This window comes from Heloderma suspectum, chromosome 6, assembly GCF_057233095.1.
Source record: "Heloderma suspectum isolate Gila_16-S chromosome 6, 16-S_ref, whole genome shotgun sequence".
Taxonomy (NCBI): Eukaryota; Metazoa; Chordata; class Lepidosauria; order Squamata; family Helodermatidae; genus Heloderma; species Heloderma suspectum.
In genome coordinates, this window is record NC_139463.1 from 115,258,471 (window position 1) to 115,328,759 (window position 70,289).

The window sequence follows — 70,289 nt, forward strand, 5'->3', positions numbered from 1 at the left end:
GGTAGTACATTTATCATATTTTTCCCTTTTACTTCACAAAGGCCCCATCCTTCCACCCCCTCCCTGCCTCTGCCGCCTCTTCTCTTTCCTCTTTCTAGGCTCACTCTCTCTTCTCCATGCTGTTCTCCCCCTTCTTCTGATCCTCACCCCCAAACCTCCCTGTTTCTTCTTCCGCTCTTCAGCTCTGCCTTATTTATTAATTTATTATTTAATAAATTAATTTGTACCCCACCTTTCAGCTGAAAAATGGCAGTCAAGGCGGCTTACAATTAAAATTAATTAAAACAATAAAACAATACATTTCAATACAATAAACCAATACAATAGCAAGCAATAAAATGATACCTATTCCAGAGAAGGAACAGCACCCAACTCAACAGACATACTTAGACGCCTAAAGATTTTTTGAATAAAGCAGTACTTGCCTGCCGGCGGAAAGATAACACAGACAAATCGAACCCTGCGGTCCTTGGGAAGGAGTTCCACAGCCTGGGAGTGACCACCAAAGACATCCTCTCTTGTGTTGCCACCAAATCCCCCTCTGAAGGTGGCAGTGTTGAAAACGGGGCCTCCACAGAACAGGAGGCTTTCCTTTCTCCTCTTCTTCCTTGCCCCCTTTCCTCCACCTCCTTGGCCCCACTCGCCACCCCTTCCACCACCCACCCAGCATTTTAAAATGCCCCCCTCCCCCCACAGAACAGGGCACCACACTTTGTTTTATTTTGAGTTTAGTTTATACAGCTAATGAAGATTGATAAATGGGGTATTTAATTAATGGCGGATTCATTACATTTTTGGAGCAGCCATTCTCTTCATTTTTTCACAACAGGGTAAATTAATTTTAATTGAAGTGGCACTACTGGTTTTCTCTGATTTTGCTCAAGGTGCAATTTAATGAAAGAATCTATTCTATCTGAGGTGCGTCGAATGAGAAATCAATTGATTGCTTTGCTTTCTTTGAAATTGAAATAAATCCTGGCAATTATTACTAAATTCGCATACATGGAGATATAAATTAGCAGGTGCAAATTTTATGTGGCTTGCCATCCTATGGGCCTGGCTTCTGAATCTCTTCAGTGCCTAGCAACACCTCTGCTATCAACACAAGCAGTGGAGGCTGTTGGCTCCCATTTCTGTGGGGCTGTGAATCCATCCCGGGTTTTAGGCAGAAACAGCCAGAACTCTAAGATTCCCAAGCTGCTAAAGCCTATCCCCAAGATAGGGTCTGCACCTTGGATAACTCCTTTAGAGTTCTGGCTGGTTCTGACTGAAACCCATAATGCATTCACACCCCACCGAAATTGGACCAAGCAGCCACCACTGAACACAATCCAGGAAATGCACACCATGAAAATATTTCCCCCATTTCCAATGGGACTTAGTCATGACTAGATTGTGCCCCCTCCTTCTAGTCAGTGACTACTGCACTGCAGAATTCTCTTGTCAAACTACAGGAAGTCATTTTATTTGCAGTGTGGTGGCAAAGTTCTACCAGCACATCCTGGCCTTGGTGTTTGCCATTAACGAGATCAATGAGAATCCCAAGATCTTGCCCAATGTCACTCTTGGGTTCCAGATCTATGACAGCTATTCTGATTCAAGAATGACCTACCGTACCAGCCTGGATCTGCTCTTCAAATCACATAAGATTGTGCCCAACTACAAATGTGGCATCCACGAAAATCTCATAGGCGCCATTGGTGGACTGAGTGCTGATACCTCTGCACGGATGTCAGACGTCTTTAGTCTTTACAAAGTTCCACAGGTAAGATCTCAGGATGTGGACTTCCCCACCCCAGTCTTTGCACAGCATGCTACACAGAGAGTCAGGACACCCTGCAGAATGGGGTGAGTTGCTATGTGTGTGGGGAGGCGGGATCCCCAAAATTAGGGTGGACAGTACTTTCACAAGTGGAAGCCCTCCTTTTGAGCAAGGAAGAACCTGTGTCCAACCCTTGATCTCAGGTTGTGGGACATTGGCATTTTCACAATCCTATGAAAGGTTCTAACATGAGTTCTCTTTCTGGTAGCAATTTGATGGTTCAGAAAGAGAGGGAAGTATGATTAGAAAAGAAAAGATGGGAAATACGTGGGGCTGACCTAGATCACAACATGGGTATCAAAAGGTAGCCATGTATACTGGTGGCTCCTGAAACTGTGGATTGGACAGAGAGTCATGTTCAGCAGAGACCCACTGAACTAAAGTTAGTTATGGATAACTTGCCCCATTGATTTCAATTGTTCAATTCTAAGCCCTATTAAGTCTGAATCCAATCCTGTGTCTTTAATATGCTGAGAGGGAGGAATCAATCCATAGCTACTGGGTATGAATATGTGAAGATTTTCCAGGGTGTGTATGAGAAAAAGAAAGAGAGATTGGGAGAGACAGCAACTGATCATTCAGGCTGTCCAGCTTTATTGATCTGTATTATATACAATTATATACAACACTTATATACAACACTTACACAGATCTATAAGGCTTCCCATTAATGCTCCTTACTCAGAGGAAAATGATACTTTCAAGTTTTGAAGTATCGATATAAATAAAGTGAAATATATTTTTTAAATCTGGCTGTTAATTCGGGATGCAATCCTATACACAATTAATTGGAAACCAACCTGACTGATGTTACTGTGCTTTTAGGCTGCAATCTTATACCCACATCAGAAAGTTAGCCCCCTTAAGCTGCATGTGAATGGATAGGATTGTACAGTTTCTCATATTGTTTTATTCTTTTAAGTACCTTCCAGATTTTTCTGGATGAAATGGGCTGAAATTCCGTACATAAGAAGGACAAGAATGAATAAATAAGAGTATTACAGCTGAAGATGACCTCAGTCCTATTCCCTTTCTTTCTTTCTTTCTTTCTTTCTTTCTTTCTTTCTTAAGTTTTCATATGGCTCGTTTGAAACAGGAGTGAGTGATGAATCCCGTTTCCCATCCTTTTACCGCATGGTCCCCAATGAAGCCCTTCAGTACCAGGGAATTGTCCAGCTACTAAGACATTTCGGGTGGAAATGGGTTGGGCTTATTACTATGGATGATGAAGGTGGAGAACGTTTCTTGCAGATTATGGAGCCAATGTTTTCTCAAAGTGGAATCTGTTCAGAATTCACAGAAAGACTCCTGCCAAACTGGCAGTTTTTTGACCTGGTTGACATTATCAATATTACCCTGAGTCATCTTCCAATTTTCTTGGAGAAAAAAGCCACTGCAGTTATGATATATGGAGAAAGTACAACTATTCTCTGGTTGGCTTCTATTATATTGATAACAACGGTTTTTCCTCTAACAGGTCATGAGTATAGCAGAGTGATCACTGCTGGAAAAGTGTGGATTACAACAGCCCAGATTGACTTCACCTTACATGTTCTTCAAAAGCCTGTTGATATGCAAATGTTTCATGGTGCTGTTTCCTTCACAATTCATACAAAAGAGGTTCCAGGCTTCCAAAGATTTCTTCAGATTATCAACCCCTCTGGGTCAAAAGCAGATGGTTTTATCACAGATTTCTGGGAACATGCTTTTGGGTGCCCTATGCCAAATTCTGATGCACCAACAGACAACGATGAACCATGTACCGGCCTGGAAATGCTGGAGAGCCTGCCTTCACCTTTCTTTGAAATGAGCATGACTGGCCACAGTTACAATATTTACAATGCTGTCTATGCTGTGGCTCATGCCTTACACACCAGTTATGTATCTCCCTCCAACCACAGAGCAATGGCAGAAGGAAGCAAGCTGGCACCTCAGAATGTGGAACCCTGGCAGGTAGTGTGCCCCTGTAGTCATGGTTCTTTCGCAATGACCTTGAAACCATACAGTGATGTGATCTGCAGTATGCGGTTTGACTCCTGCATTGAGCATGGGGTTGGACTCTATGGACTTGTAGGCCCCTTCCAGCCCTACTGTTCTATGATTCTATGATTCTGTGTTGAGCACCACCTACATGGACACAAGGGATGGCAGAGAATTCCGCCACGGATCACGGTGAGGCCATATGCCAGTGCATTTGGCCCCCCGAAATCTGTGGTGGAACGGTCTGCCACCCCCTCGCCCCCCCACAGATCCCCCCCCCCGGGGCGAGACTTACCTGGGGCAGATCTTCCAGGCTGCGGCGGCTCCAGCGGCAGCTCCGGTGGCGGCTTTGGCGGTTTCGGCGGCTGGTCTTCCAACCGGTTGCCACTGCCGCCATTAGCAGGTTTTTTTTGTTTGTTTTTTTACAGAGACGTGATAGGCTATGTAAGTTTTTACGTAGCCTAAAACGACTACATTTTTAAAAAAAAGGCGTACACAAATGGCAGCGGCTACGGCCGCCGCCATTTGCGTTCCTTAGTTTGGGCCATCTTAGTCTACATAAATATTTACGTAGACTAAGATGGTGAAAATAAGGGGAACGCAAATAGCGTAGTGGACGCTATTTGTTTTCCCCTTATTTTTGCGGTCTTAGTCTACGTAAATATTTACGTAGACTAAGACGGCCCAAACTAAGGAACACAAATGGCGGCGGCCATAGCTGCCTCCATTTGCGTACGCCGTTTTGGGGGGGGGGTTCCCCAGAGCTCTCCGCAGCCGGAAATCCAGCTGCAGACAGCTCTGGCTGGCTGGGCCTGGCTGGCTGCTCCAAGGAGCTGCCGCGGAGCACAGACAGCCGCGGAGGATTCCGGGGGGGAGGAACAGATCGCCTCCCCCCCTGGTGAGGATTCCGGGGGGAGGGACGGAACGCCTCCCCCCCACCATCAACATAATCCGCGAAAGGTAAGTGACTTTCGTACATCCCTAATGGACACACAACTGTTCTGTGGCTCATCTTCTCAACTTTCTTCCTTTCCTTGCAAAATGTTGGTGCCACACAATAATAATCTTTAAAGCCTAATTTCTCTTCATTGATTTTGTTTGCAAGTTTTCTTAACACCAATTGATGAGAACACATTTTTTGTGATTTGCTTGGTTTTCCCATATCTGGTACCTAAAACGCAACGCTGTCTATTCTCAGATGTAAAAGGCTTGCATTCTCCGATGGTTTCTCTCATGCAGGAAAGTAATCTCAATTCATCCATGAAGTTATTCCAAATGTTGATTCTCTTTCTCTCTCCACCTAGCTCCACTCCTTAATTCAGAGGATCTCCTTCAACAACACTGCCAGAGATGAAATTATGTTTAATGAACGTGGAGAGTTAGCAGGTGGATTTGATGTTACGAACTTGATCACTTTCCCAAATAACTCCTATGTCAGGGTCAAAGTGGGAATGCTGGATCCTCACGCTCCCCCAGGCAAAGTATTGACCATTACTGAGGACAAAATCAACTGGCAGAAAAACGTGGCTCAGGTGGGAGAATAGTAATAGCTCTCAGATATTAATATTGATGATTATCCAATGAAATGGGAAGGGTAATATATGCAAAGCTAACAAAGGAAGCATTTCTTCACACAAGGCATATTATATTTGAACTTCACTGGAATGATCTGCTGGTTTGCCAGATAGGGGAAATGGTGTTTAAAAGGGAGTAAATTAATATGTGGATAGTGTAGTGGCGGCTGGTGGCTCCAATTCCAGTGGGGCTGTGAATACACTCTGGGTTTCGATCAGAGCCAGCCAGAACTCTAAAGGAGCTGTCCAACATGCTGCATCTATTTTGCAGATATGGTTCAGCATCCTGGATCATTCCTTCAGAGTTCTGGTTGGTTCTGATTGAATCCCAGAAAGGATACACAGTACGGCTGTGCATGGATCCCCTGCTTTGCCACTTCAGACCTTCTGAAGCATCCCCACTTCACTTCAGACTGATTCAGACCCCATCCACTTTGTCTTGGATCTGAAGCAAGATTCAGATATCTGAATCATTCTGATACTATGTTTTCCCTTTCACTTGCATTGGAAAATAGAAACAGCCATAACATTTCCAGTTTTCATGATCAATTCATGAAATTCAGGGAACTGGCAGCCCCCATGGAGGTGATCCCGCCTGCCAAATCCCTGACAGTTTGGTCCAATAGTTTCCATGCTAAGGAGAGTTAAAATTTGATGTTTTTCAACAAAAACTTTCAAAGCAAAGAGCTATGACTTTCACTGTTTCCACAGAAGTGCATGAAATATAGGGACCTCTCAGCCCTCATGGAGGGGATTCCACCTGCCAAATTCCAGACAGTTCAGCCCAGCAGTTTTTCTGCTAGGCACAGATAAAATGGGCTGTTCTCAGAAACTCAAACCAAAGGTCATAAAGGGATAATCAGAGAAGTGAGGTGTTTAAGCAGTGATAGGAGGAGGTCACTATCCCTAATATCTTCTGTAGGTTTCTTTAAAGTGCAAATAACCCCTCTCCCCTAGTACTATTAAATTTGGTAATCTGCTGCCAGAAAAAGTTGGCATCCAGGCTGTGGACTGCAAATGTGCCGTCTTAGTCTTAAGAGATGGTTGATTCATTCAACTGCCCTGTAGTAATAAAAAAATTGCTGGATTTCTAAAGTCTAGTCAACTTAATATGCTTAGCTCCATTTTTTATAAATTCATATAACTGCCTTCACACACTCTCTCAAGTACTCTGTTTGATTGTAACAATAGGGATGTTGGAGAAATCTGCAATGGATTCAAGAAACCAAAGATGCTTCATATTGGGCTTGCTTGCTTTGCCACACAGTGGAGTATTATTTAAATAATAGATGTAGTGATTTGCCCACTGTATGTTGAACTGTGGATGTGTGTAGTGCTTTGCTTGAGTACAACACAAGCACACACAGAGACACACACAGAAAGAGAAATAAGAGCAAAAGAAAAGCAAATACAGAACTACCTACAAGTAAAGAAAGGGGTTTATGTTTTATTTTTTATGGAAAAGACATCGAGTTCAAAAATGGGAAGGGAAGGAATATAGGAATTGAGAAGGACTGGGGGGTGGAGAGAAAGAGAGAGAAGAACAAGGAAAGGAAAGTACTTCTTTAATATATTTTTGTCCATTTTTTTTAAAGGATCTAGCTGGAAAGGTATGAACAAAGAGTGGGCCCAACACACACACACACACACACACCACAGATCTAGCCAAATAACTTCAGAGCTCTCTCGAGTAACACCACAAGATCTCTCTCTTGCAATGAACAAAAGCAGGCTTTTGGCTCCAGTATATACAATATCACACACACACATACACACCTCCACCATTGTCACTGATTGGAGACTGCTGGGTTATATTTAGCTCTAATTTAGCAACTAGAGTTACCATTAGCCAAAGCTCACTCCCTCTTCCTCATCCTCTCCCCTTCCCCCCTCCCTTGTCCTCTCCCCCTCCCTGATCTTTCTCAAGTTGATACATTTTGGAGACAGGCTGTCTGGGCTTCAAAAGGCATCAGAATACCTCCGAATCTCTGAGGTGGACCAAGGTGACATGCTTAGCTTCAGAGAGACTTGGTGCTGATCAGATTTGCTTTGTATCACACCAAGGCACCCCCGAAGCACCTCAGTTCACTTTGGGATTTGGATTCAGCACAGAAGTGATGCACAGCCCCAATACATAGTCCCACCACCAAAACTGGAGCCACCAGCCTTCACTGGGGTGACAGGTATTCCAGGGAAGACAAGCCATGATGATGAAAATGCAATATCCAGACAGGACATTTCAGACTAACATGGACACTGCCCAACACAGGATAAGTACTGTTGCCCATCATTACTTTCTGGTGAAATCTCTGAGACAAGTCTCCAGTTAGTGGCCTTAGTTCAATTGCTAACATACTTCTACCATTGATCTGGCTAATGAAGGGAATTCTAATCTTCTACAGTTCATAGGTACAAGAGTTATCCTTTCAGGATTCATAGGATCCTTTGTGCTACAGGAATTATTCCCATTGACCATACCACTTGTGCACAGAGATCAAAGATTCTATGTCACTGGCTCTCTTCCTTATGGGTAGATCATCTAATGTCAGATGAATTTCTCAAATGTTTCCTTAAAATTAAGGTCTTCTAATATCATTGGATAGGTGCCACCTCTTTCTCTGTGTAATGACCACTGCCATCCTGGTTACAGCAAGAAAAAGAAGGAAGGGAAGAAATTTTGTTGCTATGACTGTGCCCTATGTCCAGATGGGATGTTCTCAAACCAGGAGGGTAGGAAATATTTTATCAAGCTTTTTAAATGAAGAAAATGCAAACAACTCTTCTCCAGGCTCTGTTGTCAATTACATTTTGGAGAGCTTTAAAAAAACTATAGAATTATTATTATTCCCATTGTTTATGGATTATAGATATCATTTTATTGATATTTGCTCTTGGCCATCTTGAGGAAAATAGCTTCAGAAGCACAGATAATACATGTTAGCATTAAAAAAAAAATAGGTTCCCAGATCATTCTATGATTTTCAGTTGCTCCACGCTTCCCACTCACATCCCAGCTAACAGAATCCTTCACTGCACATATCTAGCTACATTTCCATAACGGCTAAGCTCAAAATCACTCCCCAACCTACCAAAACATGGCGATGGGCAAGTAGCTACATCCTCCATTGAGCAAATGGTCCTATTACTTTCAGAATTCTGTTTAATTGATTTTTAGAAAAGGGAAATGCTCGGAGACATAGTAAGGTGAAATGGTAGTTTGGGATGGGACAGAAATGATTGCACCTGTATGAATGAGGTTGCAGGGGGAGAGGCTGATGTATCTCATCAAAATCACCTTTGTTGGCCCACAAGTTTTGGGACTACTGCTGGAATTATTCAATACACAGTACTGGTGATTTTATAATGAAGGAAGGTTCAAACATCTGTAAAAAACCACATGTCAGGCATGGAGGAAGTACAAGAATTGATCACTGCCATTTCTTTTGGAAGCATATTGGGAAGAAATTTATGAAAATTTCCATGGTGAACAATAGTTTTAGTTCTAGTTACACTGACATACTTTTTTTTTCCAGACATGGAAACTTGTGTCAGTTGTCCAGAAGGGCACTATCCAAACAAATTCCAAGACAAATGCATTCCTAAGATTCCAAACTTCCTAGCTTTTGAAGAAACATTGGCCATCATTTCAGTTTCTTCAGTACTTTTATTGTCTCTGCTCACAGCTCTGGTGCTTGGCATCTTCATTAGGCACAGGGACACTGCCATAGTCAAAGCAAACAACCGAAGCCTCACCTACATTCTCCTTATCTCCCTCCTCTTGTGTTTCTTCTGTTCCTTCCTGTTCATCGGAAAGCCTCATCAGGTGACCTGCCTTCTTCGACAAACTACTTTTGGCATCGTCTTCTCTGTGTCCCTCTCAACCATCTTGGCCAAAACTGTATCTGTAGTTCTGGCATTCATGGCTAACAAACCTGGATCCCAGATGAGGAAGTGGGTGGGGAAAAGGCTGGCATATTCTATTGTCCTCTCCTGCTCCAATGTTCAAGCAGGGATCTGTGCTTTGTGGCTGGCCATGTCTCCTCCATTCCCAGATTTGGACATGACCTCAATGACTGAAGAAATTATCCTGTTATGTAATGAAGGGTCAGTCACCATGTTCTATAGTGTCTTGGGCTACATGGGCCTCCTCGCTGCTGTCAGCTTCACTGTGGCCTTCCTGGCCAGGAAGTTGCCTGACAGTTTTAATGAAGCCAAATTTATCACATTCAGCATGTTAGTCTTTTGCAGCGTGTGGCTGTCCTTCATTCCAACCTACCTCAGCACAAGAGGAAAGTACATGGTGGCTGTGGAGATCTTCTCCATCTTGGCCTCCAGTGCAGGATTACTGTGCTCCATATTTTCCCCCAAATGCTACATTATTGTTGTGAGACCTGACATGAACAACAAAGAGCAGTTAATGCGAAGAAAGATGTAAATAACAGAGGAGATCATCCTTTCATCAATGCCCTTCGTAACCTACACAAGAACACAGAGGTGGTGTAAATGAATTGTGACTAAGGAAGCCTATCTAACTTTGCCAATCCTATCATTCTCCTCACATATGCAAATAACTATATACATAGTAATTAACCAATAGGGATGTCAGAGAATTCCACCATGGACTCCAGTGAGGCCGGATTCAGAACGGTCTTCCCCCCCCCCCGCCACCCCGTGGAATCCCCCTGGGATGGAGCTTTCCTGGCTGTGGATGCAGCGGTGGCTCCACCGGTGGTGGCAGCTCCGGCAGTGGATGTGGTGGTGGCAGCTACGGCTCCGGCTGGTCTCCCAGCCAGCCATTGCCAGGCTGCTGCAGCCGCAAATGGCAGCCGTCGTAGCGGCCACCATTTGCGTCCTTGCAGTCAGCCGTGATACGCTACATAAGTACTTACATAGCCTATCATGGCAAAGAGCAGGGACACAAATGGCAGCCCCTACATTATTTGCACCCCTGCTTTTTGCCATGATAGGTGTCACGGTGGAACCTGAGCCCATAGAGCCCCAGAGCAGTTCTGATTCTGAGGAAGAGCAACAACTCGTGGGAGAGGAGCTCGCTCATCTCTCACAGGCACAGCAGCAGGGAGAAATTCCTCCTGCCTGCATTCCTGAGAGAGATAGTGACCCTGGCAGTGAGAGAGTGGGGGAGGGGGGTTGCTGGATGCTCGGCGCAGATGCAAGGAGCGGCGCCAGATGGAAAGCGCCGAGAGGAGGCACTCTGCTCACTTGGCGCTAAAACAACGGTCGCGTCCCGAGGACCCAAGGGTAAGAGGGAGGACCTCTCCATAGCCCATAAGTTCAGAGTCTTCCCACCCTTCTCCTTCAAACAGGGACCAACTGCCTTACCTGAAGCTTAGGCTGCTCTGCTAACTACCCCAGTGCAGTTCCTTGCTTAGTCACTGGTGATTAGCATCTGAAAGAGTCATTAAGTTGTAAACGGAATAAAGCCTTGGAAAGAATGCTTTTTGTCTGTGTCTTGAGTTGGCTATTGGAGAGGACTGTAAGAGGCAGCTAGGGCGCTCCTGACAGTGGGCTACGTAAGTAGCCATTTGCATGGCTGCCTTTACCGTGATAGGCTACGTAAATACTTACATAGCCTGTCATGGCAAAGAGCAGGGACACAAATGGCATAGCAGCCGCCATTTGCGTCCCTGCTCTTTGCCGTGATAGGCTATGTAAATATTTACATAGCCTATCATGGCTGACTGCAAGGATGCAAATGGCGACTGCTACGACGGCCACCATTTGTGGCCGCAGCAGCCCGGCTGCAGCTGAAACTCTGGCTGTGGCCGACCCTGGCCAGCAGCTCCACGGAGCCACCAGGGAGTGGAGCCGGCCGGGGAGGATTCCAGGGGGAGAGACGGAGCACCTCCCCCCCACCGTGGATTGCCCGGCGAGGAGCCAGGTGAGACTTTCGTACATCCCTATTAACCAATCCGTGAGGCCATATATTCTGTTTTCAATGTTGAATAAATGCTACAACTGTTTGAATGTGGTTACATGCTTACTTTGTGACATGTGTGCTTAATGAACATCTCAATCTTTTCTCCACATTTGAGGAATCAGCAGCTCTTGAACTGTGGATATTTGGGGGAACTGGAGTCATTCTAGGGATCCTCTCACCTCTGTGGCCCCATCTTCTGTTTCTGCCAGAGGACAGCTTGCTGACAATGTGGTGGAGCAGGCACAGACACAAGAACATTTTACCAATAAATAAGAATACAACATAGGAAACTTTGGGAACTTTGTCCAGATGGTGGAGCATCACCATAATGTTCCCAGGAAGAGAAAATAAACCTGAGACTTCTGGATATAATGCAAAAAGGAGTTTTATAAAATAAAATAATAAGATAATAACACACAGGATCACACACATCCTACTGTGATAGCTATCGAAGAAAGGGGGTGGAAGGGCATGGGAAAAGTTTAGGGATGTACAAAAGTTATTTACCGCTACGTGGATCTGCTTCTCAGTGGGGGGGGAGGTGCTCCGTCCCTCCCCCTGGAATCCTCGATGGGGGGGAAGCACTCCATCCTCCCCCAGGAGTCCTGCTCGGCCAGCTTCGCTCCACGGGGAGGTTCCGGTTCTGTCAGCAGCCGGACATCCAGCCACTGGGTAGCAGGGACGCAAATGGCGGCTGCCATAGCCACCACCGTTTGCATCCCTGTATTCCTTATTTTGCGTTCCTTATTTTTCACCGTCTTAGTCTACATAAATATTTACGTAGACTATTATGGCAAAAATAAAGGGGAACGCAAATTGCGTAGTCTGGAATGGCAAAAATATGGCAAAAATAAGGGGGAACGCAAATTTACATTCCTTTTTGATTCGCCGTTTTAGCCTATGTAAATATTTATGTAGGCTAAAACAGCGAATCAAAAAGGAATGCAAAAAGGAACGCAAATAGCACCCACTACGCTATTTGCATTCCCCTTTATTTTCGCCTTAAATATTTGTACGTAAATATTACGTAGACTAAGATGGCGAAAAATAAGGAACACACATGGTGGCTGCCGTAGCTGCCGCCATTTGTGTACGCGTTTGTTTTGGGTTTTTTACCCAGACATGATAGGCTATGTAAGTCTTTACGTAGCCTATCACGTCTATGTAAAAAAAAAAAAAAGGCCAGACTGCAAATGGCAGCAGCAGCAGCCGGTCGGAAGACCAGCCGCTGCCACCGAAGCCACTGCTAGAGCTGCCGCCGTCCGGAACATCCGCCCCAGGTAAGTCTCGTCCCGGGGGGGATCCACGGGAGGGTGGGGGGGTGGCAGGCTGTTCTGCCACGAATTTCAGGGGGCCGAATTCAGCCTCACTGAAATCTGTGGTGGAATTCTCCGCCATCCCTAGAAATGTTTCCAAGCCAGGAGTAGCTGTGCAGAGAAATATACAGAGAAGTACTCTGGGATCATTTACCATCTCAACCTGTTGAATTGATTGCAACAAGTGAGCAAGGCCAGCCCTACCTCTGGGCTGACTGAAACTACTGCATTAGGTTCTAGAAGGGAGGCCAAAGCTAGCCTGCTGCCCTCAGGGGGATACTGTCCCAACTCTCGTGTCAAAATAAGGTTCAACTTATTTGAAGTAGGGTGAATCCAGCATTCTCAGGCTAAGGCAGAACTTTCATTCTACATAATCATGACTCGGGTCCAGGCATTCCTGAGCCTCAGTAGTGGCTCCACTACAGAAATGTGGAGGTGAGATGCAAAGACAGGTGTCCAGCCAGGAGTTCCAAGGGTGAGTCATGTCAAGCAGAAAGGCCTTTCCTGTGACTACTCTTGAATCTGCAATGATTGACGGAGGAGTCTGCTTCTTAGAAGGAAAAGCCAAGGGTGTCTACAGAAAAGGGTTTTGCTTGGCTTCAAAAAAAGGTAACGATTGATGGCTACATTTTGTAAAGGGTAGTTGCAGACACTTCATGGACGAATTGGTAACAAGGGTCACAAGAGTTCACATGTTTCTTGGCATAGTGGAACAATGTTGCCTGGATTGCAATCAGGTGTGGGTATGATTAGCTTAGTGCACTGAAAGTTTCCATGATCAAGGTTCCGTGCTCACTTCCTGTTTGATTCCATCCTAGGGGTCACTGTGGATCATTCTGAAGTTGCAACACAGTTGTTCCACTGCAGAGGAGCAGAAAAATTCTGTAACACTTGACAGAGTTGTTTGCTTCACCAGTACTCATGCCGGAGTTAGCATACGGAATCCAAGGTTATTATCTCCCCTGTAATTATCAGAGCCACTGTAATTAATTCACCACGTCAACCCTCCAGAGGTTTTAGGAAGGCTGTAGAAAAAGAAATTCTTATTCAAGTCTGAAATGGGAATTAAAAAAAACTCCACCATATAATTCACAGCACAGATTAGGGACTAGAGTCAGCCAGGGAGCTCTCACTTTGAACACCTCCCCCTTCCTCATATAGGTCACGCTTCAAATCAGTGACTTTCAATGGACATTGCAACGCTTTAGGATCATTACAGTTCGTATCTTCCCTTAAGAAGTGTCTTGGCAAAGCTAGCAGCCATCTAAACCCAGCTTCTTTGAATGAAGCTGGTGGTCAAGATGATTCTGTAGAGAGACATGGGAGAGACAAACACAAGATGGATGTTGCCAGTCACATGATGGTGACTGTGATGATGGTGGTGCTGGTGATGTTCCCACACCTGGCAATCAAAGTGCAAACACTGAGGTGCACCGGAAATGATCCCCTTCGTATTCCACATGAATGGTACCAGGCGGGTGAACTCCTCATTGGGGGGATTGCATCTCATATCCATTACATGTTCCCCACTATTTCGTTCGACAAGCACCCTTCTCAGGAAACGATTACTTTCCCATTGTAAGGAATCCTACAGACTGAGGTTTGATTTTAGTTTATGTATATTTCATTTTTGTTCTTGCAAATCGCTGTCATCCTTTTGAAAAAATGGGGGTGGGGGTGACGACGATGAAAGAATGGAAGATAGGAACCTGTTTTATAGCAGGATGAAATATTTGTCCATTCAGCCTATGACTGATGTTCTGTGACTTCTCAAAACATCTCCTCCATATGGCAATTAAGCTTCGAAAAAGACCCATTAGTACCAATGAAGGCTTTTCTTCTAAGCTTAATTACTTAGGGTGAGAAGGAGAGAGAGAGAAGTGGTTTTTGCCCTCCTAGGAGTTTAAACAATCTGGGCAGGAAGCCCTTCTTCAGACACCTCAAGTATGAGTTAGATCCTGGTTGTCCGTGTGTGTGTATGTGAGTTTGGAGGAAAAGTCTGAAGTCCCCACAACTTGGAGAGACTTCCCTAGAAAATGCAAAACAGATAAAGGAAGCGAGAGAACCCCCTCTTTCCAACCCCTTCATGCCTCTGCCACCTTCTTCCTGTTTCTAGGCTCCCTCTGTCTTACCCATCCTGTCCTTCCCCCTTCTAATCCCCATCCGCAACCTTCCTCTTCCTTCCAGCAAAGCTTCCCTTCCTCTTTCCTCTTTCTAATCTTCTTCCTTGCTCCTCTGTCACACTCTCCAGCTCTCACCCCTCCAACCAACCAACCAAGCAGCATTTTGAATCACTGCACAAACAGAATTGTGTACCACATTATTTTATTTTGAATTTTGTTTATGGAGGTATGGATGACTGATAACTGGGATAATTAATTAAAAGGGGACTGATTATATTTTGGAGCAGTATCTGGGTGGGAATTGGAAATCAGTTGGTAAAACTCCATTTTGATGCAAACGTTGCCATTTTAGGTGTGTGAGAGAGAAAGAGAAAGAGAAAGAGAAAGAGAAAGAGAAAGAGTGGGAGGGAGGGAGGGAGGGAGGGAGGGAGGGAGGGCTCATGAGAAAACTTACCAGGCACTCCCTTTTCTGCATTTTTTCACACCATTGCAAATTAATTTTTATTGAAGAGAAACTACCAATTTGTGCAAGGTGCAAACTTCTGGAAGAATTAATTGTACCTGAGGTGATTTGGATGATAAATTAATTGGCTGACTTTGCTTTCTGTGAAATTTGAATAAATCCAAGCAATCATTTCTAAATTTCCACATGCAGATATAAATTAGCAGTTGGTTAGTTACTTAGTTAGTTAATTAGTTAGTTAGTTAATCTGCAACATTTATATACGACTCCACATCTAGACAGATTCTGGAGTGGTGAATAATAGAAGATACAAAAATCAGATAAAAGAATAAAACTTCATGTTAAAAATTATTTTTAAAAAAAGAATTCTGATAAAAACTGTGGCTGGTCAGTCAAGGAAGGCTTCTTGAAATAAAGATGTTTCCAGGAGGTGCCAGAAACAACGTAGTTTTGGTGCCTGCCTGACCTCCAGAGGCAGGGAGTTCCATAGAACGGGGGCCACAACACTGAAGGCTCTTCTCTGGGTCGACTACAAGCAGGCCATAGCTCCATGCAAATCCACCAGGAGCATGCCTTCTGATGACCTCAGTAACAGAGGAGACTGATAACGGAGAAAGCGCTTTTTCAGGTATCCTGGTCCCAAGTTGTTTAGGACTATGTACACTAGTACCAACACCTTAAGGCTGTCCCAATAGCGAGTAGGCCACTAACACAGTTCCCTCAGCAAAGGAGTTGCATGCTGAAAGGGGGCAGTTTCGACATCAGCCAAGCTGATACATTCTGCACTAATTCCAGCTTCCAGAGCAGCCTGAAATCTTTTGCAAAGTGGCATCCTACGGGCCTGGGTCCTGAATCTCTTAGATGCCTAGCAATGCCCCTGCTATAAGCACAATCCAGGGACCGTAAGCCATGACAACATTTCCCATGTTTCCAATGGGACCTCATCATGATTCTCTTAACTCGATTGTACCCTCTCTGTACAGTCAGTGACTAAATGAACTGCAGAATTCTCATGTGAAACTACAGCAAGTCACTTTATTTGCAGCGTGATTACGAAGTTCTATCAGCACATCCTGGCCTTGGTGTTTGCCATTAACGAGGTCAATAAGAATCCCAAGGTCTTGCCCAACATCACTTTGGGGTTCCAGATCTATGACAGCTTCTCCGATTCAAGGATGACCTACCGTACCAGCCTAGATCTGCTCTTCAAATCACATAAAATTGACCTCAACTACAAATGTGGAGTCTACAAAAATCTCATAGGAGTCATTGGTGGACTGAGTGCTGATACTTCGGCATGCATGGCACATGTCTTTGGTCTTCTCAAGATTCCACAGGTAGGATCTCAAGAAGTGGACTTTCTCACCCCCTTTGTCCAACAGCAACCCATCTAGCCTCCTGAGAATGCTACACAGAGAGTCGGGAGTCCCTGTTGAATGGGGTGAGCTATTATGTGGAAACATAGGGGATCCTCCAGAATTGGGTGGACTGTCCTTCTGCAAGTGGAAACCTTCCTCTAGAGGAATGAATGCCCTAGAATCAATCTATGACCTCAGAATGTGGGGCATGTGCACTTTCACAATCCCATGGATTTTTCACTTTTGTCTTCTCTTTCTGATATGGAGTTGATGGTTCAGAAAGAGCGGGAGGTATGATTAGAAAAGAAAAGATAGGGAAATATGTGGGCCTGGACTATACTATAACATGGGTATCAGAAGGTAGACACGTATGCCAGTGGTTCCAGAAACTGTGGATCGGACTGAGAGTCATGTTTAGAAGAGACTCATTGAAATCAATAAAACTAAAGTTAGCTGTGGCTAACTTGTCCCATTGATTTCAGTTATTCTGTTCTAAGCATGACCAAGTCTAGATTCAACCCTGTGTGTTTAATATGCTGAGAGGGAAGAATAAGTCCAAAGGTAATGGTTATGAATATGCGAAGGAATAGCTTTCAAAGGTTTATATGAGAAACAGAGAGGCTGTTCAGCCTTATTGATCTGTCTTATATAAACACTTAACACCGATCTATACGGCTTTCCATTAATGCCCCCTGTTGATACTTTCCTGTTTAGAAGCATCTATATGCTAAAATGTACGTGTGTGTGTGTGTGTGTGTAAAATTCAAAGTCAGGAGTAAGGTGGTCATCCCTTTTTGACTGCCTTCCCATTGATTGATTCTCATGGAACACAGCTCATTGGAAAGCTCTTGAGATGCAGATTCCACAAATAACAATGGTTTTCACTATAATTCCAAGCTGGGAGTTTCTTTATGTCCATAAAGCTATTCTTTACAAGAATTAGGCTATTTTCTTATAACAATGTACTATAAAATTTAATTTTAATATAAAAATGTCAAGTATAATGAAACAAATATAATAAATTGCAAATTGGAGGAAAATGAAATATGAACACACAAACAGTATCTGTACACCTTTTTAAACACAGGTGCAGGCCAAAGTGCAATTATATGCCAGTAACATATGGCCTGTAAACAAATCATGAAGAGATCAGGAGACACCTACAGTTAAGAGTAACCCAGTCAAAGTTTAGTTATTGCTCAGAAAGGAAATCTCTAGCTGCTAAATTTAACTAAATAACATGTATATATTCCACGCATTACTAACTTGCCTGGACGTCAAATACTTGCCTGTAACAGTAACTTGCAGGCCATCCTCAAGAGAAGAGGCATAGCAGCCCCCGCCTGGATCCTGCCACACCTGCATATGTAGGTGACACATCACCCTGTTAACGACAGCAAAGCTCTGACTGGCCTTGCGTCGGTCATGATGTCAAACCAGCCCAGGAGCAGGAGGCAGACCATGTGTCCTGCAACCAATATTGACAGGTTTGATATTAGCAACTGTGTCAAGGTTTGTGAACACTGCAATGCCTTGCTTTTCAATGGCAAATGGTCAAATCTTTGCCACCATGGTGAACAGTTCTCACTACCGCTGTTCACTTCATCCGCACCATTGTCACTGATGGCTCCACTCTGGTCAAGCAATTCCTGAAGGGCATTTGCACAGTGCCCCAGGCTTTGCTTTCTTCTACAGATCACTCAATGAAGCAAAGCTTAAATTGAAGAACATAGGGAAAACCACTAAACCATTCAGGTATGACCTAAATCATATCCCTTATGAATATACAGTGGAGGTGAGGAATAGATTTCAGGGATTAGCCCTGATAGACAGAGTGCCTGAGGAACTATGGACGGAGGTCCGTAACATTGTTCAGGAGGCAGCAACGAAATCCATCCGGAAGAAAAAGAAATGCAAGAAAGCAAAGTGGCTATCTGATGAGGCTTTACAAGTAGCTGAGGAAAGAAGGGAAGCGAAAAGCAAGGGAGAAAGGGGAAGATATACCCAACTGAATGCAGAGTTCCAGAGAATAGCAAGGAGAGACAAGAAGGCCTTCTTAAATGAACAGTGCAAAGAAATCGAGGAAAACAATAGAATGGGAAGGACTAGAGATCTCTTCAAGAAAATCAGAGATCTCAAGGGAATGTTTTGTGCAAAGACGGGCATAATAAAGGACAAAGAAGGCAGGGACCTCACAGAAGCAGATGAGATTAAGAAGAGGTGGAAAGAATACACAGAAGAACTATACAGGAAAGATCTGAATGTCCCTGATAGCCATGATAGTGCGCTCACTGAACTTGAGCCGGACATCCTTGAGAGTGAAGTCAAGTGGGCCTTAGGAAGCATGACTAACAACAAAACTAGTGGAGATGACAGTATTCCAGCTGAGCTATTTAAGATCCTAAAAGATGATGCTGTTAAAGTGCTGCACTCAGTATGCCAACACATTTGGAACACTCAACAATGGCCACAAGACTGGAAAAGGTCAGTTTACATTCCACTTCCAAAGAAGGGCAATGCCAAAGAGAGTTCAGACTACCATACAATTGCACTCATTTCACATGCCAGCAAGGTGATGCTCAAAATCCTACAAGCTAGGCTTCAGCAGCATGTGAACTGAGAACTACCGGAAGTACAAGCGGGGTTTCGAAGAGGCAGAGAAACTAGAGATCAAATCGCCAACATTCGCTGGATCATGGAGAAAGCAAGAGAATTTCAGAAAAACGTCTATTTCTGCTTCATTGACTACGCTCAAGCCTTTGATTGTGTGGATCACAACAAACTGTGGCAGATTCTGAAAGAGATGGGAGTACCAGACCACCTTACCTGTCTCCTGAGAAACCTGTACGAGGGTCAAGAAGCAACAGTAAGAACTGGACATGGAACTACCGATTGGTTCCAAATTGAGAAAGGAGTATGACAAGGCTATATATTGTCGCCCTGCTTATTTAATTTATATACAGAGTACATCATGAGAAACGCCGGGTTGGAGGAATCACAGATCGGAATTAAGTTTGCCGGGAGAATTATCAACAACCACAGATACGCAGACGATACCACCCTAAGGGCAGAAAGCAAAGAGGATCTCAAGATCCTCTTGTTGAGGGTGAAAGAGGAGAGTGCAAAAGCTGGTTTGAAACTCAACATAAAAAAAACGAAGATCATGGCATCACCTCCTGGCATATAGAAGGGGAAGAAATGGAAGCAGTGACAGATTTTATTTTCTTGGGCTCCAAAACCACCGCAGACGGTGACTGTAGCCATGAAATTAAAAGACGCTTGCTCCTTGGGAGGAAAGCTATGGCAAACCTAGACAGCATAGTAAGAAGCAGAGACATCACCTTGCCGACAAAGGTTTGTATAATCAAAGCTATGGTTTTCCCAGTAGCAACGTATGGCTGTGAGAGCTGGACTATAAGGAAGGCTGAGCACCGAAGAATTGATGCTTTCGAACTGTGGTGCTGGAGAAGACTCTTACGAGTCCCCTGGACTGCAAGGAGGTCAAATCAGTCAATCCTAAAGGAAATCAACCCTGAGTGCTCATTGGAAGGACAGATACTGAAGCTGAAGCTCCAATATTTTGGCCACCTAATGCGAAGAGAAAACTCCCTGGAAAAGACCCTGATGCTGGGAAAGATTGAAGGCCAAAGGAGAAGGGGACGGCAGAGGATGAGATGGCTAGATAGCATCACCGATGCAATGAATATGGATTTGAGCACACTCTGGGGGAGAGCACAGGACAGGAAGGCCTGGTGTGCTATGGTCCATGGGGTCACAAAGAGTCGGACACGACTGAATGACTCAACAACAACAACAACAACACATCACTCAAGACGGCACAGCTGCAAGGTCCCAGTCCATTTGAGCTCAAGGTGCAAGGCTCAGTTTACCATCTGATGGGCACTTTGCAGTCGGATGAGACTCCAAGCTACAGCCAGCTGTACATTCTTGACACTGATGAGCCCACCACGGCTCGCCTCGAACGAGCAGAGGACAGCACACCGGACTGCACCTTGCTGGAGTCACTCACTAAACTCCTACTTATTGTTAAGTCATAGACTAAGGAGTACTGGCATGTCAGTGAAACCCTTGAGCACGAGAACGTTGGCTGGATGTGCACCAATGGACGTCTCATTTGCTTCCATCATGACCACAGAATGATGACCACTATGGCTCGCTCTGGGCACTATAACGTTCATCATGTCACTGAAATTGCTGCTGTATTGGTTACCTCGGATGGCTTTCCTCTGGCTGATCATTGTCTGATTGTATGCCCTAGAGGTGGATAGTGTTGCAAGATCTTCTGTGTGGAGAGTCATGGTGACCCTTTGGTTTACCCTTTGCTGCACTGACACATTGAGGTGTCAGTGCAGCAAAGGACCAGGATGGGGTCCTGGCATGGCGCATGTTGCAGCCAAGCAAACCAAGTTGGCATCTAACTATCTACACATGTCTTCTGCCATGGACAACTCTACAAGGATGTTATAGTGGCCACCCCGGAGTTTATACCAAGAACACTGTATTTAAGGAAGTTTTGTAAAGATAAAAGATGTAACACTTGGGATGTTTCCGTAAATGCAGTTAGTTTTACTTAAACCTTTTGTTAGATTTGATTTTTCTCCACGAACTGTGTTGGCGGGTAACCAACTTGTACATTAAAATATGAATGCTGAAATCAGGCTTTTAATGAAGGATGCAATCCTAAACATGCTTACTTGGAAGCAAATGCAATTGAAATGACTGTTCCTTCTGACGAATATGTGTACGATCGAACTAAGACTGCAATGCTGTACAAATCTACTCAGAGGTTCAATGAGTGTACAATGGGACATACTCTCAGGTACGTATGTACAGGATTTCACCCAAAGAGTTCATGTGAAACAGGGGCAAGCAACCCAGTGCCCTCTGCATGTTTTGGACTACAGCTTTCTTAATCCCTGACCATCTGGACATTCTATCTGGAGCTGATGGGAGTTGTAGGCCAAATTTTCTGGAGGGAACCAGGTTACCTAACTCTGATATAAAACTTAGAGACGTTTGTTTTTATGAAGAATTATAATGTAGTACAGAGTTCACCCCTTCAGAACTGACTGCATCTCTTGTCTTACTCCCCAAATTACTATTTCTGGTTTCAAGGGATTAAATGAAATTACTTTTATTTAAAAGAGAGGAAATACGAAGATGATGAGAAGATTAAACACCCTGTATTAACTGAATAATTTTAATAATTTGGGACATTCAGGTTGCAATACTGTACTTGAGGGGTAGGCAAGCTTTCAGGCCCACTGGCACATTTGACAGGTTTGGCGGGCCCATAGCCACATTTTCTTGCCCCCTTTTCTGAATTTTCCATGGTCTACCCCGCCCCCTTCTCCAGCTTCTCAAGTTTTCTAACCCCCTTCTGTAGGAGATGGTGTAAAAGCTGGAAGGGAATGGAACGCGGCGGAACAGCCCCTTTATTTAAATACCCCATGCCAAATACTATGGCATGTGTTAGAGATACCTGAGAGCAATATTTTAGGGCAGAAACCCTTGTGAAATTATATTATTTTAACCCCTTAATGCCCAGAACACATCTGGAACAGCACAGAATGTCCTGGAACGGACACTTCCAAATGAGCCAAATCAACCAAATTCACCAGTCACACATAACTACATGGAAGGTGCACATCAGGGGTGAGGGGAAGATACATACCCCCCATTGGGGGGGTGATGGAGGGTGTCTGGCAGCCACAGCCTGGAGTCTTGGAGGACAAACGTGCCCCCATAGGTGCCATGTTGCCAACCCCTGCTGTATAAACTGACTTGGGAATAGGTTCCATTTAATTTAATTTAATTGTCCTTACCGGTGAGTAGACACACATAGTCCTGCACTTTTAGGCTGCAGTCTTATACCTACTTATCTGGGAAGAAGCCCCATTTCACTGAATGAGACTGTGTGAGGTTCGAATTATAATTTATACCGAGGACCCCTCAGTTAATCAGACTGAGGGGTTTGAGATCTTTTGATGTGGAAATAGAACACACACACAACCAGTGTAGGTGAAAGTAAAAGGAGATTTATTGAAAATAAAGAAACAAATGACAGCTGGGCCACCCCAGAGAGTGGCAAACTCTCTGAGGCTTAAGAGGCAGTACACCTCTTAGTAACAAACTTAGTCACAAGTACCTGAAAGATCTATACGCTCCTTGTTCACAGCTTGGTTAGCCAAACATGGTTCCTTAAATGACTAAATATACAGTTAGTCTCTGTTTGTTACACAGCTTCCCTGCAGCCAAGCTCAGTCACGCCAGAGCTTGCTGACTGTGTAACGGGCACACAGTTTCATCCAGGTTCAAGCCAGAGCCCGCTGTCTGTATGAAAACCTCCAAAACAGTGGGTATGACAGTGCAAAGATAACTGTGCTTTATCTCTGCCCTGGGCTGTAAAATCCTCTTCCCTGAATTCTACCCAATACATACTCACCACATGCTGCCAAGCACTTGGCCAGAGCACTTGACACGTGTCCCGTGGATTGAGGGTACTGTTGGTATGTGCACATACAGTGATCCAGATGAAACCATGCCCCTCCTGAACACTAGCAGGTTCAGGGGTTTTATGGCCTTTTTCCTTCTTTGGGGCTTATGGCATCAAAGAGGGGTTTGTTGTGTTCTTTGTTGATCCCAAATTCCAAGGTTGATGGTTGTTTACTGTCAGACTGACACATTCTTCTGATTCCCCAACACCTCTCAAGGTTGTACACAGACCGTTCTTTGTTATTAAGGCCCTCTTCATCATTTGGAACTGATACTTTGGCAATCATCAGCACATACCAGAACTCCTCCATTAGGCCTTCCTGAAATCAAACCATCCACTCTCCATTCGCACTCTCCTCCCCCCAGCCTTTCCTGACCTGGGCTAGAATGTTTCCACTGAGACGTAAACGTTTTGGCTAAAAGGATACATAGGAAAGATCTGAATGTCCCTGATAGCCATCATAGTGCGGTCACAGAACTTGAGCCGGACATCCTCGAGAGTGAAGTCGAGTGGGCCTTAGGAACCATGACTAACAACAAAGCTAGCGGAGATGACAGTATTCCAGCTGAGTGATTTAAAATCCTACAACATGATGCTGTTAAAGTGCTGTACTCAATATGCCAACAAAATTGGAACACTCAACAGTGGCCACAAGACTGGAAAAGGTTAGTTTACACTCCAATTCCAAAGAAGGGCAATGCCAAAGAGTGTTCAAACTACCGCACAATTGCGCTCATTTCATATGCCAGCAAGGTGATGCTCAAAATGGTAGGCTTCAGCTACGGATGTACGAAAATCACTTACCTTTTGGGGATTATGCTGATGGTGGGGGGGGGGAGGCGCTCCGTCCCTCCCCCCGGAATCCTGGATGGGGGGGAGGCACTCCGTTTCTCCCCCCCCCCCGGAATCCTGGCCGGCCGGCTGTGCCCCGCAGCGCTTCTGCGGAGCCACCGGCCAGCTCCGCCAGCAGCCGGACATCCGGTCGCTGGCTAGCAGGGACGCAAATGGCGGCAGCTGTAGCCGCCGCCATTTGCGTCCCTGCAGTCAGCCGTGATAGGCTACGTAAATGTTTACGTAGCCTATCACGGCTGACTTTAAAAAAAAAAAATGCACGTATGCAAATGGCAGCGGCCATGGCCGCTGCCATTTGCGTATGCGCGTTTTTTTGGGTTTTTTTAAGTCAGCCGTGATAGGCTACATAAACATGTACGTAGCCTATTATGGTGTTTTTTTAAAATCTAGCCGCGATAGGCTACGTAAATCTTTACATAGCCTATCGCTTTTTTTTTTTTTAAACTGGAAATGGTGGCGGCGGCAGCTGGTCGGAAGAGTGGCTGCCGCAGCAGCCACTGCCGAACCGCCGCCGCATCCGCAGCCGCAGCCGTAGCCGCCATAGCTGCCGCCGTCAGGAAGTTCCGCCCAAGGTAAGTCCTGTCCCGGGGGGGTGGCGGGGCGGGCCATTCCGCCACCGATTTCAGGGGGCCAAATGCACTGGCATTCGGCCTCCCCGAGATCCATGGCTGAACTTTCGTACATCTCTAGCTTCAGCAGCATGTGAACTGAGAACTACCGGAAGTACAAGCGGGGTTTTGAAGAGGCAGAGGAACTAGAGATCAAATCGCCAACATTCGCTGCATCATGGAGAAAGCAAGAGAATTCCAGAAAAATTCTATTTCTGCTTCATTGACTACGCTAAAGACTTTGATTGTGTGGATCACAACAAACTCTGGCAAATTCTTAAAGAGATGGGAGTACCAGACCACCTTACCTGGCTCCTGAGAAACCTGTACGAGGGACAAGAAGCAACAGTTAGAACCGCACATGGAACAACCAATTGGTTCCAAATTGGGAAAGGAGTATGACAAGGCTGCATATTGTCACCCTGCTTATTTAATTTATATGCAGAGTACATCATGAGAAACGCCGGGTTGGATGAATCACAGATCGGAATTAGGATTGCCAGGAGAATTATCAACAACCTCAGATGCGCAGACGATACCACCCTAATGGCAGAAAGCGAAGAGGATCTAAAGAGCCTCTTGTTCAGGGTGAAAGTGGAGAGTGCAAAAGCTGGTTTGAAACTCAACATTAAAAAAACTAAGATCATGGCATCTGGCCCCATCACCTCCCGGCTTATAGAAGGGGAAGAAGGGGAAGCAGTGACAGATTTTATTTTCTTGGACTCCAAGATCACCGCAGACGGTGACTGTAGCCATGAAATTAAAAGACGCTTGCTCCTTGGGAGGAAAGCTATGGCAAACCTAGACAGCATAGTAAGAAGCAGAGACATCACCTTGCTGACAAAGATTTGTCTAATCAAAGCTATGGTTTTCCCAGTAGCAACATATGGCTGTGAGAGCTGGACTATAAGGAAGGCTGAGCGCCGAAGAATTGATGCCTTCAAACTGTGGTGCTGGAGAAGACTCTTACGAGTCCCCTGGACTGCAAGGAGGTCAAATCAGTCAATCCTAAAGGAAATCAACCCTGAGTGCTCATTGGAAGGACAGATACTGAAACTGAAGCTCAAATATTTTGGCCACCTAATGCGAAGAGAAAACTCCCTGGAAAAGACCGTGATGCTGGGAAAGACTGAAGGCCAAAGGAGAAGGGGACGGCAGAGGATGAGATGGCTAGATAGCATCACCGATGCAATGAATATGGACTTGAGCACACTCCGGGAGAGAGCGCAGGACAGGAAGGCCTGGCGTGCTATGGTCCATGGGGTCACGAAGAGTAGGACATGACTTAACGACTTAACGACTGAACAACAACAAAAATACACTCGAATATTTACAATTCAAGTTGCATTCAGGCTCAAGCTTAACATACATCCCTTTAGTTTCTCATGGCATTTGTTACATTTCAGCATATAAACTTAACTATTTAAGGGAAATATATGTGGATATAAGGACCTATAGGGAAGACAATGTGAAAAATAGGAAAAATAAAATCACACTGTGCCAGCTGGATAGGATTGTAGTGTTAATTATATTTTATGATTCAATGTAAGTTACTTCCAGGAGTTTTCTGGATGAAATGGTGGGCTTGAATTTATGTAAATAAGAAAGAAAAAAATTAAATGCATAAGCGTATTATGGACAATGAAGCCCTCAGTCGTATTCCCACTTCTTTCTTTCCCTAGTTTTCATATGGCTCATTTGAAACAGCAGTGAGTGATGAATTCTGCTTTCCTTCCTTTTACCGCATGGTCCCCAAGGAAGCCCTTCAGTACCAGGGAATTGTCAATCTGCTTCAGCATTTCAGGTGGAATTGGGTCGGGCTCATCACTATGGATGATGAAGGCGGAGAACATTTCTTGCAGACACTGGAGCCAATGCTTTCCCAAAGTGGAATCTGTTCAGAATTCATTGAAAGACTCCATGCGAATTGGCAGTTCTTTGATATAGCTGACTTACTCAGTGCTACACTGAGTCATCTTCCCATTTTCACAGAGAAAAAAGCAACTGCTGTTGTTATATATGGAGAAAGTACAAACATTCTGTGGTTGGCTTCTGTTACATTGATAACAACGACTTTTCCTCTAACAGACCATGAGTACAGCACAACGAACTTTGCCGGAAAAGTGTGGATTACAACAGCCCAAATTGACTTCACCTTACATATCCTTCAAAAGCATGTTGATATGCAAATGTTCCATGGTGCAATTTCCTTCACAATTCACTCAAAACAGCTTCCAGGCTTCCAAGAATTTCTTCAGATTATCAATCCTTCTGGGGCAAAAGCAGATGGTTTTATCACAAATTTCTGGGAGCAGGCATTTGGATGCCTTCTGACACATTCTGATGCACCAAGGGATATTGATGAACCGTGTACTGGGCAGGAGATGCTGCAGAGCCTCCCTTCACCTTTCTTTGAAATGAGCATGACCGGCCACAGTTACAATATCTACAATGGTGTCTATGCTGTAGCTCATGCCTTACACACCACTTACATATCTCCATCCAACCACAGAGCAAAGAAGGAAGGGAGGAGACTGGAACCTCAGCAAGTTGAACCCTGGCAGGTAATGACCTTGAAACCATGCAGTGGTGTAACCTGCAGTACTCACTATGCTATTGAGCACTCAGTTCCTACAGAACATGAACACCCAACTCTTGTCTGGCTCATCTTTCCAAATTTCTTCCTTTCGTTGCAAAGTGTTGGTTCCTTGGCACCACACAGCCATAATCTTAAAGCCTTATTTCTCTTCCAAGCTTTTGTTTGTACATTTTCTGAACACTTAACACCAATTCATGACAACATACTTTTTGTGATTTGTTTCAGTTTCCCCATATCTGGGCTCCATCTACATGGAAATGGAATGAGAAGCCCTTTCTGGTTGTATCTGGATTTTCATAAAATTGCTTTGGTCCATCGGGGGCACACAAAGCAAGAAAAGTGGGCACACATTACCTAGAAATCTGCTTTCATGGGTCACACAGTACTTGAAAACCCCATACTTCAGGGCTGGGTGGGCAGAGTAGAACTGAATTGTCACCAACCCCATAGGTGCTGCTCAGTGAACGAGAGAGGCTTGTTCCCCACCCCTGTCCATGCTCCCCTGCTCAGAGATGTTTACTGGAAGCACTGAGTTAAGCCCTTGTAGTTTGCTCCATACCTCCCCCCTCTCATCCACCATTGGGATACTGTGAAAGATTAAATGATACTGTGGTATTGTGAATGGGAAAAACAGACTGCACACTGTAAATGGGTAAAACAGCTACTGCGCTATGGTGAATGCTTGAAACAACCTACTATGCTCTTCTGAATGGGAAACACAGAAGTATAAAGAAGTTTAAACTGCTTTATCCATGAATGGATAAAGCAGCTACTTCACTATCGAGAATGCCTGAAATAGCGCTACTGCGCTATTCCATGTGGGAAATACAGGCTACATACTGTGAATGGGGAAAGCAGCTACTGCACTAGGCTACATATTGTAAAGGGGAAAACAGCACTACTGCATTATAGTGAAAGGATGAAACACCACAAAGTAGTGTTAAGTGGGAAAGAAAGCCTGTGTCCAAAGAACCCCACTGTAATGGGGGAAAAGAAAAAATGGGGGGAGGAAAGGTGTGGCCCCACCCCTTGACCAGGGTACAGCCAGGGCACAGCGGCATGCCCAGGATTTAATGCAGGGGATGGGGCATACTACAGCAGAACCATGTGGGAGCCACATTTTAGGGGAAAAAGATGCACTAAAAGGACTTTCCAAAAAGCTGCCTTTTCCAGGGGGAAACTGCAGAGTTACTGCAGATTGGCGACAGCATCATCTGTCACAAATGACCCTGATGTACTCTCTCTCCGCACTAAATCCGCCATGTAGACTGGGCCCAGGTCCCTAAAACACAATGCTGTCTATTATCAAGGGGAGGTCTCCCCATTTATAGAATAATCTCCCTGACAGGGCCCTCCTGGCGCCAACATTGTCATCTTTTCGGCACCAGGTTAAAACTGCCCTCTTCTCTCAGGCATTTGGCAGCGTATAATGAGTCTCTTGATTGTCTCTGGTTGGTTGTTTTCAATTGTTTTCGATATATGTTGTTGTGTGTGTTATTTATGTCATTATGTGAATGGTTTTTATATTTTATATAATGTATTTTAATGGTTTTAAATTTTTGTGAACCGCCCAGAGAGCTTCGGCTATGGGCCAGTATAGAAATATAATAAAAGAAATGAAATGCAAAAGGCTTGCATTCCCAATTGGTTTCTCTTGTATAGGAAAATAATCTCCATTCATCAACCAAAGCTACTTCAAATACTGTATTCTCTCCCTGATTCTCTTTCTCTCTCCACCTAGCTCCATTCCTTGATTCAGAGGATCTCCTTCAACAACACTGCCACAGATGAAATTATGTTTAATGAATGTGGAGAGTTGGCAGGTGGATTTGATGTTACAAACTTGGTCACTTTCCCAAATAACTCCTATGTCAGGGTCCAGGTGGGAAGGCTGGATCCTCACGCTCCCCCAGGCAAAGTATTGACCATTATGGAGGACAAAATCAACTGGCAAAGAAACTTGACGCAGGTCGGACAATAATATTGCTCAGACATTAATATTATCCAATGAAACGAGAAGGGCAATATATGTAAAGACAACAAAGGAAGCATTTCTTCACACAAGGCATAATTATATTTGAAATACACTGGAATGCTCTGTTGGCGTGTGGAACAGGGGAAATGGGGCGTAAAAAGAGGAAATGCATCTGTGGATAGTGGGCATTCCAGTGGAGCCGAGCCAAGCCAAGATAAGGAAAAAGCGATATCCAGAGAGAACATTTCATACTAACATGGACCACTGCCTTATATGGTGTCCTGCTCTAGACTGAGACTTGGTGGTTTGCAAGCAAATACAGGGAGCCATGCAATAGAATAGTCAAGTTGTCAAGCAAATGGTCAAGCACACAGGTTTCAGTCCAAGGAGGTTTCGGCTAAGGCAGGGATGGTCAAAATCCAGGCAGAGGTCAGAACGCAGGCAGGCAGGCAGGCAGGCAGGCAATGAGGATCAGGCAGCAGCAGCAGCAGCAGTAGTCAAGGTAACCAGCAGGAGGCCAAACACAGTCAGTCAGGTACGTTACACAGTCCAGAAGGTCAGTAAACAGAGCATCCATCACAGGGCACCATTCAGGAGGCAAGGTACATGGCAGAGGCTGGATGGACCAAGTTGTTCCAACACTGGCTGGTTTTCTAGTGAAAGCTTTTGAGCCCAAAACCAGCAGAAACCCACCCAGAGCTCAGCTGCAGCAATCACAGCTTCCTTTCCAGAGCCTACTCCTGAGGAGTTCCTTTCTCCTGAGGAGACCTTTTCTGGAGGCAAGCACTCCTTCACACAGGAGCCCTACTAGGCTGTAGCTTGAGGCGACGACGCTCCCTGGCATCAGGGACAGGCTCAGCCTCTGCCGCTGCCTCAGAGGCAGAGTCCCTTTCTCCTGACAGGGATGGCCCGGCAACCATCTCCCCCAAGGACTCAGGCTCCTGGACTCCTCCAGTCGGGGCATGACACAGAGGACAAATAATGTTCCCCATCTTTACTTTCTTGTAAAATATCTGAGACACATCTCCAGTTAGAAGCCTTACTTTGAATGCTAAGCTTGTTATACAATTGATCTAGCTAATTATGGAAAGTCTGATTTTCTAGAGTTTGTATGATGCTTAATGGATCAGGTTCCAGAGTTCAAATCGTCTAAAGTTTATATAATATTTAGTACAACAAGTATTCCTCCCAATGAACATGCCAGTTGTGCACGTACACATACAATATTCCATGGCCTTGCTGTTTACTGGCAGTTCGTCTAGATTTTGGATCATGCTTTGAACATCAGGTATTCGAGTTCTAATCTTTTAGAGTTCATATGATGCTTAGTAAAACAAGTCTTCCTCCCATTGAATGTGCCATCAGTCAGCATCTAGATCCCATATTCCATGTCCTTGCCCTTTCTGTTTACTGGTAGATCAACTGATATGAGATGTGTTCCCCAAACATTTTCTTAATACTAAGCTCTTGCAATATTTCTGGACAGATGCCACCTCTTTCCCTGTGTAATGAAAACTGCCATCCTGGTTACAGCAAGAAAAAGAAGGAGGGGGAGAAATTTTGCTGCTATGATTGTGTTCCATGTCCAGCTGGAATGTTCTCAAACAAGAAGGGTAGGACATATTATGTTAAGCTTCATAAAAGATACATTTTATTTCAGGAAATAAACTCTTCTGCAGCTTCTGTTGTCAATTACAATTAAAAACTATGGTGTTGTGTATTGTTCTCATGTTTTATACATAAACTTCAGAGATACAGTTCTATTGATATTTGCTCTTGGCCATCTTGAGGAAAACGGTTTCAGAAACAGAGATAATACATTCTAGCTTTATACATTAGCTAACTTAAGATAAAAGAGCTTGAAAGGAAAGGGAATTGCTAGGCTGGGGTGGGACAGAAATGATCACTCCTGAGGTTGCTTGGGAAGAGGTTGTCATGTCTCATCCAAAACATCTTTGTTGGCCCACAAGATTTTGGACTACTGCTGCAGTTATTCCCTCATTTCACTGCACAGTATCTGTAATTTTAAGGAAGGGAATAAAGACCACTAGAAAGCCAAATGTTGTTCATGGAATAAATAACCAGATCACTGATGTTTCTTTTTGAAGAATCTTGGAAGAGATTTTGAAAACCTTCCATGGGGAAAGATACATGACTCGATAGACTCCTGGTGAGGCCATTCTCAGTCATGGCAATTGTTTGGTTCTTAGTAAATAGATCTACGTTTATTCATTTTCAGACATGGAAGCTTGTGTCAGTTGTCCAGAAGGTCACTATCCAAACAAATTCCGGGACGAATGCATTCCTAAGATTCCAAACTTCCTAGCTTTTGAAGACACTTTGGCCATCATTTCAGTTTCTTCAGTACTTGTATTGTCTCTGATCACAGCTCTGGTGCTTGGCATCTTCATTAGGCACCGGGACACCGCCATAGTCAAAGCAAATAACCGAAGCCTCACCTACATTCTCCTCATCTCCCTCCTCTTGTGTTTCCTCTGTTCCTTCCTGTTCATTGGAAAGCCCAATAAGGTGACCTGCCTTCTTCGACAAACTGCTTTTGGCATCGTCTTTTCTGTGTCACTGTCAACCATCTTGGCTAAAACTGTATCTGTGGTTCTGGCATTCATGGCTACCAAACCAGGATCCCAAATAAGGAAATGGGTGGGGAAAAGATTAGCATACACCATTCTCCTTTCCTGCTTCAATATTCAAGCAGGGATCTGTGCTCTATGGCTGGCAACATCCCCTCCTTTCCCAGATGTGGACATGACCTCAATGACTGAAGAAATTGTCCTATTGTGTAATGAAGGGTCAGTCACTATGTTCTATAGTGTCTTGGGCTACATGGGCTTCTTGGCCACTGTCAGCTTCACTGTGGCCTTCCTGGCCAGGAAGTTGCCTGACAGTTTTAATGAAGCCAAGTTCATCACCTTCAGCATGTTAGTCTTTTGCAGTGTGTGGGTGTCTTTTGTTCCAACTTACCTGAGCACAGGAGGGAAGTACATGGTGGCTGTGGAGATCTTCTCCATCTTGGCCTCCAGTGTGGGGTTACTTGGTTGCATATTTGCCCCCAAATGTTACATAATTGTGGTGAGACCTGAGTTGAACAACAGAGATTTGCTAATGCGAAGAAAGATGTAAATAATGGAGTTCATCCTTTCATCAGTGTAGTGTGTACAAGAACATAAAAGTGGTGTAAATGAATTGTAACTAAGGAAGCCTATCTAAATCTATCTAAATCCAATCATTTTCCTCACTTTTGCAATTAACTATATACATAGTAATTAACCAATCCATGAGGCCATTCATTATGTTTTCAATGTTGAATAAATGCTACAGCTGTTTGAATGTGGTTACATGCTTGCTTCGTGACATGTGTGCTTAAGGAACATCTCAATCTGTTCTCCACATTTGAGGAATCAGCCACTCTTGAACAGTGGATATTTGGGGAAACTGGAGTCATTCCAGGGATCCTCTCACCTCTGTGGCCCCATCTTCTGTTTCTGCCAGAGGACAGCTTGCTGTCAATGTGGTGGAGCAGGCATAGACACAAGAACATTTTACCAATAAATAAGAATACAACATCGGAAACTTTGGGAACTTTGTCCAGATGGTGGAGCATCACCATAATGTTCCCAGGAAGAGAAAATAAACCTGAGACTTCTGGATATAATGCAAAAAAGAGTTTTATAAAATAAAATAATAAGATAATAACACACAGGATCACACACATCCTACTGTGATAGCTATCGAAGAAAGGGGGGTGGAAGGGCATAGGAAAGGTTTCCAAGCCAGAAGTAGCTGTGCAGAGAAATATACAGAGAGGTACTCTGGGATCATTTACCATCTCAACCTGTTGAAATGATTGCAACAAGTGAGCAAGGCCAGCCCTACCTTTGGGCAGACTGAAACTACTGCATTTGGTTCTCGAAGGGAGGCCAAAGCTAGCCTGCTGCCCTCAGGGGGATGTTGTCCCAACTCTGGTGTCAAAATAAAGTTCAACTGCCAATCTGATCAGCTTATTTACATGAAATAGGGAAGCTTTGTTTCTTCCTTTGCCACAGGTAGCAAAATGTCTTCCACTGGCTCTGCAAGGGAAGGGAGGGAAAAGGCTCCACAGCAAGGTAAATCCAGTGGTGTCATGGAGCCAGGGTTGATAGAGATGCAGCACCAGCACCTTCTGATTAGCAGGGATGCTGACATCATCTGCCACACCCACCCCTCAAAATGTCCAGTCTCCTCTGTCATTAGCCACAATCCTCACAGTAGCTGAGGGTAAATGCATTCTCTGTGCATCAGTATGTTGTTCCCTGTTGTAATGAAAACTGTACTGAGCTGGTTTGGTCTCAAATTGGTTATTGAGACCCATGAGCTTAAGAAAAGATATGCTTCTGAAGGAGATGAAAACTACTAGAACTGGCTTGTTGGTATGGACCTGCACAGCTGCCTGACTTTTTGTATTCTCCCTGGGGGTGTGGTTATGGGGACTTATATTTTCACAACGTACCACTGCATCACTGAGAAAATCTAAAAAGTAGGGTGAATCCAGCATTCCCAGGCTATGGCAGAACTTTCATTCTGCAGAATCATGACTCGGGTCCCGGCATCCTGAGCCTCCACAGAAATGTGGAGGTGAGATGCAAAGACAGGTGTCCAGCCAGGAGTTCCAAGGGTGAGTCATGTCAAGCAGAGAGGCCTTTCCTGTGACTACTCTTGAATTTGCAATGATTGAAGGAGAAGTCTGCTTCTTAGAAGGAAAAGCCAAGGGTGTCTACAGAAAAGGGTTTGCGCTGGGCTTCAAAAAAAGGTAACGATTGATGGCTACATTTTGTAAAGGGTAATTGCAGACACTTCATAGATGAATTGGTAACAAGGGTCACAAGAGTTCACATGTTTCTTGGCATAGTGGAACAATGTTGTCTGGATTGCAATCAGGTGTGGGTATGATTAGCTGTTTGTCCAGTGCAGAGGAGCAGAAAACTGTTGTAACATTTGACAGACCTGTTTGCTTCACTAGTACTGATGGTGAAGATCCCATACAGAATCCAAAGTTATTATCTCCCCTGTAATTATCAGAGCCACTGTAATTAATTCACCACGTCAACCCTCCAGAGGTTTTAAGAAGGCTGTAGAGAAAGAAATTCAGTATTCAAGTCTGAAATAGGAATTTAAAAAATTTAAATCAAAGCTCTCACTTTGAACACCTCCCCCTTCCTCATATAGGTCACGCTTCAAATCAGTGACTTTCAATGGACATTGCAACGCTTTAGGATCATTACAGTTCGTATCTTCCCTTAAGAAGTGTCTTGGCAAAGCTAGCAGCCATCTAAATCCAGCTTCTTTGAATGAAGCTGGTGGTCAAGATGATTCTGTAGAGAGACATGGGAGAGACAAACACAAGATGGATGTCTGCCATTCACATGATGGTGACTGTGATGATGGTGGTGCTGGTGATGTTCCCACACATGGCAATCAAAGTGCAAACACTGAGGTGCACCGGAAATGATCCTCTTCGTATTCCACATGAATGGTACCAGGCGGGTGAACTCCTCATTGGGGGGATTGCATCTCATATCCATTACATGTTCCCCACTGTTTCGTTTGACAAGCACCCTTCTCAGGAAACGATTACTTTCCCATTGTAAGGAATCCTCGGAGGTTTGGTTTTGATTTATGTATATTTCACATTTCTGTTACTGTAAATGGTTTTTGTCCTTTTGAACAAGAGGCATCATTAATGGTATATTTATAAAACATGAATGGAAATTAAGAAGCTGCTTTATAGCAGGACAAAGTATTTGTCCATAGACTATTATTGATTGTCTCTGCATGAGGTCTTCCCATGACCTGCTGCCTGATTCTTTTAACTGGAGATGTCAGGAACGGGACTTTTGGCCATCTACATGCAAAGCATGTGCTGTACCGCTAAGCCAACAGCCCTGGCTGAATGAATGAATGAATGAATGAACAGACAATAACCTTGGTGGAAACAGAACATAAAATGGTCAAGAACAGTGTCAAGAAAGCCAGCATGACCTTTAGAATCCTTAGCAATTTATGAGTCAGTTGCCTTTTATCTTGTATACATTCATGCCATTTTGGAAGAGAGAGAGGGAGGGTGTAGCTTTTTCTTCCCTGCACCAAATATGAACAAACCCAGGGTTGTGCCATGTCTACATAAATTCCCAGTTGTTTCTAAGAGAGAGCCGTTCAACGCAACAGAGGCATTGCTTTTCGGCAGTTAGTTGGAAGGACTATCAAATAGGAAGCTCTACACACCATCATCTAGTGCTATATTGTCCAGCAATACCCTTCCCCTTGGCAAACATTCTTCCACAGTGTTTACTCACCACTAAGATCCATTCAGCAGAAGCCCTTTCGAGCACTAAAATTAGCAGCTAAATGAAAATGTCCTGTTTGCAGGTTCAGCCCATTTCATTTTATTTTTTCATAATGGCACAAGTTCAGGAATTATTGATGAATAGGTTCTGATTTGCTGCTTGAAGACCCTCTCTAAATTACTCCAATTTCAGCTTCTCTTCCTGTGGATTGAGGGAAGGCTTTAGTTTTTAATATCACATTATTTCTTTCCTGTTTTAAATAAATACCAAAATATTCCTAAATGTAACACTCGGCCTTTCCATACTGGACAGGCTAATCATCAAGCCATTCTGTTTTGTCTCGCTCAAAGCCAGGACAAATCAGTTCTTACAAAACTACAGAAGGATTGTGCAAGGAACACTGGGATGCAGTGGTCTAATAACAATGTCCTGTGGATACTTTGTAAACAATGTGTGAACAAAACATGACCATTCCGGAAAAGGTAGCTATTGTGGAATCAAGCTGTATTTTCTGTGGAGTGCTAACCCTGAAAGGAGAGGAAATCATTTTAAAGAACACTTTGAAGCAATCACCTTGTGATGATATGGCAAACATATGGGCTATGATATACACCAGAAGAGAAAAGATAATTAAAGATGCAATCCTAGCCATGTTTAGACAGAAAAAAGACCTACACCTCAACGCATGCTGGGAGTTGTAGGACTTTTGTCTGTCTAAATCTGCACAGAATTGTGCCCTAAGGCACCCACTCACTTGATGGTAAGCACCATTGAAATGAGAGGGAATTACTGAGTAGGCATTTATAGGATTGCACTGGAAAGCTTCCTAGAAGGGAACAGCACTTGGGCCATGAACATTGTCAAACAGGTGCAAAAGAAGGCCAGGCATCACAGTAACAAGCCCCACACTTAACATGGCTGTCCGTCATGTGCGTCACTCTGACAGCTGTTTCAGGCTATGAATAGCGAAGTGCTGGCAGTGCACAGAGGTGTGGTGGTCTATGCACAAAGTACTTCATAACAAGCAGATGGAGGCAATGGTTTCACAAGCCATGACACAATGACCCAGTTTGCGTGACACGGCAGCCCATCATGCATGAATTAACCATAGAGGAGCCGTGGTGCATGCCGGCTACCATTAAGAATATGCAGCCCCTGAGAGGGAGATTATCATGTTGTCCAAACCCAGCTGACGGGACATATTTGAGGGTTAAAGAACCCTCACATAACCTGCAGTCCGTTGTATGGTATGCAAGGTTTGTTTACCCTCAAATAACTTCCAGTAGATGGGTTTTTGTGGCATATGCCCTGCTTCAGAGGTTCTCTCAAATTTTATTGTCAGTACGTCATGAACATCGATCAGCTGTCTACAGTTTATATAATCAGATTCCCCTTACAAGCAGATACTATGTGAAGACAATTCAATACTTCACTCAGATATAGGTAATACAGAATTCTAGATCTTAAGGAACACTCTCTCAGACAAGATTTTTCTGTTGTCTTTCACTCCAAAGCATTAGCATAACAGTACTAAATACAAGAGCTTATGCATGCATAAATTCAAAAACATGAAAACGTCTGATATCATTCTTAAACAAGGCTTCTAAGCAGAGTCAAGTACATTTGCTAATTCTCAACAATAATCAATATCATGCTTACCAAGTTGATTCTACAGGCAACACATTGGGGAAAGGTGATCCTAAAGGACAGTTTCCACTGTTGTGTGTTCTGAGTCTCCTTTATATACCTTTTGGATGCTATAAAATATGTCTAAACTATTTTTACTATAGCTTATGTTTCCTATCCAAGAATTCCAAAGATAACCTTTCTACTCTAAATCTTCATATGTCTAAACAAGAGTATCGAATTTTGAAGTTTCTTATCTAGATTAATGTGCATACCAACATACTTATCCAAACATCTTAACTTTCCCTGACATACTACAGGTATGTTTAACACAATCTCATTCACTTGATATCATCCTGTCTTGTGGGCTTGTTTTTCTTACGTATTTACTGTCTCCAGTGAGGCCATTGGTCACTTATCTGATGGCCCATCTGACCTAATGACTTTACGAGACTCTACTAATTGAAAGTCGTAAACCTAAATCTAACATTGACACCTCCTTATCTGGATGCCTTTCTAAGCCATAAAAGGATCTATTTCTAATTGCCTGGTACATCTGGCAAACCTCAGAGCTAAGACATTTTAATTACTCTTGGGTCAGAAGCCCATACTGGGTGATACTAAGCATTGGGATCCCATTTTTAATCCCAGAATTCTCCTGGAGGCACTCAATTATAGACTTTCCTAACTGAGCTGCAGGGGTAAGATCATGCAAATGTCGACGATTTGCTTGATCTGCCACATTTTGCATGACACAACAACCCCTGACAACTCCCATTTAAGGGTAGCATATTCATAATGGTGGCTGGTATGCGCTACAGCTCCGCAAGGATTAATGCACCCATGAGGGGCTGCTGTGTCATCCAAACAACAACAACAGCAACAACTGTCCAGGGGTTTGGTTATTCTGCTCAGTTAACCAAAAGAATTACCGACAGCTTGGATGAAGAGGAAGAGAGTTAAATTCAAGATGCTTCTACTTCTTCTTGTAGAGGTCTCTGCAATGTAGTAGTCCTAAGACATTATAAGTGTGATATCAGTTGAAGACTCGCATGTTACTTAGTTCATAGAGCCACAGAACTGGAGGTAGGGGTGAACGAAAGTCACTTACCTTTTCTCGCAGCTTTTTCGCGGTGGGGGGGAGCGCTTCGCTGCTCCCCCCGTGAAGTTCAGGCCGGGGGGGGGAGGCTTCCCGCCTCGCCCGGCTGAAATTCAGGCCGGGGAGGAGGCTTCCCGCCTCGCCCGGCCGCGAACACGAAAGTAAAAAAAAAAAAAAAAAAAAACACGTCCCCTGATAGGCTACGTGACGATTCACGTAGCCTATCACGGCTAGATCTGGAAAGTCAGCCGTGATAGGCTACGTGAATCGTCACGTAGCCTATCACGGGTGACTTTAAAAAAAAAAAAAAAAAAGCGCGTACACGAATGGCGGCCCCCATAGGGAGCCGCCATTCGCGTTCCTTATTTAGTTGCTGTAGTCTACGTCAATGTTTACGTAGACTACGGCGAAAATAAGGGCAACGCAAATAGCGTTGCCCTTATTTTCGCCGTAGTCTACGTAAATCTTTACGTAGACTACAGCGACCAAATAAGGAACAGGAATGGCGGCTCCCTATGGGGGCCGCCATTATCCGTACACACTTTTTTTTTTTTTTTAAAGTCACCAGTGATAGGCTACGTGACGATTCACGTAGCCTATCACGGCTGACTTTGCAAATCTTGCCGTGATAGGCTACGTGAATCGTCACGTAGCCTATCAGGGGACGTTGTTTTTTTTTTCTTTCATTGCAATGGCGGGGGTGGCAGCCGGTCGAAAGACCGGCTGCCGCTCCCGCCCCGCTCAAACACCGGACGAACCGCCAGCCGGACCCGCCGCCGGGAGGGACATTCAGGGAAGGTAAGTCCCGTCCCGGGGGGGGCGGGGGGGCGGAGGATTTCTCCCCGAAACTTGTTCGGGGGGCCGAACACATTGGCGCTCGGCCCCCCGAAGTTTCGGGGAGAAATTCTCCGCCATCCCTAAGTCTGGAGGGGGCCTTGAAGGCCATCTAGTTGAACCTGAGCTTGGAACAGGCACCCTGGAGCTGGAGCACCCCCAACAAATGGCTGTTCCGCCTCTGCTTGAAGACCTCCAGTGAAGGAAAGCCGCCTGGGTAATTGGTTCCATTGTCAAACTGCTCTCATCCTTAAACCACTTCTCCTAATGTTCATCCAAAATCTACCCACCTAGTTGGTTTAAGAGTGCAAGCAGGCCTATCTTCATGAAATGGAGTTTTTTAACAGCAGCTAAAAGACAAAAGAAAAAGGGATTTCTTGATACGGAGATTTGATTGTATGAAGAGACATATCATGTCTTCCCTCAGGGTTTTTTCAAAATATTTTTTATTAATTTTCCAAATACAAAGACAAATTTGTATTTGGAATACCTGCTGCTGCTGCTGCCGCCGCTGCCACCGCCACCAGGCCTTCCCCGTAGACTTCTGCCTGGCAGACCACCAGTCCCTGCAGGACCAGGCCCCCAGGTACCGAGCCAGCTGTGCTGTTCCACCTGCCCTCCCTGGAGGGGCTACATAAGCTGGCTGGCTGGGGTGGCCTGGGAGAGCCAGGGCCTGCAGGAGAAGCCACCACCACCACTGGGGAAGAGGTGTGCCTGCTGCTGCCGCCGCCGCCGCCGCCGCCACCACCACCACCACCACCACCAGGCCTTCCCTGTGGACTCCTGCCTGGCATTATTTTTAAGGGGATTTTTAATTGTTTTTTTGTTTGTTTGTTTGTTTTTTCTGGGGGATTTTGTTGTGTTTTTAGGGGTAGGTAGCCTGCCTGATAGGCGGGAGCAAGGGGGCATGTGTCCACCTGATGGAGGCAGTGGGGGGAGTGTTGGGGGCCAGAACATACTGAGGCTGGGCAGCAGGCGCTGGCGGAGCGCTAGGGGCAGGCCATGCCAGGTAAGGGGAACAAGGGAGAGATGTGTAATATCTGTCCCCTGCTCCGGGCCTGTCCAGAGCGAAAGAATGGTTGGGGGAGGCATGACCCCATCTTCTGGCCTTCATTTGCTGCTCTGCAATGCCAGGTCTGTTACCCAGAAAACCTCCCTCATCCATGACATGATCCTGGATGAGGGTGCAGACCTGGCATGTATTACGGAGGCCTGGCTGGCCGAGGCTGCTGCTCCAACCCTTGCAGCCATGTGTCCAGCCGGATTTTCGTATGCCGATGGCTGGGGATCGGGGAGGGGGAGTGGCTGTTATCTACCGAGAGTCCTTGGTCTTCACCAGACCCCCTCTCCAGGAGACCAAGGTTGCTGAGTGCATGTACTGGAGGTTGGGCCCGAAGGGCAGTCTGGGGATTCTGCTCGTGTACCGTCCACCCCGCTGCACGACTGACTCCCTGGCCAAGGTGCTTGAGGTGGTCTCTGATGTGCGTGTACAGTCCCCTAACTTATTGGTGTTGGGGGACTTCAACGTACATTCGGAGGCCATCCTCACAGGAGCACCTCGGGACTTCATGGAGACCATGGCCTCCTGGGAGCTGCACCATATTCTAACTGGGCCCACCCATGTAGCCGGTCATGCACTAGACCTTGTGTTTGTTTCTGGAGAAGCGGGGAGTGATCTGGAAGTCGGGGGTATATCCACCACCCCCTGGTCATGGTCAGATCACTATCTGGTGATGTTGGACTTCTCGGTTCCACAACCCCTCCGCAGGGGTGGAGGACCCATTAAAATGGTCCACCCCAGGCGTCTTATGGATCCAAATGGATTCCTGAACGCGCTTGGGGATTCTCTGGGGCACGCCAACGGCCACTCGGTCGAGACCCTGGTGGGTGGCTGGAATGCCGCAATCACTGGGGCATTAGATCAGGTGGCTCTGAAACGCCCTCTCCCCCTGAACAGGGCTTGGACTGCACCATGGTTCAATCCGTGGTTACGAGCTCTGAAACAGAGGTGAGACGGCTAGAGCGCCGGTGGCGGAAGTCTCGCTCCAAAGACGATCAGACACGGGCTAGAGCTGTATCTTCAGCCTATCACGTGGCGGTGAAGGCAGCAAAAAAGGAATATTATGCTGCCTCTATCGCGTCTGCAGAGTGCTGTCCCAGGAGGCTGTTCCAAGTGGTCCGGAGCCTGGTCGGTCCTGTGGCTCCGGAACCACTGGAGCATTCTAAGGCCTCCTGTGAGGCCTTGGCAAGGCACTTTGCAGATAAAATTGATCAGATTAGGTGTGTTACTCTGCACGCTGTGGATACAGTTAGTGAGCAAGAGGCGGCCTGTAGCAAACCGGTTTTGTGGGATCAGTTCCAGCTTCTTCCTCCTGATGAAGTGGACAAGGTGTTTTCATCTGAATGGCCGACCACCTGCTTACTTGATCCTTGCCCATCTTGGCTCATTATGGGCTGCAGAGAGAGAGTGGGTGAGGGGATCAGGGCGGTGGTGAACGCCTCCCTTGAGGAGGGAGTGATGCCATCAGCCCTCAAGGAAGCAGTGATAAGACCATTCTTAAAGAAGCCCTCCCTGGATCCTCAAGTTCTGAACAACTTTCACCCAGTCTCAAATCTGCCATTTTTGGGCAAGGTGATTGAGCGTGTGGTGGCGGTGCAGTTGAAGGCACACTTGGAAGAAACTGATTATCTAGACCCATTTCAGTCGGGCTTCAGGCTTGGGCATGGGAAACGGCCTTGGTCGCCTTGGTAGATGATATGAGGAGGGCTCTGGATAGGGGTGAATGCTCCTTCCTTGTTCTCCTCGACCTCTCAGCGGCTTTTGATACCATTGGCCACGGTATCCTTCTGGACCTCCTGGAGGGGTTGGGCATTGGAGACACCGTATTGCGGTGGTTCCGGCCCTTCCTCTCTGGCAGGTACCAGAGGGTAGCACTGGGAGAGGAGGTTTTGGACCCGTGACCACTTACTTGTGGGGTGCCACAGGGTTCCATCCTCTCCCCGATGCTATTTAACATCTATGTGAAGCCGCTGGGGGCTATCATCAGGAGGTTTGGGGTGCAGTGTCATCAATATGCGGATGACACGCAGCTCTACCTCTCATTCAAATCTTCACCAAGGTTGGCCGTAGAATCCCTGTCCAAATGTCTGGAGACGGTGAGTGGCTGGATGGGAAGGAATAAGCTGAAGCTGAACCCTGACAAGACCGAGGTACTTTTGGTGGGAGACAAGAGGAGGCTAGGGGATGTTGACCTGGTGTTGAATGGAGTACGGCTACCCTTGAAAGACCAGGTCTGCAGCCTGGGGGTCATTTTGGACTCCCAGCTGTCCATGGAGGCTCAGGTGTCAGCTGTGAGCTGGACAGCGCTGTATCAACTCCATCTGATACGGCGGCTGCGCCCCTTCCTTCCCGACCATCTGCTCCCATCAGTAGTACATGCCCTGGTCTCCTCTCATTTAGACTACTGTAATGCGGTCTACATGGGGTTACCCTTGAAGATGGTTCGGAAACTGCAGCTGGTACAGAATGTGGCGGCTTGCCTGATTAAAGGCAGCCGCCGGCGAGATCACACGACTCCAGGGCTGAAGGAGTTGCACTGGTTACCAGTTGTTTTCCGGGCCAAATTCAAGGTTTTGACCTTTAAAACCCTATATGGTTCTGGCCCAGCCTATCTTAAGGAGCGACTCCATCAACACCAGACAGGCCGCTTAACAAGATCAGCCTCGGATGGCCTTCTCTCTGTCCCATCAGCCAGGACAGCTAGACTGGTGGGGACGAGGGAGAGGGCCTTTTCTGTGGTGGCCCCCACTCTGTGGAACTCCCTCCCTAGGGAACTCTGCCATGCCCCCTCTTTAATGAGCTTCCGTCGTGCATTAAAAACATGGTTGTTCAGGCAGGCATTTGGGGTGGGTTAGGGTATTTTAAAAAATGTTTTTATTGTAGAATTTTATTGTTTTGAACTGTTTTATTGTATGTTGTACATTGCCCAGAGTGGCTTGGTGACCAGCCAGATGGGCGATTAATCAATTTAATAATAAATAAATAAATGAATAAAACAAAATACATTGAATTTCAATGTAGTTATCGACAAAGGGTAGTACATTTAACATAAGTTTCCCATTTACTTCACCAATGAAAATATAGGTGGAATCCATTGCCTGCTTAGAGGTTTTCTCTATGGCCCCTTCATAATAACAAATTCTATTTAGTCTCTTTTCCATAATCTTAGGAAAGGCTTTGACAAATATTGATTCATATGTCCTGTTTTTTATATGAAATCAAATCATGCATTACTTTATTTTAAAAGATCAGAGATTTTGACATTTGCCTTCAGCTAATTTCAGTGAATACATCAATTCTTCTTCCATGGGTATTTGACACAGCAAAGCAGGGAAAGAGAGGGACAGGGCCCCATCCTCCCACCCCCTCCCTGCCCCTGCCACCTCTTCTCTTTCCTATTTCTAGGCTCCCTCTCTGTCCTCCATGCTGTTCTTCCCCTTCTTCTGATCCTCACCCCCAAACCTCCCTGTTCCTTCTTTCCAGCCTTCAGCTCTACCTTATTTATTATTTTATGATTAAATTAATTCATTTGTACCACACCTTTCTGCTGAAAAATGGCACTCAAGGCAGCTTGCAATTAAAATTAATTAAAAAAATAGAACAATACATTAAAATGCAATTAACCAATAAAACAGGATACCAGAAAACCATACCAATTCCAGAGGAAAACTGCCTGTGGGAGGATAAGAAAAATGAATTGACCCTAGCTGTCCTTCGGAGGGAGTTCCACAGCCTGGGAGTGACCACCAAAGATGTCCCCTCTGTATTGCAACCAAATGCACCTCCAAAAGTGACAATGTTGAAAACAGGGCCTCCACAGAACGGGTGGCTTTCCTTTCTCCTCTTCTTCCTTGCCCGCTTTCCTCTACTTCCTTGGCCCCACTCTCCACCCCTTCCACCACCCACCCAGCATTTTGAACCCCACCCCACCACACACACACACACACACACACACACAGATAGAACAGAGTACCACACTTTGTTTTATTTTGAGTTTAGTTTATACAGCTAATGAAGATTGATAAATGGGGTATTTAATTAATGGCAGATTCATTACATTTTTGGAGCAGCCATTCTCTTCATTTTTTCACAACAGGGTAAATTAATTTTAATTGAAGTGGCACTACTGGTTTTCTCCGATTTTGCTCAAGGCGCAATTTAATGAAAGAATCTATTCTATCTGAGGTGCGTCGAATGAGAAATCAATTGATTGCTTTGCTTTCTTTGAAATTGAAATAAATCCTGGCAATTATTACTAAATTCGCATACATGGAGATATAAATTAGCAGGTGCAAATTTTATGTGGCTTGCCATCCTATGGGCCTGGCTTCTGAATCTCTTCAGTGCCTAGCAACACCCCTGCTATCAACACAAGCAGTGGAGGCTGGTGGCTCCCATTTCCGTGGGGCTGTGAATCCATCCCGGGTTTTAGGCAGAAACAGCCAGAACTCTAAGATTCCCAAGCTGCTAAAGCCTATCCCCAAGATAGGGTCTGCACCTTGGATAACTCCTTTAGAGTTCTGGCTAGTTCTGACTGAAACCCATAATGCATTCACACCTCACCGAAATTGGACCAAGCAGCCACCACTGAACACAATCCAGGAAATGCACACCATGAAAATGTTTCCCCTATTTCAAATGGGACTTGGTCATGACTAGATTGTGCCCCCTCCAGTGACTAAATTCACTGCAGAATTCTCTTGTCAAACTACAGGAAGTCACTTTATTTGCAGCGTGGTGGCAAAGTTCTACCAGCACATCCTGGCCTTGGTGTTTGCCATTAACGAGATCAATGAGAATCCCAAGATCTTGCCCAATGACACTCTCGGGTTCCAGATCTATGACAGCTATTCTGATTCAAGAATGACCTACCGTACCAGCCTGGATCTACTCTTCAAATCACATAAGATTGTGCCCAACTACAAATGTGGCATCCACGATAATCTCATAGGCGTCATCGGTGGACTGAGTGCTGATACCTCTGCACGCATGTCAGACATCTTTGGTCTTTACAAGGTTCCACAGGTAGGATCTCAGGATGTGGACTTCCTCACCCCAGTCTTTTCACAGCATGCTACACAGAGAGTCAGGACACCCTGCAGAATGGGGTGAGTTGCTATGTGTGTGGGGAGGCGGGATCCCCAAAATTAGGGTGGACAGTACTTTCACAAGTGGAAGCCCTCCTTTTGAGCAAGGAAGAACCTGTATCCAACCCTTGATCTCAGGTTATGGGACATTGGCATTTTCACAATCCCATGAAAGGTTCTAACATGAGTTCTCTTTCTGGTAGAAATTTGGTGGTTCAGAGAGGGAGGTATGATTAGAAAAGAAAAGATGGGAAATATGTGGGGCTGACCTAGATCACAACATGGGTATCAAAAGGTAGCCATGTATACTGGCGGCTCCTGAAACTGTGGATTGGACAGAGAGTCATGTTCAGCAGAGACCCACTGAAATCAATAGAACTAAAGTTAGTTATGGATAACTTGCCCCATTTTCCAGGGTGTGTATGAGAAAAAGAAAGAGAGATTGGGAGAGACAGCAACTGAACATTCAGGCTTTACACAGATCTCTAAGGCTTCCCATTAATGCTCCTTACTCAGAGGAAAATGATACTTTCAAGTTTTGAAGCATCGATATAAATAAAGTGAAATATAATTTTTAAATCTGGCTGTTCATTCGGGATGCAATCCTATACACAATTAATTGGAAACCAACCTGACTGATGTTACTGTGCTTTTAGGCTGCAATCTTATACCCACATCAGAAAGTTAGCCCCCTTAAGCTACATGTGACTGGATAGGATTGTACAGTTTCTCATATTGTTTTATTCTTTTAAGCATCTTCCAGATTTTTCTGGATGAAAAGGGCTGAAATTCAGTACATAAGAAAGAGAAGAATGAATAAATAAGAGTATTACAGCTGAAGAAGAGCTCAGTCCTATTCCCTTTCTTTCTTTCTTTCTTTCTTTCTAAGTTTTCATATGGCTCGTTTGAAACAGGAGTGAGTGATGAATCCCGTTTCCCATCCTTTTACCGCATGGTCCCCAATGAAGCCCTTCAGTACCAGGGAATTGTCCAGCTACTAAGACATTTCGGGTGGAAATGGGTTGGGCTTATTACTATGGATGATGAAGGTGGAGAACGTTTCTTGCAGATTATGGAACCAATGCTTTCTCAAAGTGGAATCTGTTCAGAATTCACAGAAAGACTCCTGCCAAACTGGCAGTTCTCTGACCTGGTCAACATTATCAGTATTACACTGAGTCATCTTCCAATTTTCTTGGAGAAAAAAGCCACTACAGTTGTGATATATGGAGAAAGTACAACCATTATCTGGTTGGCTTCTATTATATTGATAACAACTGTTTTTCCTCTAACAGATCATGAGTATAGCAGAAAAATCTCTGCGGGAAAAGTGTGGATTACAACAGCCCAAATTGATTTCACCGCACATATCTTTCTAAAGGCTTTTGATATGCAAATGTTCCATGGTGCTATTTCCTTCACAATTCATACAAAAGAGGTTCCAGGCTTCCAAAGATTTCTTCAGATTATCAACCCCTCTGGGTCAAAAGCAGATGGTTTTATCACAGATTTCTGGGAACACGCTTTTGGGTGTCCTATGCCAAATTCTGATGCATCAACAGACAACAATGAAACATGTACTGGCCGGGAAATGCTGCAGAGCCTACCTTCGCTATTCTTTGAAATGAGCATGACTGGCCACAGTTACAATATTTACAATGCTGCCTATGCTGTGGCTCATGCCTTACACACCAGTTACGTATCTCCATCCAACCACAGAGCAATGGCAGAAGGGAGCAGGCTGACACCTCAGAATGTGGAACCCTGGCAGGTAATGTGCACCTATATTCATGGTTCTTTCACAATGACCTTGGAACCATACACTGATGTGACCTACAGTACTCGGTATGGTATTGAACACTCAATTACTACAGAACATGGACACACAACTCTTCTCTAGCTCCTCATCTTTCTTCCTCAATTTATCCACTAAAGTTATTCCAAACGTTGATTCTCTTTCTCTCTTCACCTAGCTCCACTCCTTGATTCAGAGGATCTCCTTCAACAACACTGCCAGAGTTGAAATTATATTTAATGAATGTGGAGAGTTAGCATGTGGTTTTGATGTTATGAACTTGATCACTTTCCCAACTAACTCCTATGTCAGGATCAAAGTGGGAAGGCTGGATCCTCACGCCCCTCCAGGCAAACTATTGAGCATTACTGAGGACAAAATCAACTGGCAGAGAAATTTGACTCAGGTTGGAAAATAATAATAGCACTCAGATATTAATATTGATGGTTATCCAATGAAATGGGAAGGGCAATATATGTAAAGATAACAAAGGAAGCATTTCTGCATACAAGGCATAATTATATTTGAAATACACTGGAATGCTCTGTTGGCGTGTGGAACAGGGGAAATGGGGCTTAAAAAGAGGAAATGGCTCCAATTTTGGTGGGGCTGTGAATCCACTCTGGGTTTCAGTCAGAACCAGACAGAACTCTAAAGGTGCTGCATCTATTTTGCTGATATGGTTCAGCATCCTGGATATCCTGGAAGCCATGATAATGAAAATGCAATATCCAGACAGGACATTTCAAACAAATATGGACCACTGCCGAACAGAGAATAAGTAATGTTGCCCATCATTACTTTCTGGTGAAATCTCTGAGACAAGTCTCCAGTTAGTGGCCTTAGTTCAATTGCTAACATACTTCTACCATTGATCTGGCTAATGAAGGAAATTCTAATCTTCTACACTTCGTAGGATGCTTAGTGCATCAAGTACTAGAGTTCCATTCTTCCAGAATTCAGAGGCTCCTTTGTGCTACAAGAATTATTCCCATTGACCATACCACTTGTGCACTTAGAGATCTAAGATTCCATGTTGTTGGCTCTCCTCTTTATGGATAGACCATCTAATGTCAGATGAATTCCTCAAATGTTCCCTTAAAAGTAAGTTCTTCCAATATCATTGGATAGGTGCCACCTCTTTCTCTGTGTAATGACCACTGCCATCCTGGTTACGACAAGAAAAAGAAGGAAGGGAAGAAATTTTGTTGCTATGACTGTGCCCCATGTCCAGATGGGATGTTCTCAAACCAGGAGGGTAGGAAATGTTAAATCAAGCTTTTTAAATGACGAAGATGCAAACAACTTTGCTCCAGGATCTATTGTCAATTACATTCTGGAGAGTTTTTAAAAACTATGGGATTATGTGTCATTCTCATCATTTATAGATTATCCTTACAGATAAAATGTTATTAATATTTGTTCTTGGCCATCTTAAGGAAAATAGCTTCAGAAACACAGATAATACATTTTAGCATTAAAAAAAATCATTTTCCCAGATGATTCTATGATTTTCAGTTCCTCCACTCTTACCCCTCACATCCCAGCTAACAGAACCCTTCACTGGATGTATCTCTTTACATTTCCATGAGGGCCATGCACAAAATCACTCCCCAACCTACCGAAACATGGTGATGGGAAGGTAGCTTCATCCTCCATTAAGCAAATGGTCCTGTTACATTCAGAATTCTGTTTAATCATTTTTTAGTAAAGCAAAATGCTCCGGGACATAGTAATGTCAAATGGTAGGATGGGACAGAAATGATTGCACCTATATGAATGAGGTTGCAGGGGGAGAGGATGATGTGTCTCATCAAAATCTTCCTTTGTTGGCCCACAAGACTGGGGACTACTGCTGGAATTATTCTTTTGTTTTACTGCACAGAACTGGTGATTTATGATGAAGGAAGGTTCAAACATCTGTAGAAAACCACATGTCAAGCATGGAGGAAGTACAAGAATTGATCACTGCCATTTCTTTTGGAAGCATACAGGAGTGAAATTTATGAAAACTTCCATGGTGAAAGATATAAGATTTGGTAGACACCTGGTGAGGCAATTCTTAGTTGTGATAATAGTTTTGGTTCTAGTTACATTGACATATGTTTCTTTATTTTCAGACATGGAAACTTGTGTCAGTTGTCCAGAAGGGCACTATCCAAACAAATTCCAAGACAAATGCATTCCTAAGATTCCAAACTTCCTAGCTTTTGAAGAAACATTGGCCATCATTTCAGTTTCTTCAGTACTTACGTTGTCTCTGATCACGGCTCTGGTACTTGGCATCTTCATTAGGCACCGGGACACTGCCATAGTCAAAGCAAACAACCAAAGACTCACCTACATTCTCCTTATCTCCCTCCTCTTGTGTTTTCTCTGTTCCTTCCTGTTCATCAGAAAGCCCCATCAGGTGACCTGCCTTCTTAGACAAACTACTTTTGGCATTGTCTTCTCTGTGTCCCTCTCAACCATCTTGGCCAAAACTGTATCTGTAGTTCTGGCATTCATGGCTAACAAACCTGGATCCCAGATGAGGAAGTGCGTGGGGAAAAGGCTGGCATATTCCATTGTCCTCTCCTGCTCCAATGTTCAAGCAGGGATCTGTGCTTTGTGGCTGGCCATGTCTCCTCCATTCCCAGATTTGAACATGACCTCAATGATTGAAGAAATTGTTTTAGCATGTAATGAAGGGTCAGTCACCATGTTCTATTGTGTCTTGGGCTACATGGGCCTGTTGGCTGCTGTCAGCTTCACTATGGCCTTCCTGGCCAGGACATTGCCTGACAGTTTTAATGAAGCCAAATTCATCACCTTCAGCATGTTAGTCTTTTGCAGCGTGTGGCTGTCCTTTGTTCCAACTTACACCAGCACAAGAGGAAGGTACATGGTGGCTGTGGAGATCTTCTCCATCTTGGCCTCCAGTGCGGGATTACTGTGCTCCATATTTTCCCCCAAATGCTACATTATTGTGGTGAGACCTGACTTGAACAACAAAGAGCAGCTAATGTGAAGAAAGATGTAAATAACAGAGGAGATCATCCTTACATCAATGCCCTTCGTAACCTACACAAGAACACAGAGGTGGTGTAAATGAATTGTGACTAAGGAAGCCTATCTAACTTTGCCAGTCCTATCATTCTCCTCACATATGCAAATCACTATATATACGTAGTAATTAACCTATCCATGAGACCATTTATTCTGTTTTAGATGGTGAAAAAATGCTACAACTGTTAGAATGTGGTTACATGCTTGCTTTGTGACATGTGTGCTTAATAAACATCTCAATCTATTCTCCACATTTGAGGTATCAGCCACTCTTGAACAGTGGATATTTGGGGGAACTGGAGTCATTCTAGGAATCCTCTCACCTCTGTGGCCCCATCTTCTGTTTCTGCCAGGGGACAGCTTGCTGTCAATGTGGTGCAGCAGGCACAGACACAAGAACATTTTACGAATAAACAAGACTACAACATAGGAAACTTTGGGAACTTTGTCCAGATGGTGGAGCATCACCTTAATGTTCCCAGGAAGAGAAAATAAACTGGAGAGTTCTGGATATAATGCAGAAACGAGTTTTATAAAGCTGACTTAGTCTCAAATTGTTTATTGAGACCCATTAGCTTAAGAAAAGATATGCTTCTGAAGGAGATGAAAACTACTAGAACTGGCTTGTTGGTATGGACCTGCACAGCTGCCTGACTTTTTGTATTCTCCCTGGGGGTGTGGTTATGGGGATTTTCAGGAGGAGCGCTCATTCTTTCAAAATATACCACTGCATCACTGAGAAAATGTAAGAAGTAGGGTGAATCCAGCATTCCCAGGCTATGGCAGAACTTTCATTCTGCAGAATCATGACTTGGGTCCAGGCATTCCTGAGCCTCAGTAGTGGCTCCACTACAGAAATGTGGAGGTGAGATGCAAAGACAGGTGTCCAGCCAGGAGTTCCAAGGGTGAGTCATGTCAAGCAGAAAGGCCTTTCCTGTGACTACTCTTGAATCTGCAATGATTGAAGGAGGAGTCTGCTTCTTAGAAGGAAAAGCCAAGGGTATCTACAGAAAAGGGTTTGCGCTTGGCTTCAAAAAAAGGTAACGATTGATGGCTACATTTTGTAAAGGGTAGTTGCAGACACTTCATGGACGAATTGGTAACAAGGGTCACAAGAGTTCACATGTTTCTTGGCATAGTGGAACAATGTTGCCTTGATTGCAATCAGGTGTGGGTATGAATTTAGGGATGTCGGAGAATTTCTCCACGAATCTCCGGGAGGCCGAATGCCAACGCATTCGGCCCCCCCGAAATTGGTGGGGAAATTCTCCGACACCCCCCGCCCCCCCCCCCGGGATGGGACTTACCTTGTGTGAATATCCCTCACAGCGGCGGGTCCCAGCCTATCACGGCTGACTTTGGAAAGAAAAAAAAAAAGCGCGTACGCAAATGGCGGCACCCATGGGCGCCGCCATTTGCATTCCTTATTTGGTCACGGGTAGTCTACGTAAAGATTTACGTAGACTACGGCGAAAATAAGGGCAACGCTATTTGCGTTGCCCTTATTTTCGCCATAGTCTACGTAAATCTTTACGTAGACTACCCGTGACTAAATAAGGAACGCAAATGGCGGCGCCCATGGGCGCTGCCATTTGCGTACGCACTTTTTTCTTTTTTTTTTCAAAGTCAGCCGTGATAGGCTACCTAAAGATTTACGTAGCCTATAACGGCTGACTTTGAAAATCTAGCCGTGATAGGCTACGTAAATCTTTACGTAGGCTATTACGTTTTGTTTTGGTTTTACTTTACTTTTTTCTTTCACGGCTGGAGAGGCAGGGCGCTCCCCCCCCGGCCAGAATTTCAGCGGGGAGGGATGGGGCGCCTCCCCCCTGGCCAGAATTTCACCAGGGAAGGACGGGGCGCCTCCCCACCCGCCAAGAATTTCGGAGGGAGAAACGAAGCGCCTCCTCCCCCACCGAAGAAAGCTGCAGGACCAGGTAAGAGACTTTCGTCCATCCCTAGGTATGATTAGCTATTTGTCCAATGCAGAGGAGCAGAAAACTGTTGTAACATTTGACAGACTTGTTTGCTTCACTAGTACTGATGGTAGAGATCCCACACAGAATCCAAAGTTATTATCTCCCCTGTAATTATCAGAGCCACTGTAATTAATTCACCATGTCAACCCTCCAGAGGTTTTAAGAAGGCTGTAGAGAAAGAAATTCAGTATTCAATCTGAAATGGGAATTAAAAAAAAAACTCCACCATGTAATTCACAGCACAGATTAGGGACTAGAGTCAGCCAGGGAGCTCTCACTTTGAACACCTCCCCCTTCCTCATATAGGTCACGCTTCAAATCAGTGACTTTCAATGGACATTGCAACGCTTTAGGATCATTACAGTTCGTATCTTCCCTTAAGAAGTGTCTTGGCAAAGCTAGCAGCCATCTAAATCCAGCTTCTTTGAATGAAGCTGGTGGTCAAGATGATTCTGTAGAGAGACATGGGAGAGACAAACACAAGATGGATGTCTGCCATTCACATGATGGTGACTGTGATGATGGTGGTGCTGGTGATGTTCCCACACATGGCAATCAAAGTGCAAACACTGAGGTGCACCGGAAATGATCCTCTTCGTATTCCACATGAATGGTACCAGGCGGGTGAACTCCTCATTGGGGGGATTGCATCTCATATCCATTACATGTTCCCCACTATTTTGTTTGACAAGCACCCTTCTCAGGAAACGATTACTTTCCCATTGTAAGGAATCCTACAGACTGAGGTTTGATTTTAGTTTACCTATCTTTCATTTTTGTTCTTGCAAATCACTGTCATCCTTTCGAAAAAATGGTGGTGGTGGTGGTGGTGGTGATGGTGGTGGTGGTGGTGGTGGTGATGATGATGATGAAAGAATGGAAGATAGAAACCTGTTTTACAGCAGGACGAAATATTTGTCCATTCAGCCTATGACTGATGTTCTGTGACTTCTCAAAATATCTCCTCCACATGGCAATTAAGCTTCGAAAAAGACCCATTAGTGCCAATGAAGGCTTTTCTTCTAAGCTTAATTGCTTGGGGTGAGAAGGATTTTCCTCCAGGAGACAAAGGGTCAGACATAGAAGATCCCCAGACTGAGCTACAGCAAGAGAGAGAGAGAGAGAGAGAGAGAGAGAGAAGTGGTTTTTGCTAGGGATGTACGAAAGTCACTTACCTTTGCTCCGTCCCTCCTCACGGAATCCTTGACTGGGGGGGAGGCAATCCGGTCCTCCCACCCGGAATCCTCGACAGCCGGCTCCACTCCACGGCCAGGTCGCAGAGCAGACAGCCTGGTGCGGACGCAAATGGCGGTCATCCAGCTAGACAGCCATGATAGGCTACATAAGAATTTACGTAGCCTATCACGGCTAATGTAAAAAAAAAAACACTCAGTGTACGCAAATGGCGGCGGCTACAGCGGCCACCATTTGCGTGGCCTATTTTTCGCCGACTTATCTTACGTAAATATTTACGTAAGATAAAACGGCGAAAAAAAGGGGAACGCAAATAGCGTAGTGGATGCTATTTGTGTTCTTTTATTTTTCGTCGTTCTGGCCTACGTAAATATTTACATAGGCTAAAACGGCAAAAAATAAAGGAACGCAAATAGCGTCCACTACACTATTTGCGTTCCCCTTTTTTTTCGCCATTTTATCTTACGTAAATATTTATGTAAGATAAGTCAGCAAAAAATAGGCCACGCAAATGGCGGCCGCCGTAGCCACTGCCATTTGCGTATGCTGCGTGGATTTTTCTGTTTTTTTACATTAGCCGTGATAGGCTACATAAATTCTTACGTAGCCTGTCACAGTGCGAGGATGGCAATGGCGGCGGCAGCAGCCCTGCCACAGCCGGCCAGGAGACCAGCCACCGCCGCCACCGAATCCGCCACTGCCGCCGCCGAATCTGCCCCAGGTAAGTGCCGTCCCGGGGGGATTCCGCGGGGGGGGCAGGAGGCCATTCTGCCATGGATTCCAGGGGGGGCAGATTCTTTAGAATCTGGTCTCACTGGAATCCGTGGTGGAATTCTCTGCCACCCTTGTTTTTGCCCTACTAGGAGTTTAGACAATCTGGGCAGGAAGCCCTTCTCCAGACACCTCAAGTATGAGTTGGATCCTGGTTGTCCATGTGTGTGTGTGTGTGTGTGTGTGCGTGCGTGTGTGTGTCCGCACGCTGGAGTTTGGACGAAAAGTCTGAAGTCCCCACAACTTGGAGAGACTTCCCTAGAAAATGCAAAACAGATAAAGGAAGCGAGAGAACCCCCTCTTTCCAACCCCTTCATGCCTCTGCCACCTCTTCTTCTTCCTGTTTCTAGGCTCCCTCTGTCTTATCCATCCTGTCCTTCCCCCTTCTAATCCCCATCCGCAACCTTCCTCTTCCTTCCAGCAAAGCTTCCCTTCCCCTTTCCTCTTTCTAATCTTCTTCCTTGCTCCTCTGTCACACTCTCCAGCTCTCACCCCTCCAACCAACCAACCAAGCAGCATTTTGAATCACTGCACAAACAGAATTGTGTACCACATTATTTTATTTTGAATTTTGTTTATGGAGGTATGGATGACTGATAACTGGGATAATTAATTAAAAGGGGACTGATTATATTTTGGAGCAGTATCTGGGTGGGAATTGGAAATCAGTTGATGCAAACGTTGCCATTTTAGGTGTGTGAGAGAGAAAGAGAAAGAGTGGGAGGGAGGGAGGGAGGGAGGGAGGGAGGGAGGGAGGGAGGGAGGGAGGGCTCATGAGAAAACTTACCAGGCACTCCCTTTTCTGCATTTTTTCACACCATTGCAAATTATTTTTTATTGAAGAGAAACTACCAATTTGTGCAAGGTGCAAACTTCTGGAAGAATTAATTGTACCTGAGGTGATTTGGATGACAAATTAATTGGCTGACTTTGCTTTCTGTGAAATTTAAATAAATCCAAGCAATCATTTCTAAATTTCGACATGGAGATATAAATTAGCAGTTAGTTAGTTAGTTAGTTAGTTAGTTAGTTAGTTAGTTAATCTACAACATTTATATACTACTCGACATCTAGACAGATTCTGGAGTGGTGAATAATAGAAGATACAAAAATCAGATAAAAGAATAAAACTTCATGTTAAAAATTATTTTTAAAAAAAGAATTCTGATAAAAACTGTGGCTGGTCAGTCAAGGAAGGCTTCTTGAAATAAAGATGTTTCCAGGAGGTGCCAGAAACAACATAGTGTTGGTGCCTGCCTGACCTCAGGGCAGGGAGTTCCATAGAATGGGGGCCACAACACTGAAGGCTCTTCTGTCTTCGCTGGGTCGACTACAATTGGGTCATAGCTCCATGCAAATCCACCAGGAGCATGCCTTCTGATGACCTCAGTAACAGAGAAGATTGGTAACGGAGAAAGCGCTCTCTCAGGTATCCTGGTCCCAAGTTGTTTAGGACTATGTACACTAGTACCAACACCTTAAGGCTGTCCCAATAGCGAGTAGGCCACTAACACGGTTCCCTCAGCAAAGGAGTTGCATGCTGAAAGGGGGCAGTTTCGACATCAGCCAAGCTGATGCATTCTGCACTAATTCCAGCTTCCAGAGCAGCCTGAAATCTTTTGCAAAGTGGCATCCTACGGGCCTGGGTCCTGAATCTCTTAGATGCCTAGCAATGCCCCTGCTATAAGCACAATCCAGGGACCGTAAGCCATGACAACATTTCCCATGTTTCCAATGGGACTTCATCATGATTCTCTTTACTCGATTGTACCCTCTCTGTACAGTCAGTGACTAAATGAACTGCAGAATTCTCATGTGAAACTACAGCAAGTCACTTTATTTACAGCGTGATTACAAAGTTCTATCAGCACATCCTGGCCTTGGTGTTTGCCATTAACGAGGTCAATAAGAATCCCAAGGTCTTGCCCAACATCACTTTGGGGTTCCAGATCTATGACAGCTTCTCTGATTCAAGGATGACCTACCGTACCAGCCTAGATCTGCTCTTCAAATCACATAAAATTGACCTCAACTACAAATGTGGAGTCCACAAAAATCTCATAGGAGTCATTGGTGGACTGAGTGCTGATACTTCGGCATGCATGGCACATGTCTTTGGTCTTCTCAAGATTCCACAGGTAGGATCTCAAGAAGTAGACTTTCTCACCCCCTTTGTCCAACAGCAACCCATCTAGCCTCCTGAGAATGCTACACAGAGAGTCGGGAGTCCCTGTTGAATGGGGTGAGCTATTATGTGGAAACATGGGGGATCTTCCAGAATTGGGTGGACTGTCCTTCTGCAAGTAGAAACCTTCCTCTAGAGGAATGAATGCCCTAGAATCAATCTATGACCTCAGAATGTGGGGCATGGGCACTTTCACAATCCCATGGATTTTTCACTTTTGTCTTCTCTTTCTGATATCGAGTTGATGGTTCAGAAAGAGCGGGAGGTATGATTAGAAAAGAAAAGATAGGGAAATATGTGGGCCTGGACTATACTATAACATGGGTATCAGAAGGTAGACACGTATGCCAGTGGTTCCAGAAACTGTGGATTGGACTGAGAGTCATGTTTAGAAGAGACTCATTGAAATCAATAAAACTAAAGTTAGCTGTGGCTAACTTGTCCCATTGATTTCAGTTATTCTGTTCTAAGCATGACCAAGTCTAGATTCAACCCTGTGTGTTTAATATGCTGAGAGGGAAGAATAAGTCCAAAGGTAATGGTTATGAATATGCGAAGGAATAGCTTTCAAAGGTTTATATGAGAAACAGAGAGGCTGTTCAGCCTTATTGATCTGTCTTATATAAACACTTAACACCGATCTATACGGCTTTCCATTAATGCCCCCTGTTGATACTTTCCTGTTTAGAAGCATCTATATGCTAAAATGTACGTGTGTGTGTGTGTGTGTGTGTGTGTAAAATTCAACGTCGGGAGTAAAGTGGTTATCCCTTTTTGACTGCCTTCCCATTGATTGATTCTCATGAAACACAGCTCATTGGAAAGCTCTTGAGATGCAGATTCCACAAATAACAATGGTTTTCACTATAATTCCAAGCTGGGAGTTTATGTCCATAAAGCTATTCTTTACAAGAATTAGGCTATTTTCTTATAACAATGTACTATAAAATTTAATTTTAATATAAAAATTTCAAGTATAATGAAACAAATATAATAAATTGCAAATTGGAGGAAAATGAAATATGAACACACAAACAGTATCTGTACACCTTTTTAAACACAGGTGCAGGCCAAAGTACAATCATATGCCAGTAACATATGGCCTGTAAACAAATCATGAAGAGATTAGGAGACACCTACGGTTAAGAGTAACCCAGTCAAAGTTTAGTTATTGCTCAGAAAGGAAATCTCTAGCTGCTAAATTTAACTAAATAACATTTATATATTCCACACATTACTAACTTGCCTGGACGTCAAATACTTGCCTGTAACAGTAACTTGCAGGCCATCCACGAGAGAAGAGGCATTGCAGCCCCCGCCTGGATCCTGCCACACCTGCATACATAGGTGACACATCACCCTGTTAATGACAGCAAAGCTCTGACCGGCCTTACGTCGGTCATGATGTCAAACCAGCCCAGGCGCAGGAGGCAGACCATGCGTCCTGCAACCAATATTGACAGGTTTGATATTAGCAACTGTGTCAAGGTTTGTGAACACTGCAATGCCTTGCTTTTCAATGGCAAAAGGTCAAATCTTTGCTGCCATGGTGGACAGTTTTCACTACTGCTGTTCACTTCATCCGCACCATTGTCACTGATGGCTCCACTCTGGTCAAGCAATTTCTGAAGGGCATTTGCAGTGCCCCAGGCTTTGCTTCCTTCTACACATCACTCAAGATGGCACAGCTGCAAGGTCCCAGTCCATTTGAGCTCAAGGTGCAAGGCTCAGTTTACCATCTGATGGACACTTTGCAGTCGGATGAGACTCCAAGCTACAGCCAGCTGTACATTCTTGACACCGATAGAGAAAACTCTCTGGAAAAGACCGTGATGCTGGGAAAGATTGAAGGCCAAAGGAGAAGGGGACGGCAGAGGATGAGATGGCTAGATCACCGATGCAATGAATATGGACTTGAGCACACTCTGGGGGAGAGCAGAGGACAGGAAGGCCTGGCATGCTATGGTCCATGGGGTCACGAAGAGTCGGACACGACTGAATGACTGAACAACAACAACAACAACAACAACACATCACTCAAGACGGCACAGCTGCAAGGTCCCAGTCCATTTGAGCTCAAGGTGAAAGGCTCAGTTTACCATCTGATGGGCACTTTGCAGTCGGATGAGACTCCAAGCTACAGCCAGCTGTACATTCTTGACACTGATGAGCCCACCACGGCTCGCCTCGAACGAGCAGAGGACAGCACACCGGACTGCACCTTGCTGGAGTCACTCACTAAACTCCTACTTATTGTTAAGTCATAGACTAAGGACTAATGGCATGTCAGTGAAACCCTTGAGCACAAGAACGTTGGCTGGATGTGCACCAATGGACGTCTCATTTGCTTCCATCTGACCACAGAATGATGACCACTATGGCTCGCTCTGGGCACTATAACGTTCATCATGTCACTGAAATTGCTGCTGTATTGGTTACCTCGGATGGCTTTCCTCTGGCTGATCATTGTCTGATTGTATGCCCTAGAGGTGGATAGTGTTGCAAGATCTTCTGTGTGGAGAGTCATGGTGACCCTTTGGTTTACCCTTTGCTGCACTGACACATTGAGACTGGATGGGGTCCTGGCATGGCGCATGTTGCAGCCAAGCAAACCAAGTTGGCATCTAACTATCTACACATGTCTTCTGCCATGGACAACTCTACAAGGATGTTACAGTGGCCACCCCGGAGTTTATACCAAGAACATTGTATTTAAGGAAGTTTTGTAAAGATAAAAGATGTAACACTTGGGATGTTTCCGTAAATGCAGTTAGTTTTACTTAAACCTTTTGTTAGATTTGATTTTTCTCCACAAACTATGTTGGCGGGTAACCAACTTGTAAATTAAAATATGAATGCTGAAATCAGGCTTTTAATGAAGGATGCAATCCTAAACATGCTTACTTGGAAGCAAATGCAATTGAAATGACTGTTCCTTCTGACGAATATGTGTACGATCGAACTAAGACTGCAATGCTGTACAAATCTACTCAGAGGTTCAATGAGTGTACAATGGGACATACTCTCAGGTACGTATGTACAGGATTTCACCCAAAGAGTTCATGTGAAACAGGGGCAAGCAACCCAGTGCCCTCTGCATGTTTTGGACTACAGCTTTCATAATCCCTGACCATCTGGACATTCTATCTGGAGCTGATGGGAGTTGTAGGCCAAATTTTCTGGAGGGAACCAAGTTACCTAACTCTGATATAAAACTTAGAGATGTTTGTTTTTATGAAGAATTATAATGTAGTACAGAGTTCACCCCTTCAGAACTGACTGCATCTCTTGTCTTACTCCCCAAATTACTGTTTCTGGTTTCAAGGGATTAAATGAAATTACTTTTATTTAAAAGAGAGGAAATACGAAGATGATGAGAAGATTAAACGCCCTGTATTAACTGAATAATTTTAATGATTTGGGACATTCAGGCTGCAATACTATACTTGAGGGGTAAGCAAGCTTTCAGGCCCACTGGCACATTTGACAGGTTTGGCAGGCCCATAGCCACATTTTCTTGCCCCCTTTTCTGAATTTTCCATGGTCTACCCCGCCCCCTTCTCCAGCTTCTCAAGTTTTCTAACCCCCTTCTGTAGGAGATGGTGTAAAAGCTGGAAGGGAATGGAACGCAGCGGAACAGCCCCTTTATTTAAATACCCCATGCCAAATACTATGGCATGTGTTAGAGATACCTGAGAGCAATATTTTAGGGCAGAAACCCTTGTGAAATTATATTATTTTAACCCCTTAATGCCCAGAACACATCTGGAACAGCACAGAATGTCCTGGAACGGACACTTCCAAATGAGCCAAATCAACCAAATTCACCAGTCACACATAACTACATGGAAGGTGCACATCAGGGGTGAGGGGAAGATACATACCCCCCATTGGGGGGGTGATGGAGGGTGTCTGGCAGCCACAGCCTGGAGTCTTGGAGGACAAACGTGCCCCCATAGGTGCCATGTTGCCAACCCCTGCTGTATAAACTGACTTGGGAATAGGTTCCATTTAATTTAATTTAATTGTCCTTACCGGTGAGTAGACACACATAGTCCTGCACTTTTAGGCTGCAGTCTTATACCTACTTATCTGGGAAGAAGCCCCATTTCACTGAATGAGACTGTGTGAGGTTCGAATTATAATTTATACCGAGGACCCCTCAGTTGATCAGACTGAGGGGTTTGAGATCTTTTGATGTGGAAATAGGACACACACACAACCAGTGTAGGTGAAAGTAAAAGGAGATTTATTGAAAATAAAGAAACAAATGACAGCTGGGCCACCCCAGAGAGTGGCAAACTCTCTGAGGCTTAAGAGGCAGTACACCTCTTAGTAACAAACTTAGTCACAAGTACCTGAAAGATCTATACGCTCCTTGTTCACAGCTTGGTTAGCCAAACATGGTTCCTTAAATGACTAAATATACAGTTAGTCTCTGTCTGTTACACAGCTTCCCTGCAGCCAAGCTCACGCCAGAGCTTGCTGACTGTGTAACGGGCACACAGTTTCATCCAGGTTCAAGCCAGAGCCCGCTGTCTGTATGAAAACCTCCAAAACAGTGGGTATGACAGTGCAAAGATAACTGTGCTTTATCTATGCCCTGGACTGTAAAATCCTCTTCCCTGAATTCTACCCAACACATACTCAACACATACTCATACTCAACTGTTTGAATGTCGTTACATGCTTGCTTTGTGACATGTGTGCTTAATGAACATCTCAATCTGTTCTCCACATTTGAGGAATCAGCCACTCTTGAACAGTGGATATTTGAGGAAACTGGAGTCATTCCAGGGATCCTCTCACCTCTGTGGCCCCGTCTTCTGTTTCTGCCAGAGGACAGCTTGCTGTCAATGTGGTAGAGCAGGCACAGACACAAGAACATTTTACCAATAAATAAGAATGCAACATAGGAAACTTCGGGAGCTTTGTCCAGATAGTGGAGCATCTACCCAACACATACTCACCACATGCTGCCAAGCACTTGGCCAGAGCACTTGACATGTGTCCCGTGGATTGAGGGTACTGTTGGTATGTGCACATACAGTGATCCTGATGCAACCATGCCCCTCCTGAACACTGGCAGGTTCAGGGGGTTTATGCCCTTTTTCCTTCGTTGGGGCCTATGGCATCAAAGAGGGGTTTGATGTGTTCTTTGTTGATCCCAAATTCCAAGACTGATGGTTGTTTACTGTCAGACTGACACATTCTTCTGATTCCCCAACACCTCTCAAGGTTGTACACAGACCGTTCTTTGTTATTAAGGCCCTCTTCATCATTTGGAACTGATACTTTGGCAATCATCAGCACATACCAGAACTCCTCCATTAGGCCTTCCTGAAATCAAACCATTCACTCTCAATTTGCACTCTCCTCCCCCCAGCCTTTCCTGACCTGGGCTAGAATGTTTCCACTGAGACTTAAACGTTTTGGCTAAAAGGATACACTCCGAATATTTACAATTCAAGTTGCATTCAGGCACAAGCTTAGCATACATCCCTTTAGTTTCTCATGGCATTTGTTACATTTCAGCATATAAACTTAACTATTTAAGGGAAATATATGTGGATATAAGGACATATAGGGAAGACAATGTGAAAAATAAAATCACGTTGTGCCAGCTGGATAGGATTGTACTGTTAATGATATTTTATGATTCTATGTAAGTTACTTCCAGGAGTTTTCTGGATGAAATGGTGGGCTTGAATTTATGTAAATAAGAAAGAAAAAAATTAAATGCATAAGCGTATTATGGACGAAGAAGCCCTCAGTCGTATTCCCACTTCTTTCTTTCCCTAGTTTTCATATGGCTCATTTGAAACAGCAGTGAGTGATGAATCCTGCTTTCCTTCCTTTTACCGCATGGTCACCAAGGAAGCCCTTCAGTACCAGGGAATTGTCAATCTGCTTCAACTTTTCAGGTGGAAATGGGTCGGGCTCATCACTATGGATGATGAAGGCGGAGAACGTTTCTTGCAGACACTGGAGCCAATGCTTTCCCAAAGTGGAATCTGTTCAGAATTCATTGAAAGACTCCATGCGAATTGGCAGTTCTTTGATATAGCTGACTTACTCAGTGATATACTGAGTCATCTTCCCATTTTCACAGAGAAAAAAGCAGCTGCTGTTGTTATATATGGAGAAAGTACAAACATTCTGTGGTTGGCTTCTGTTACATTGATAACAACGACTTTTCCTCTAACAGACCATGAGTACAGCACAATGATCTTTGCTGGAAAAGTGTGGATTACAACAGCCCAAATTGACTTCACCTTACATATCCTTCAAAAGCATGTTGATATGCAAATGTTCCATGGTGCAATTTCCTTCACAATTCACTCAAAACAGCTTCCAGGCTTCCAAGAATTTCTTCAGAATATCAATCCTTCTGGGGCAAAAGCAGATGGTTTTATCACAAATTTCTGGGAGCAGGCATTTGGATGCCTTCTGACACATTCTGATGCACCAAGGGATATTGATGAACCATGTACTGGGCAGGAGATGCTGCAGAGCCTCCCTTCACCTTTCTTTGAAATGAGCATGACCGGCCACAGTTACAATATCTACAATGGTGTCTATGCTGTAGCTCATGCCTTACACACCACTTACATATCTCCATCCAACCACAGAGCAAAGAAGGAAGGGAGGAGACTGGAACCTCAGCAAGTTGAACCCTGGCAGGTAATGACCTCGAAACCATGCAGTGGTGTAACCTGCAGTACTCACTACGCTATTGAGCACTCAGTTCCTACAGAACATGAACACCCAACTCTTGTCTGGCTCATCTTTCCAAATTTCTTCCTTTCGTTGCAAAGTGTTGGTTCCTTGGCACCACACAGCCATAATCTTAAAGCCTTATTTCTCTTCCAAGCTTTTGTTTGTACGTTTTCTGAACACTTAACACCAATTCATGACAACATACTTTTTGTGATTTGTTTCGGTTTCCCCATATCTGGGCTCCATCTACATGGAAATGGAATGAGAAGCACTTTCTGGTTGTATCTGGATTTTCATAAAATTGCTTTGGTCCATCGGGGGCACACAAAGCAAGAAAAGTGGGCACACATTACCTAGAAATCTGCTTTCATGGGTCTCACAGTACTTGAAAACCCCATACTTCAGGGCTGGGTGGGCAGAGTAGAACTGAATTGTCACCAACCCCATAGGTGCTGCTCAGTGAACGAGAGAGGCTTGTTCCCCACCCCTGTCCATGCTCCCCTGCTGTCAGGGTGGACACTGAGCCCATAGAATCCCAGAGTAGTTCTGATTCTGAGGAGGTGCAGTCACTCCTGGGAGAGGAGCGCGCTCCTCTTTCCCAGGGCCAACAGCTGACGGAGATTCCTCCCACCAGCATTCCTAGCTTAGATAGCAGTCCAGGGAGTGACAGAGCACGGGAAGCAGACTTGATGGACGTGCGATGCCGATGCAGAGAGCAGTGCCAAATGGAGGGCACAGAAAGGAGGCATAGTGCCTGGTTGGCGCGCAAACAACGGCTGCGCCCAGAGGATCCAAGGGAAAAGGGGAGGGACTCTCCCTAGTCCTTAAGTTCAGGGGTCTGCCAGTAATTCCCTTTCAAACGGGGACCAACTGTTCCAACTTAGGGCATAGGCACTCTGCTGCTCATATCTAGTTGCTAACAGTAAAGTTGTTAAGTTGTAAAAGAGGAATAAAGCTTTGAAAAGAATCCATTTGTCTGTGTCTGGACTTGGCTACTGGATTAGACTGAGAGAGGCCTCTAAGGAGACCTTGACACCTGCTCAGAGATGTTTACTGGAAGCACTGAGTTAAGCCCTTGTAGTTTGCTCCATACCTCCCCCCTCTCATCCACCATTGGGATACTGTGAAAGATTAAATGATACTGTGGTGAATGGGAAAAACAGACTGCACACTGTGAATGGGTAAAACAGCTACTGCGCTATGGTGAATGCTTGAAACAACCTACTATGCTCTTCTGAATGGGAAACACAGAAGTATAAAGAAGTTTAAACTGCTTTATCCATGAATGGATAAAGCAGCTACTTCACTATCGAGAATGCCTGAAATAGCGCTACTGCGCTGTTCCATGTGGGAAATACAGGCTACATACTGTGAATGGGGAAAGCAGCTACTGCACTAGGCTACATATTGTGAAGGGGAAAACAGCACTACTGCATTATAGTGAAAGGTGAAACACCACAAAGTAGTGTTAAGTGGGAAAGAAAGCCTGTGTCCAAAGAACCCCACTGTAATGGGGGAAAAGAAGAAATGGGGGGAGGAAAGGTGTGGCCCCACCCCTTGACCAGGGCACAGCCAGGGCACAGCGGCATGCCCAGGATTTAATGCAGGGGATGGGGCATACTACAGCAGAACCATGTGGGAGCCACATTTAAGGGAAAAAAGATGCACTAAAAGGACTTTCCAAAAAGCTGCCTTTTCCAGAGGGAAACTGCAGGGTTACTGCAGACTGGCGACAGCATCATCTGTCGCAAATGACCCTGATGTACTCTCTCTCCGCACTAAATCTGCCATGTAGACTGGGCCCAGGTCCCTAAAACACAATGCTGTCTATTATCAAGGGGGGGGGGCTCCCCATTTATGGAATAATCTCCCTGACAGGGCCCTCCTGGCGCCAACATTGTCATCTTTTTGGCACCAGGTTAAAACTGCCCTCTTCTCTCAGGCATTTGGCAGCGTATAATGAGTCTCTTGATTGTCTCTGGTTGGTTGTTTTCAATTGTTTTCGATATATGTTATTGTGTGTGTTATTTATGTCATTATGTGAATGGTTTTTATATTTTATATAATGTATTTTAATGGTTTTAAATTTTTGTGAACCACCCAGAGAGCTTCGGCTATGGGCCAGTATAGAAATATCATAAATGAAATGAAATGCAAAAGGCTTGCATTCCCAATTGGTTTCTCTTGTATAGGAAAACAATCTCCATTCATCAACCAAAGCTACTTCAAATACTGTATTCTCTCCCTGATTCTCTTTCTCTCTCCACCTAGCTCCATTCCTTGATTCAGAGGATCTCCTTCAACAACACTGCCACAGATGAAATTATGTTTAATGAATGTGGAGAGTTGGCAGGTGGATTTGATGTTACAAACTTGGTCACTTTCCCAAATAACTCCTATGTCAGGGTCCAGGTGGGAAGGCTGGATCCTCACGCTCCCCCAGGCAAAGTATTGACCATTATGGAGGACAAAATCAACTGGCAAAGAAACTTGACGCAGGTCGGACAATAATATTGCTCAGACATTAATATTATCCAATGAAACGAGAAGGGCAATATATGTAAAGACAACAAAGGAAGCATTTCTTCACACAAGGCATAATTATATTTGAAATACACTGGAATGCTCTGTTGGCGTGTGGAACAGGGGAAATGGGGCTTAAAAAGAGGAAATGCATCTGTGGATAGTGGGCATTCCAGTGGAGCCGAGCCAAGCCAAGATAAGGAAAAAGCGATATCCAGAGAGAACATTTCATACTAACATGGACCACTGCCTTATATGGTGTCCTGCTCTAGACTGAGACTTGGTGGTTTGCAAGCAAATACAGGGAGCCATGCAATAGAATAGTCAAGTTGTCAAGCAAATGGTCAAGCACACAGGTTTCAGTCCAAGGAGGTTTCGGCTAAGGCAGGGATGGTCAAAATCCAGGCAGAGGTCAGAACGCAGGCAGGCAGGCAGGCAGGCAATGAGGATCAGGCAGCAGCAGCAGCAGCAGTAGTCAAGGTAACCAGCAGGAGGCCAAACACAGTCAGTCAGGTACGTTACACAGTCCAGAAGATCAGTAAACAGAGCATCCATCACAGGGCACCATTCAGGAGGCAAGGTACATGGTAGAGGCTGGATGGACCAAGTTGTTCCAACACTGGCTGGTTTTCTAGTGAAAGCTTTTGAGCCCAAAACCAGCAGAAACCCACCCAGAGCTCAGCTGCAGCAATCACAGCTTCCTTTCCAGAGCCTACTCCTGAGGAGTACCTTTCTCCTGAGGAGACCTTTTCTGGAGGCAAGCACTCCTTCACACAGGAGCCCTACTAGGCTGTAGCTTGAGGCGACAACGCTCCCTGGCATCAGGGACAGGCTCAGCCTCTGCCGCTGCCTCAGAGGCAGAGTCCCTTTCTCCTGACAGGGATGGCCTGGCAACCATCTCCCCCAAAGGACTCAGGCTCCTGGACTCCTCCAGTCGGGGCATGACACAGAGGACAAATAATGTTCCCCATCTTTACTTTCTTGTAAAATATCTGAGACACATCTCCAGTTAGAAGCCTTACTTTGAATGCTAAGCTTGTTATACAATTGATCTAGCTAATTATGGAAAGTCTGATTTTCTAGAGTTTGTATGATGCTTAATGGATCAGGTTCCAGAGTTCAAATCGTCTAAAGTTTATATAATATTTAGTACAACAAGTATTCCTCCCAATGAACATGCCAGTTGTGCACGTACACATACAATATTCCATGGCCTTGCTGTTTACTGGCAGATCGTCTAGATTTTGGATCATGCTTTGAACATCAGGTATTCGAGTTCTAATCTTTTAGAGTTCATATGATGCTTAGTAAAACAAGTCTTCCTCCCATTGAATGTGCCATCAGTCAGCATCTAGATCCCATATTCCATGTCCTTGCCCTTTCTGTTTACTGGTAGATCAACTGATATGAGATGTGTTCCCCAAACATTTTCTTAATACTAACCTCTTGCAATATTTCTGGACAGATGCCACCTCTTTCCCTGTGTAATGAAAACTGCCATCCTGGTTACAGCAAGAAAAAGAAGGAGGGGGAGAAATTTTGCTGCTATGATTGTGTTCCATGTCCAGCTGGAATGTTCTCAAACAAGAAGGGTAGGACATATTATGTTAAGCTTCATAAAAGATACATTTTATTTCAGGAAATAAACTCTTCTGCAGGTTCTGTTGTCAATTACAATTAAAAACTATGGTGTTGTGTATTGTTCTCATTTTTTATACATAAACTTCAGAGATACAGTTCTATTGATATTTGCTCTTGGCCATCTTGAGGAAAACGGTTTCAGAAACAGAGATAATACAATCTAGCTTTATAAATTAGCTAACTTAAGATAAAAGAGCTTGAAAGGAAAGGGAATTGCTAGGCTGGGGTGGGACAGAAATGATCACTCCTGAGGTTGCTTGGGAAGAGGTTGTCATGTCTCATCCAAAACATCTTTGTTGGCCCACAAGATTTTGGACTACTGCTGCAGTTATTCCCTCATTTCACTGCACAGTATCTGTAATTTTAAGGAAGGGAATAAAGACCACTAGAAAGCCAAATGTTGTTCATGGAATAAATAACCAGATCACTGATGTTTCTTTTTGAAGAATCTTGGAAGAGATTTTGAAAACCTTCCATGGGGAAAGATACATGACTTGATAGACTCCTGGTGAGGCAATTCTTAGTCATGGCAATAGTTTGGTTCTTGTTAAATAGATGTACGTTTATTCATTTTCAGACATGGAAGCTTGTGTCAGTTGTCCAGAAGGTCACTATCCAAACAAATTCCGGGATGAATGCATTCCTAAGATTCCAAACTTCCTAGCTTTTGAAGACACTTCAGCTATCATTTCAGTTTCATCTGTACTTGTATTGTCTCTGATCACAGCTCTAGTGCTTGGCATCTTCATTAGGCACCAGGACAGTGCCATAGTCAAAGCAAATAACCAAAGCCTCACCTACATTCTCCTCATCTCCCTCCTCTTGTGTTTCCTCTGTTCCTTCCTGTTCATTGGAAAGCCCAATAAGGTGACCTGCCTTCTTCGACAAACTGCTTTTGGCATCGTCTTTTCTGTGTCACTGTCAACCATCTTGGCTAAAACTGTATCTGTGGTTCTGGCATTCATGGCTACCAAACCAGGATCCCAAATAAGGAAATGGGTGGGGAAAAGACTGGCATACACCATTCTCCTTTCCTGCTTCAGTATTCAAGCAGGGATCTGTGCTCTGTGGCTGGCAACGTCCCCTCCTTTCCCAGATGTGGACATGACCTCAATGACTGAAGAAATTGTCCTATTGTGTAATGAAGGGTCAGTCACCATGTTCTATAGTGTCTTGGGCTACATGGGCTTCTTGGCCACTGTCAGCTTCACTGTGGCCTTCCTGGCCAGGAAGTTGCCTGACAGTTTTAATGAAGCCAAGTTCATCACCTTTAGCATGTTAGTCTTTTGCAGTGTGTGGGTGTCTTTTGTTCCAACTTACCTGAGCACAAGAGAAAAGTACATGGTGGCTGTAGAGATCTTCTCCATCTTGGCCTCCAGTGCGGGGTTACTCGGCTGCATATTTGCCCCCAAATGTTACATAATTGTGGTGAGACCTGAGTTGAACAACAGAGATTTGCTAATGCGAAGGAAGATGTAAATAATGGAGGAGTTCATCCTTTCATCAATGTTCTTTGTAGTGTATACAAGAACATAAAAGTGGTGTAAATGAATTGTGACTAAGGAAGCCTATCTAAATCTGCCAATCCAATCATTCTCCTCACATTTGCAAATAAATATATATATAGTAATTATTTATTACTATTTATATATTTATAAAGGCCTTTTATTGTGTTTTCAATGTAGACATAAACCTGTAGACCTTCTGCATGCAAGGCATGTGCTCTACCACTGAGCCATGGCCCATCCCCAGTCAATCACAGACATGCTACTATGATGGCTACTCAAGAAAGGAGAGTGGAAGGTCAGGGGGAATGGCACCAATCCAAGAGTAGCTGTGCAGAGTGGGAGAGGGAGGGAGGGAAAGAACTTTTACCATCTCAGTCTGCTGAGATTATTGCAGCAAGTGATATGGTAGGAACTCTACCATTAGGAAGGGTGAGACAACTGCCTCGGGCAACAGGTGCTCAAAGAGAGGCCTAAGCTAGCCTGCTGCCCTGTGGGGGATGTTGTCCCAACTCTGGTGTCAAAATAAGATTCAACTGCCAATTTGGTCAGCTCCTGTACATGAAAAGGGGAGGCTCCATCTTGTCCATTGCCTCAGGCAGCAAAATGTTCTTGGCCAGCATTGCAAGAGAAGGGAGGAAGAGTCCTTCATTGCAAGGTAAATCCAGTGGTGCAGTGGAGCCAGGGCTCACAGAGATGCAGTGACCGCACCTTCTGATTAGCAAGGATGCTGACATCATCTGCCACCACAACCCCTCAGAATGCCCTGTTCTCTCTGACATTTTTTGCAATCCTCACAGTAGCTGGGGGGGAATGCATTTTCCAAGCATCAATGTATTGTAATTTTCCCTTCATCAATACATTGTTCAGTGCTAGTATTAATATTCAAAGCCCTTAACGGCTTGGGGCCAGGTTATCTGAAGGACTGCCTCCTCCCATACGTGCCTGCCCAGACCTTAAGATCATCCTCAGTGGCCCTTCTCCGTGAGCCCCTGCCAAAGGAAGTGAGACGGGTGGCTACTAGGAGGAGGGCCTTTACTGCTGTGGCACCCCAGCTGTGGAATGAGCTCCCTAGTGAGGTTCGCCTGGCACCTACATGGTATTCCTTCTGGTGCCAGGTGAAGGCCTTTTTATTTTCCCAGGCATTTTAGCATTTTATCTTTCTAGACTTTTAGCTTTGCCGTTTTAAATCTGTATTCAAAATCTCTGCATTGCTGCTAGGTTTTATTCTGGTTTTATTCTGGTTGTATTGTTATACTGTGGTTTTAATGTTTTTATATTTTACATTGTTTTACTGTGCGCTTTTGGGGTTTAATTTTTGTGAACTGCCCAGAGAACTTCGGCTATTGGGCGGTACAGAAATGAAATGAATAAATACATACATACATACATTTTTGTTGTTGTTCAGTAGTTCGGTCGTATCCAACTCTTTGTGACCCCATGGACCATACATACATACATATTGGGACAGCTTGCTCCTAAATGGGCAATTAAGAGCTATTAGCATTACCAAAGAGCTGCTTCTGGTGAAGATGAACAATTTTGTGACTGGTTTGTTGATATGGATCAACAAAGCTGCCTGGATTCTTTGATTCGCTTCCACAATGAGCACCCACACTTTAAAATGTACCACTACACCACTAAGTAAATCTAAATCACAGCAGCAACCTCAACAGCACGAACATCTGCTCCTGGCTGGAGGCACTGCCATCTAGCCTCCCCCAGGGTGCAAACACTGCTGTAAAAGAGAGCCAAT

The 70,289-nt window shown here is 44.6% G+C and overlaps 6 protein-coding genes across 6 annotated transcripts; all 6 read left to right on the top strand.

The window, feature by feature from the left end:
* The first annotated feature begins 2,956 nt into the window (after nucleotides 1-2,956).
* LOC146342649 (vomeronasal type-2 receptor 26-like) lies at nucleotides 2,957-9,811 on the top strand. The gene is made up of 4 exons (XM_084807963.1): nucleotides 2,957-3,775; nucleotides 5,107-5,334; nucleotides 7,980-8,106; nucleotides 8,910-9,811. Exons 1-4 carry the CDS (start codon nucleotides 2,957-2,959, stop codon nucleotides 9,809-9,811), a joined length of 2,076 nt encoding a protein of 691 aa, XP_084664089.1.
* Nucleotides 9,812-14,005: 4,194 nt separating this feature from the next.
* On the top strand, nucleotides 14,006-32,266 carry LOC146342650 (vomeronasal type-2 receptor 26-like). The gene is made up of 7 exons (XM_084807964.1): nucleotides 14,006-14,208; nucleotides 16,262-16,553; nucleotides 17,946-18,086; nucleotides 26,234-27,115; nucleotides 28,892-29,119; nucleotides 30,612-30,738; nucleotides 31,365-32,266. The coding sequence occupies exons 1-7, from the start codon at nucleotides 14,006-14,008 to the stop codon at nucleotides 32,264-32,266; spliced, it is 2,775 nt and encodes a 924-aa protein (XP_084664090.1).
* A 2,297-nt stretch (nucleotides 32,267-34,563) lies between these two features.
* Nucleotides 34,564-45,674, top strand: LOC146342651 (vomeronasal type-2 receptor 26-like). Its single transcript, XM_084807965.1, has 3 exons — nucleotides 34,564-34,766; nucleotides 44,819-45,110; nucleotides 45,588-45,674. The coding sequence occupies exons 1-3, from the start codon at nucleotides 34,564-34,566 to the stop codon at nucleotides 45,672-45,674; spliced, it is 582 nt and encodes a 193-aa protein (XP_084664091.1).
* A 450-nt stretch (nucleotides 45,675-46,124) lies between these two features.
* LOC146342652 (vomeronasal type-2 receptor 26-like) lies at nucleotides 46,125-49,977 on the top strand. The gene is made up of 4 exons (XM_084808626.1): nucleotides 46,125-46,943; nucleotides 47,146-47,373; nucleotides 48,099-48,225; nucleotides 49,088-49,977. The coding sequence occupies exons 1-4, from the start codon at nucleotides 46,125-46,127 to the stop codon at nucleotides 49,975-49,977; spliced, it is 2,064 nt and encodes a 687-aa protein (XP_084664752.1).
* A 2,538-nt stretch (nucleotides 49,978-52,515) lies between these two features.
* LOC146342653 (extracellular calcium-sensing receptor-like) lies at nucleotides 52,516-58,411 on the top strand. The gene is made up of 4 exons (XM_084807967.1): nucleotides 52,516-52,718; nucleotides 55,806-56,097; nucleotides 57,492-57,632; nucleotides 58,265-58,411. The coding sequence occupies exons 1-4, from the start codon at nucleotides 52,516-52,518 to the stop codon at nucleotides 58,409-58,411; spliced, it is 783 nt and encodes a 260-aa protein (XP_084664093.1).
* Nucleotides 58,412-62,009: 3,598 nt separating this feature from the next.
* LOC146342654 (vomeronasal type-2 receptor 26-like) lies at nucleotides 62,010-68,507 on the top strand. The gene is made up of 4 exons (XM_084807968.1): nucleotides 62,010-62,828; nucleotides 65,136-65,363; nucleotides 66,853-66,979; nucleotides 67,606-68,507. Exons 1-4 carry the CDS (start codon nucleotides 62,010-62,012, stop codon nucleotides 68,505-68,507), a joined length of 2,076 nt encoding a protein of 691 aa, XP_084664094.1.
* Nucleotides 68,508-70,289: the final 1,782 nt, after the last annotated feature.

Excerpts from the sequence above, each read along its gene's own strand:
- LOC146342649 (XM_084807963.1), top strand. The coding sequence starts at position 2,957 with ATGGTCCCCAATGAAGCCCTTCAGTACCAGGGAATTGTCCAGCTACTA. Across the intron at positions 5,335-7,979 it reads GGCAGAAAAACGTGGCTCAG|GTGCCACCTCTTTCTCTGTG; the intron begins GTGGGAGAATAG and ends ATCATTGGATAG. Across the intron at positions 8,107-8,909 it reads GATGTTCTCAAACCAGGAGG|ACATGGAAACTTGTGTCAGT; the intron begins GTAGGAAATATT and ends TTTTTTTTCCAG.
- LOC146342650 (XM_084807964.1), top strand. The coding sequence starts at position 14,006 with ATGGTGGTGCTGGTGATGTTCCCACACCTGGCAATCAAAGTGCAAACA. Across the intron at positions 18,087-26,233 it reads ATATTAGCAACTGTGTCAAG|TTTTCATATGGCTCATTTGA; the intron begins GTTTGTGAACAC and ends TTCTTTCCCTAG. Across the intron at positions 30,739-31,364 it reads AATGTTCTCAAACAAGAAGG|ACATGGAAGCTTGTGTCAGT; the intron begins GTAGGACATATT and ends ATTCATTTTCAG.
- LOC146342651 (XM_084807965.1), top strand. The coding sequence starts at position 34,564 with ATGGTGGTGCTGGTGATGTTCCCACACATGGCAATCAAAGTGCAAACA. Across the intron at positions 34,767-44,818 it reads GAAACGATTACTTTCCCATT|CGTGGTGGCAAAGTTCTACC; the intron begins GTAAGGAATCCT and ends CTTTATTTGCAG. Across the intron at positions 45,111-45,587 it reads GTCTTTACAAGGTTCCACAG|GGTGTGTATGAGAAAAAGAA; the intron begins GTAGGATCTCAG and ends CCCATTTTCCAG.
- LOC146342652 (XM_084808626.1), top strand. The coding sequence starts at position 46,125 with ATGGTCCCCAATGAAGCCCTTCAGTACCAGGGAATTGTCCAGCTACTA. Across the intron at positions 46,944-47,145 it reads AGAATGTGGAACCCTGGCAG|CTCCACTCCTTGATTCAGAG; the intron begins GTAATGTGCACC and ends CTCTTCACCTAG. Across the intron at positions 48,226-49,087 it reads GATGTTCTCAAACCAGGAGG|ACATGGAAACTTGTGTCAGT; the intron begins GTAGGAAATGTT and ends CTTTATTTTCAG.
- LOC146342653 (XM_084807967.1), top strand. The coding sequence starts at position 52,516 with ATGGTGGTGCTGGTGATGTTCCCACACATGGCAATCAAAGTGCAAACA. Across the intron at positions 52,719-55,805 it reads GAAACGATTACTTTCCCATT|CGTGATTACAAAGTTCTATC; the intron begins GTAAGGAATCCT and ends CTTTATTTACAG. Across the intron at positions 57,633-58,264 it reads ATATTAGCAACTGTGTCAAG|TCGGATGAGACTCCAAGCTA; the intron begins GTTTGTGAACAC and ends GGCACTTTGCAG.
- LOC146342654 (XM_084807968.1), top strand. The coding sequence starts at position 62,010 with ATGGTCACCAAGGAAGCCCTTCAGTACCAGGGAATTGTCAATCTGCTT. Across the intron at positions 62,829-65,135 it reads AGCAAGTTGAACCCTGGCAG|CTCCATTCCTTGATTCAGAG; the intron begins GTAATGACCTCG and ends CTCTCCACCTAG. Across the intron at positions 66,980-67,605 it reads AATGTTCTCAAACAAGAAGG|ACATGGAAGCTTGTGTCAGT; the intron begins GTAGGACATATT and ends ATTCATTTTCAG.